The sequence below is a fragment of the Triticum urartu genome, chromosome 5, assembly GCF_003073215.2.
Source record: "Triticum urartu cultivar G1812 chromosome 5, Tu2.1, whole genome shotgun sequence".
Lineage (NCBI taxonomy): Eukaryota > Viridiplantae > Streptophyta > Magnoliopsida > Poales > Poaceae > Triticum > Triticum urartu.
The window spans coordinates 493,544,908-493,616,996 of record NC_053026.1 but is presented as its reverse complement, the minus strand read 5'-3'; the positions used below and the strand labels follow the sequence as shown (position 1 = coordinate 493,616,996).

General features: G+C 46.8%; 2 protein-coding genes and 1 pseudogene across 5 annotated transcripts; all 3 read right to left on the bottom strand.

Annotated features, from left to right (window-relative positions):
• Nucleotides 1-29,342: 29,342 nt before the first annotated feature.
• Nucleotides 29,343-38,583, bottom strand: LOC125510076 (zinc finger CCCH domain-containing protein 19-like). Of its 4 annotated transcripts, none has more exons than XM_048675169.1 (13): nucleotides 38,326-38,583; nucleotides 36,810-38,258; nucleotides 36,641-36,720; nucleotides 36,014-36,201; nucleotides 33,320-34,313; nucleotides 33,109-33,236; nucleotides 32,580-32,639; nucleotides 32,445-32,495; nucleotides 32,299-32,369; nucleotides 31,952-32,100; nucleotides 30,850-31,854; nucleotides 30,689-30,742; nucleotides 29,343-30,554 (listed from the first exon to the last, which is right to left on the bottom strand). In XM_048675169.1, exons 2-13 carry the CDS (start codon nucleotides 38,210-38,212, stop codon nucleotides 29,584-29,586), a joined length of 5,154 nt encoding a protein of 1,717 aa, XP_048531126.1. In that variant the 5' UTR covers nucleotides 38,213-38,258; nucleotides 38,326-38,583; the 3' UTR covers nucleotides 29,343-29,583. The 4 variants fall into 4 exon arrangements, with proteins under 4 accessions (XP_048531126.1, XP_048531125.1, XP_048531124.1 ...); XM_048675168.1 differs by having other exon boundaries at nucleotides 36,810-38,243; XM_048675167.1 differs by having other exon boundaries at nucleotides 36,810-38,583.
• Nucleotides 38,584-43,305: 4,722 nt separating this feature from the next.
• On the bottom strand, nucleotides 43,306-47,728 carry LOC125510075 (annotated as a pseudogene).
• Nucleotides 47,729-67,206: 19,478 nt separating this feature from the next.
• On the bottom strand, nucleotides 67,207-69,134 carry LOC125510074 (cytochrome P450 71A1-like). Its single transcript, XM_048675165.1, has 2 exons — nucleotides 68,080-69,134; nucleotides 67,207-67,983 (listed from the first exon to the last, which is right to left on the bottom strand). Exons 1-2 carry the CDS (start codon nucleotides 68,986-68,988, stop codon nucleotides 67,354-67,356), a joined length of 1,539 nt encoding a protein of 512 aa, XP_048531122.1. The 5' UTR covers nucleotides 68,989-69,134; the 3' UTR covers nucleotides 67,207-67,353.
• Between the last annotated feature and the right edge of the window lie 2,955 nt (nucleotides 69,135-72,089).

Below are 72,089 nucleotides of genomic sequence, written 5' to 3'. Positions count from 1 at the left end.
AAATTAGCATAGCGAAGTAAGTAAAAGGGAAACGGCGGTAGTCCGCCTGAAATCCCAACAAAACATAAATGAAAACCGATCGGGTGTCTGAAGCGACGCTCGAAAGGGTGAACAAATAAATATAAGAAATGATGCCACAGTCGGGCGTCTTAGCGACACCACATAAAGGGCTTTAAAAGAAATGCCACAGTCGGACGTCTAGCGACATCACAGAAAGGGCTTTAAAAGAAATGCCACAGTCGGACGTCTAGCGACATCAAAGGGCTTTAAAAGAAATGCCACAGTCGGACGTCTAAGCGACATCACAGAAAGGGCTTTTATCGAAAGTAATATAACATGCCATAGTCGGACGTCTGAGCAGACATCGCAGAAAGGGTTCATCGAAAGTAATAACATGCATCAGTCGGAAGTTCTTGAAGCGACATCACAAGGGCTTTTATTCACAAGTAAATAATATTCATAATCACATTTCAATTCATGAAAATAAACGGGTAGTCATCCACAGGAATAATCATTTAACGGAATTAGCACTTGGCACTTGTCAGGATAAGATGATACTGAACTTGGACATAGAATAGATGATTCAAGGAATATATGACTCTGCAGAGTTTGTACAAAAATTTCCCGCAGCCAACGGATTTCCGTAGTCACGAAGGACTAGTTCCGTTTACGGTATTTCGGAAGAAAACACAGCTAACCAGTACACACCCATCCTACCTCTCGATGCTAGGAATCACCCTAGACATCGTCCAAGAAAAACTTTTGAGACGGGGAGATCACAATCTCGAATAGCATGGGATCAAATTTATATACGCGCGCTCTAAGGGGTGCCCCCCTCTCGGTCCCAACCGGAAACACCCATGCCCCCTGACCGGATGACTGGCTTTAATCCAGGGCCATGGAACCATCATCCCGGCCTCTCCTTTTTGGTGTGTACCAGGAAAGCGGTTTGCAACTTACTAAGCCGTATTCCTTGCGGAAAACATGTGGTAGTACAGGGAAGGAAATGGGAGGAACTGGACTGATACGGTTTGACACTGTAGTCATATGGCCTGGCATAAGACTGGCATGCTACAACACTGCCATCTTACCCATCCTCATGCCAACACATGGCCATTCATACTCACATCCATCCACGTATGGATCATCGAACTCACTTACCTCATCAATGCATGGAAATAACGTTCATCGGTATGCTCTTCAACATGCCATGAGACTAACTAAAATGCAAAACATGCCAAGACACTCATCATATCAAAAGTTCAAACATTCTTGCCTGGTTCGGAGTAGTCGGAGCCTAGCTCGGTGAAGTTTGCGGTCCCGTCACCTCCTTCGGTATCTACGGTATAAAGAAAATATATGTGCTATCGTAAATACCACGAGGTGCACAAAAAGTATTCCAAAAAAATTTCAAATAAATATGATAAAAAACTAGACAAAAATCTGAAGAGAACAGAAAAAGAATCAATCAAAAATATTATTCTGTTTAAAAGTTATAAAGGTTTTTGTCCAGGGACTCATCTGTAATGAAACAGAAAGTTCTCAGGGGCTAGCTCATAAAAACAGAAAACGTTCCCGTATAGAATACGCCAGCCCAGAGGGGAAAGCGCATTTTGCCCGAAGGCGCTTCCAGAAAACGATTCAATAGAGAGGGCAGAGAGGCTGACGGTGGGGTCCCACTCGTTAGGTTTAAACTTTCAAATGGGGGGACGAAGCTCGTCGGCGCCCGAGAGCCGCGGTGGTCGCCGGCGGCGATCCACGGCGAGGCAGGGAGATCGGAGGGTACCTCCGTGTTCAGGGCACCCTTCCGCGTCGGTTGGTGGTGGTGGTGGTCGCCGGCGAGTACCACGTCGGCGGCGAGCCTTGCTCCGGCGGACGGCGGCTCGGGTGATCGAGGGGCTCGTCGGAGAGAGCTGCAGTGATCAAATTGAGGAGGGGGTTAGGCTTCTGGTAGCTAGAGGGAGTAACCGACGGGGTTTGGGCGCCGGAGACGGCCTCACCGGAGCGAATCGAGGTGGAGGCCGAGGCGGATCGGGGCGGCCGGAGCTAGGGGAGGAGACCTCCTCGAGGTCCTCCTGGTGGCCTGGCGGGGCGTTGGTGAGGTGTAGTGATGATGCGTGCACGAGGGTGAGCTCGGGGGCCCTTTATATAGGCAGTCCGAGGGGGTAGCCGTGAACGGGGGTCTCCGGTGAAGATTACGGCGGCGCAGAGCTTGGTCGGGGGTGCTTAGGGAGTTGGGCGCCATCACGGAGGTCCACTGGCTCCATTTAGGTGCTAACCCGGCTGGGATTTGATGCTTAGGGCGAGCTCGACAGAACGGGGCGGCGCGGGCCCGTCGGCGGCAGGGAGCACGTCCCGTGCTTGCCGGGCCACGGTGACGGTGCCACGGGCGTGCGCTGGCATGCATGGGCCACGCGTAGAGTCAGGGAGCAAAGGGCGGCGCGGAACGGCGTTGAGCCGCCGTTCTTGTTCCCTGTCGGCTGTAACGGGGTTTCGGCCGCCACAAGACACGCCGGCGCGGGCGGCCAGGGGCGCCACCGACGCCGGGAAGACGCCAAGCGCGCGTGCGGGATGCTCCAGACAGGAGGAAGAGGCGGCGAGGAACGTGCCAAGGGCACTGTGGGCATGTGACTGAACCTCTGTCGAAGATCGACACTGAACTCTGAATCTTTCTGAATTTTGAACAGCAACAGTGCATGCAAGGTGTTCGACAGAATGAATTTGGCCTCTGGTGATTTTTCCCTGAGCTGATTTTTGGTGGAGTGGCTACTCATTGCTCCAGTAGGCTGCCTGAATTTTTGTGGAATTTTTGGAGAAGTGTAGATATGAATTTCACCAAATTTGGCAAATCTGGTCCAAACTTGCAGAGACTGAATTTTGAAAATTTTGAAAAGGGGAGGAGTGGATCAAGATGGTTCTGGGTTGTGGGTTCAAAGAACTATCCAGGAGAGTTGGTTTGAGGTAAAAACTCAAAAGCAAAAGGGTACTTGCTTTGAAAATCACTCAGGCTCCAAATAATTTTCAGAAATGATTTGAGGGGAAAAATAATTAGAATAAAATCCAAAACTTGCTTGGATGAGTTGGGACAGAGATCTTAGGTTGATTACAAGGAGGAGGGGAGGTTTTGGAGGGGTTTTATCACATGGGCAAAAATACCAAGTCATGGGTGGTTTCCAAGATATGAAAATCCCAAATTTTCATAGAGTTTCTTTTTAAAAGAAAAAGATTAAACTCCCAAAATAATTTGAGAGGAAACCAACAGGGAAGAAGTTTCAAAAGATCAAACACCATAGTTTTGAAAAAATAAAATCCTTGCCAAAGAAAAGGAAGTTTTTGAGAGGAAGGATTTCTGGAAAAGAAATTTTAAATGCCCTCTTAAAAAAATATTTCAGCAAAGTTTTTGATGAAAACCAATTAAAATTTTTTTTGGAGTGTCACACTCTCATCATTAATAGTATGGATTGCACCAATAGTATAGCAATTATCATGATCACAATGAGTAATAGGAGCAACATCATTTGGGAGGGATACCTTTCTACCTTTGCTCCTCCGTCTTTTATTTTTCTTCTTCACATCACGTGTGGGTTTAACCATATTTTTTTAGCTCCTTATTAATGAGATTGGTTGAATAGAAGGCTCCTCCTCGTTACCTGATTCATCATAAGAAATAATAGGAGGATATTGGGAAGCCTCTTCCCTTTCATTAGTATTCTCTTCATCTTCTATTTGTTTTCTTTTCTTTATATACTTGGCAATATAAGGATTTTCAATGCAATTCACCACACAATACATATAAATTTCCTCTAGATCAAAATTAAGTACTCTATCAAGGGCAAATTCTGGAATAACCTTAGATATACGTTTCATTTCTTCATAACCCAAGAGCAAACTAAGTTCATTATGATATGCAAGGGAAATCAAGTCATCACATTTTTTGGACATGATACGATCTTGAAACAATTTGCATTGGGTACTGAAATGATCACGTTCATTGCAAAGTTCACAAGTACGGCTAAGAAAGATTAAATTTTCAGCACAAACATCTATCCTTTCTTGCAACCATTTAGTTTCCAAATACTTATGCCTCTTGCAAAATCTATCTTCCCTATTTGGTGTGTACTTGCAGGCTCTATATATTCCACAAAAGTTGACATGCTTATAAGAGACATTTTCATCATGACTAGTGCACTCATAATTAGTACTATGGATGTTCAAGGAGTTCATACTAACAACATTGCAATCATGCTCATCATTCAAAGATTTAGTGCCAAACATTTTATAGACTTCTTCTAGCATTTGAGCACCATTTTCCTTTCCATCATTCTCACGAAAGATATTAAAAAGATGAAGCATATGAGGCAAACTCAATTCCATTTTTTTGTAGTTTTTCTTTTATAAAATAAACTAGTGCTAAAACAAGAAACAAAAAGATTTGATTGCAAGATCTAAAGATATACCTTCAAGCGCTAACCTCCTCGGCAACGGCGCTAGAAAAGAGCTTGATGTCTACTACACAACCTTCTTCTTGTAGACGTTGTTGGGCCTCCAAGTGCAGAGGTTTGTAGGACAGTAGCAAATTTCCCTCAAGTGGATGACCTAAGGTTTATCAATCCGTGGGAGGCGTAGGATGAAGATGGTCTCTCTCCAAAAACCATGCAACCAAATAACAAAGAGTCTCTTGTGTCCCCAACACACCCAATACAATGGTAAATTGTATTGGTGCACTAGTTCGGCGAAGAGATGGTGACACAAGTGCAATATGGATGGTAGATAAAGGTTTTTGTAATCTGAAAATATAAAAACAGCAAGGTAGCAAGTGATAAAAGTGAGCACAAACGGTATTGCAATGAGTTGAAACAAGGCCTAGGGTTCATACTTTCACTAGTGCAAGTTCTCTCAACAATAATAACATAATTTGATCATATAACTATCCCTCAAGATGCAACAAAGAGTCACTCCAAAGTCACTAATAGCGAAGAACAAATGAAGAGATTATGGTAGGGTATGAAACCACCTCAAAGTTATCCTTTCTGATTGATCTATTCAAGAGTCCGTAGTAAAATAACACGAAGCTATTCTTTCCGTTCAATCTATCCTAGAGTTTCATACTAGAATAACACCTTAAGACACAAATCAACCAAAACCCTAATGTCACCTAGATACTCCAATGTCACCTCAAGTATCCGTGGGTATGATTATACGATATGCATCACACAATCTCAGATTCATCTATTCAACCAACACAAAGAACTTCAAAGAGTGACCCAAAGTTTCTACCGGAGAGTCAAGACGAAAACGTGTGCCAACCCCTATGCATAAGTTCATGAGGTCACGGAACTCGCAAGTTGATCACCAAAACATACATCAAGTGGATCAAGTGATATCCCATTGTCACCACAGATAAGCACATGCAAGACATACATCAAGTGTTCTCAAATCCTTAAAGACTCAATCCGATAAGATAACTTCAAAGGGAAAATTGAATCCATTACAAGAGAGTAGAGGGGGAGAAACATCATAAGATCCAAATATAATAGCAAAGCTCGCCATACATCAAGATCGTACCACCTCAAGAACACGAGAGAGAGAGAGATCAAACACATAGCTACTGGTACCTACCCTCAGCCCCGAGGGTGAACTACTCCCTCCTCGTCATGGAGAGCACCGAGATGATGAAGATGGCCACCGAAGAGGGATTCCGCCCTCCGGCAGGGTGCCGGAACGGTTCTAGATTGGTTTTCGGTGGCTATGGAGGCTTCTGGCGGCGGAACTCCCGATCTATTCTTTCCTTCGATGTTTTTAGGGTATATGGGCATACATAGGCGAAAGAAGTCAGTCAGGGGAGCCACGAGGGGCCCATGAGGGTGGGGGCGCGCCCAGGGGGTAGGGCACGCCTCACTGCCTCGTGCCTCCCTCGAAGCTTCCCTGATGTCTACTCCAAGTCTCCTGCATTGCTTCCGTTCAAAAAACAACTCTCCCGAAGGTTTCATTCCGTTTGGACTCCGTTTGATATTATTTTTCTTTGAAACACTGAAATAGGCAAGAAAACAACAATTTGGGTTGGGCCTCCGGTTAATAGGTTAGTCCCAAAAATAATATAAAAGTGTATAATAAAGCCCATAAACATCCAAAACAGATAATATAATAGCATGGAACAATCAAAAATTATAGATACTTTGGAGACGTATCATGTACTACCAAACATCACAACGTAACTGGGTGACTATAAATGTGCTCTACAGGTGTCTCCGATGGTGTTTGTTGAGTTGGCATAGATCAAAATTAGGATCTGTCACTCTGATTGTCGGAGAGGTATCTCTGGGCCCTCTCGGTAATGCACATCACTATAAGCCTTGCAAGCAATGCCACTAATGAGTTAGTTGCGGGATGATGTATTACAGAATGAGTAAAGAGACTTGCCGATAACAACATTGAACTAGGTATTAAGATACCAACGAACGAATCTCGGGCAAGTAACATACCGATGACAAAGGGAACAACGTATGTTGTTATGCGGTTTGACCGATAAAGATCTTCGTAGAATATGTAGGAACCAATATGAGCATCCAGGTTCCGCTATTGGTTATTGACCGGAGATGAGTCTCGGTCATGTCTACATAGTTCTCGAACCCGTAGGGTCCGCACGCTTAACGTTAGGTGACGATCGGTATTATAAGTTTACGTGTTTTGATGTACCGAAGGTATTTCGGAGTCCCAGATGTGATCATGGACATGACGAGGAATCTCGAAATGGTCGAGACATAAAGATTGATATATTGGACGGCTATATTCGGACACCGGAAGGGTTTCGGTTGATCTCGAAGAAAACCGGAGTGCCGGAGGGGTTACCGGAACCCCCCCGGGGACTAACGGGCCTTAATGGGCCCTATTGGAGAGAAAGAGGGGCCGGCCAGGGCAGGCCGCGCCCCCCTCCCCTTGAGTCCAAATAGGACAAGGAAAGGGGGGCAGCGCCCCCCTTGCCTTTCCCCTCTCCCACTCCTTCCTTCCCCCTCCTAGTGGGACTAGGAAAGGAGGGTCCTACTCCCACTAGGAGGAGGACTCCTCCTCTTGGCACGCCCTCCTAGGGCCAGCCGGCCTCCCCCTTTGCTCCTTTATATACGGGGGCAGGGGCTACCCCATGGACACACAAGTTGATCATTGATCCCTTAGCCGTGTGTGGTGCCCCCCTCCACCATAATCCACCTCGGTCATATCGTCGTAGTACTTAGGCGAAGCCCTGCGCCGATAGCTTCATCATCACCATCATCACGCCGTCGTGCTGACGAAGCTCTCCCTCGACACTCTGCTGGATCATGAGTTCGTGGGACGTCACCGAGCCGAATGTGTGCAGATCGCGGAGGTGCCGTACTTTCGGTACTAGGATCGGTCGGATCGTGAAGACGTATGACTACATCAACCGCGTTGTCATAACGCTTGCGCTTACGGTCTACGAGGGTACGTGGACAACACTCTTCCCTTCTCGTTTCTATGCATCACCATGATCTTGCGTGTGCATAGGATTTTTTTTGAAATTATTGCGTTCCCCAACAGCCCCGCTACTGCCTACAGGATGAGGATAATGTGGATCACATCCTCGCTCAATGCGTCTATGCGCGAGAGGTATGGCACGGCTGCTTTGAGCTAAATGTGACCATCCTGAAAACTGAAGATACTTTCATGGCCTGGTGGGAGAGGACACACCGCCTTTTTCGACAACCATACAAGAGGGGCGTCGACACTCTGGTAATTGCCACTGCTTCGCTATTTTCGAAGCAAATGAATGTGAGATTCTTCAATAGAACCGAGCAAATTAGAACACCTATGAGGCTTGTGCGGCTGAATTTTGAAAGAGATCAAGTCGTGGAAGACTGCAGGAGTTGGAGGGGTCGGCTTAAGTAGATTTGTGAGAGAGTAGTATTTTTGTTTATTGGTAGTATTGGTGCACCTATGTCGATGTTTGCATCTTCATAGGTCTCTTGTAAACTATTATTCTCCATTCTATAAAAATATGGTACGCCATTGTCGTACTCTTGAAAAAAATAAACATCATATATAATATGGCCATTTGATAGCTCAATTTGCTAGGATTGCAATCTGTTACAGCTACCTCTAGGCTACTCCCTCTTTACACTAATGTAAGACATTTTAGAGTCTTCTGCTTACAGACGGAGTATTTGCTACAAGGATTCCATAGCAAAATCATATCTCTCATGGCATAAGGAAACCACGTGCTCCCTCGGTCACTCCTGTGGGTGACCAGGGAGCAATCCCTAGCCGTCGCCAATGCTCCACGCCACTGTCCCCATCCCCTCGCCGCTGGGCAAAGCTCGTGTGGATCAGCGACGGCGGGGCTCTTTTCCTCCTCCTTTTTCAGATCGAGCGGTGTATGCCGGTTGAATCGGAGGGAGCTCGGGCTCAGGCGCGTGGCATCTCGGGGCGGCGCAGCAAGGCAGTGGGGTGGTGGCGCTCGGTGCGCAGCCGAGGGTGGTGCAGCGCGATGTGAGGCGCTGGCCCAGGGGCGGCCAGATGTTGCAGCGGGCGCACGGGAGAGTGCAGCCCAGATCTAGTGCACGGGGGCCAGAAAATTAGATCTTTTGCCCCACTTTACATCCCCATTAGATAATTTTCCCTCCCCTCCCCCTCTGAGAGGCTGCCGGGTGGAGCCGGGGCCACTAGTGATTGAGACAACCCAGGGGCAAATCATCTAATCCCTTGTAAAGTGGGGCAAATCATCTAATCCCACCATGCCAACCAGCCAGCCAAGGCCACCATCCACGCGCATCGGAGCACCTCGCGGACCGCGCAACCAAAGGGTGCCGCGCGCACCGGCCTTTCGCCTCCGGGGAGATTAGATGGTCCGCAGGGTGCTCCGATCTGCATGGATGGTGGCCTTGGCTGGCTGGTTAGCGTGGTGTGGCGGATTTGACGTCTTCGATCGTCTAGCGCAGGCAATGGCTGGGCACCGCCGTGGTCCTTAGCCTCGTGTGGCGCCCCCCTGCTCACTGGCTAGCAAGGTGCTCAGCAGTGTGCGACAGTGATTGTACGTCCAGTTGCTCTGCTCCTAGTATGTCTTGGGCGGATCTGACATGGGTGGATGCTGTTTTGGCCGCCAGTGGCCTCCGTGAGGCGCGACTGGCTGCTTTGCGTCTCTTCATCGACAAGCTGACCTTGGTTTGGTGGTCTTGCCAACACCGATGTGGGTCGTTGAAGTGGTGTTCAGAAGCTCGGGTGAAAACCATGTCTTGGTTTTTGGCCTATGACCAGCGTTGGTGATGCCTGCGGGCATCATGGACCTTCTTGGAAGCATCATTTTCTTGCTTTCTCACCCCTGGTGCACAGGTCAATCGATGCAACTCCAGGGGGAACCCTAGATCCGTGTGATCAGACGAAGGCGGTGCCTTGGCGTCGTATCCCCTCTTGAGGGCTTTGTCTTTGGAGCGGGGCATTGGCAAGAGGGACAAGTGGAAGATGGTGATTGTTGGCGTCAAGACTTCTGGCGCAACGATGGCGATGCCAAGCAAAGTCGGAGGCTTGAAATGGTTGTCGTAGCCGGCTCTTCTCCAGGGTGTCCATGTGATTACCTCGGGTTGTTTTGTTGCACTGAAGTTGGAGCTGTGGCGGCAGGGTCCCTGTGGCAACGATGATAGGCAACAGGTGGTCTGTTCGGTGTCTCCCATGGCGCCACCCATGCATAGTTCTCCTTCGGAGCTCTCCATTAGAGCGGAGTTGCGTTGCCTTCGTTGCGGGTGGTTGGTGTTGGGGAACGTTGCAGAAAACAAAATTTTCCTACGGTTTCACCAAGATCCATCTATGAGTTCATCTAGCAACGAGTGATCGGATTGCATCTACATACCTTTGTAGATCACGCGCGGAAGCGTTCAAAGAACGGGGATGAGGAAGTCGTACTCGACGTGATCCAAATCACCGGAGATCCTAGCGCCGAACGGACGGCACCTCCGTGTTCAACACACGTACAGTCAGCATGACGTCTCCTCCTTCTTGATCCAGCAAGGGGGAAGGAGAGGTTGATGAAGATCCAGCAGCACGACGGCGTGGTGGTGGATGCAGCAGTCACCGCAGCAGGGCTTCGCCGTTCTTCTACGAGAGGGAGAGGTGTAGCAGGGGAGAGGGAGGCGCCAAGACTCAAGGGTGCGGCTGCCCCTCCCTCCCCCCCTTTATATAGGCTCCCCAAGGGGGGGCGCCGGCCCTAGGAGATGGGATCTCCTAGGGGGCGGCGCCCAAGGGTGGAGTGACCCCCAAGGCAAGTGGGGCGCCCCTCCCCCCCCACCCTAGGGTTTCCAACCCTAGGCGCAGGGGGTGGGCCAAGGGGGCGCACCAGCCCACTATGGGCTGGTTCCCCACCCCACTTCAGCCCATGGGGCCCTCTGGGATGGGTGGTCCCACCCGGTGGACCCCCGGGACCCATCCGGTGGTCCCGGTACAATACTGGTGACCCCCGAAACTCTCCCGATGGCCGAAACTGCACTTCATATATATCATTCTTCACCTCCGGACCATTCTGGAACTCCTCGTGACGTCCGGGATCTCATCCGGGACTCCGAACAACTTTCGGGTTACTGCATATTCATATCTCTACAACCCTAGCGTCACCGAACCTTAAGTGTGTAGACCCTACGGGTTCGGGAGACATGTAGACATGACCGAGATGGCTCTTCGGTCAATAACCAACAGCGGGATCTGGATACCCATGTTGGCTCCCACATGCTCCTCGATGATCTCATCGGATGAACCACGATGTCGAGGATTCAAGCAACCCCGTATACAATTCCCTTTGTCAATTGGTACGTTACTTGCCCGAGATTCGATCGTCGGTATCCCAATACCTCGTTCAATCTCGTTACCGGCAAGTCACTTTACTCGTACCGTAATGCATGATCCCGTGACCAGACACTTGGTCACTTTGAGCTCATTATGATGATGCATTACCGAGTGGGCCCAGAGATACCTCTCCGTCATACGGAGTGACAAATCCCAGTCTTGATCCGTGTCAACCCAACAGACACTTTCGGAGATACCCGTAGTATACCTTTATAGTCACCCAGTTACGTTGTGACATTTGGTACACCCAAAGCACTCCTACGGTATCCGGGAGTTACATGATCTCATGGTCTAAGGAAAAGATACTTGACATTGGAAAAACTCTAGCAAATGAACTATACGATCTTGTGGTATGTTTAGGATTGGGTCTTGTCCATCACATCATTCTCCTAATGATGTGATCTCGTTATCAATGACATCCAATGTCCATAGTCAGGAAACCATGACTATCTGTTGATCAACGAGCTAGTCAACTAGAGGCTTACTAGGGACATGTTGGTGTCTATGTATTCACACATGTATTACGATTTCCGGATAACACAATTATAGCATGAATAAAAGACAATTATCATGAACAAGGAAATATAATAATAATCCTTTTATTATTGCCTCTAGGGCATATTTCCAACAGTCTCCCACTTGCACTAGAGTCAATAATCTAGTTACATTGTGATGAATCGAACACCCATGGAATTCTGGTGTTGATCATGTTTTGCTCTAGGGAGAGGTTTAGTCAACGGATCTGCTACATTCAGGTCCATATGTACTTTACAAATATCTATGTCTCCATCTTGAACATTTTCACGAATGGAGTTGAAGCGACGCTTGATGTGCCTGGTCTTCTTGTGAAACCTGGGCTCCTTGGCAAGTGCAATAGCCCCAGTGTTGTCACAGAAGAGTTTGATCGGCCCCGACGCATTGGGTATGACTCCTAGGTCGGTGATGAACTCCTTCACCCAAATTGCTTCATGCGCTGCCTCCGAGGCTGCCATGTACTCCGCTTCACATGTAGATCCCGCCACGACGCTCTGCTTGCAACTGCACCAGCTTACTGCCCCACCATTCAAAATATACACGTATCCGGTTTGTGACTTAGAGTCATCCAGATCTGTGTCGAAGCTAGCGTCGACGTAACCCTTTACGACGAGCTCTTCGTCACCCCCATAAACGAGAAATATTTCCTTAGTCCTTTTCAGGTACTTCAGGATATTCTTGACCGCTGTCCAGTGTTCCTTGCCGGGATTACTTTGGTACCTACCTACCAAACTTACGGCAAGGTTTACATCAGGTCTGGTACACAGCATGGCATACATAATAGACCCTATGGCTGAGGCATAGGGGATGACACTCATCTCTTCTATATCTTCTGCCGTGGTCGGACATTGAGCTGAGCTCAATTTCACACCTTGCAACACAGGCAAGAACCCATTCTTAGACTGATCCATATTGAACTTCTTCAATATCTTATCAAGGTATGTGCTTTGTGAAAGACCTATGAGGCATCTTGATCTATCTCTATAGATCTTGATGCCTAATATATAAGCAGCTTCTCCAAGGTCCTTCATTGAAAAACTCTTATTCAAGTAGGCCTTAATGCTGTCCAAAAGCTCTATATCATTTCCCATCAAAAGTATGTCATCTACATATAATATGAGAAATGCTACAGAGCTCCCACTCACTTTCTTGTAAACGCAGGCTTCTCCATAAGTCTGCATAAACCCAAACGCTTTGATCATCTCATCAAAGCGAATGTTCCAACTCCGAGATGCTTGCACCAGCCCATAAATCGAGCGTTGGAGCTTGCACACCTTGTCAGCATTCTTAGGATCGACAAAACCTTCCGGCTGCATCATATACAATTCTTCCTTAAGGAAACCATTAAGGAATGCCGTTTTGACGTCCATTTGCCATATCTCATAATCATAGTATGTGGCAATTGCTAACATAATTCGGACGGACTTCAGCTTCGCTACGGGAGAGAAAGTCTCATCGTAGTCAACCCCTTGAACTTGCCGATAACCCTTATCGACAAGTCGAGCTTTATAGATGGTAACATTGAAGGAAATATGCCCTAGAGGCAATAATAAAGTTATTATTTATTTCCTTATTTCATGATAAATGTTTATTATTCATGCTAGAATTGTATTAACCGGAAACATAATACATGTGTGAATACATAGACAAACAGAGTGTCACTAGTATGCCTCTACTTGACTAGCTCATTAATCAAAGATGGTTATGTTTCCTAACCATGGACAAAGAGTTGTTATTTGATTAACGGGATCACATCATTAGGTGAATGATCTGATTGACATGACCCATTTCCATTAGCTTAGCACCCGATCGTTTAGTATGTTGCTATTGCTTTCTTCATGACTTATACATGTTCCTATGACTATGAGATTATGCAACTCCCGTTTGCCGGAGGAACACTTTGTGTGCTACCAAACGTCACAACGTAACTGGGTGATTATAAAGGTGCTCTACAGGTGTCTCCAAAGGTACATGTTGGGTTGGCGTATTTCGAGATTAGGATTTGTCACTCCGATTGTCGGAGAGGTATCTCTCGGCCCTCTCGGTAATGCACATCACTTAAGCCTTGCAAGCATTGCAACTAATGAGTTAGTTGTGAGATGATGTATTACGGAACGAGTAAAGAGACTTGCCGGTAACGAGATTGAACTAGGTATCGGATACCGACGATCGAATCTCGGGCAAGTAACATACCGATGACAAAGGGAACAACGTATGTTGTTATGCGGTCTAACCGATAAAGATCTTCGTAGAATATGTAGGAGCCAATATGGGCATCCAGGTCCCGCTATTGGTTATTGACCGGAGATTTGTCTCAGTCATGTCTACATTGTTCTCGGACCGTAGGGTCCGCACGCTTAACATTACGATGACAGTTATTATGAGTTTATGCATTTTGATGTACCGAAGTTAGTTCAGAGTCCCGGATGTGATCACGGACATGACGAGGAGTCTCGAAATGGTCGAGACATAAAGATTGATATATTGGACGACTATATTCGGACACCGGAAGGGTTCCGGGGAAGTTTCGGATAAAACCGGAGCACCGGGGGGTTACCGGAACCCCCCGGGGGGTTAATGGGCCTTATGGGCCTAATGTGGAGAAGAGGAAGGGGCTGCCAGGGCAGGCCGCGTGCCCCCTCTCCCCCTAGTCTGAATTGGACAAGGAGGGAGGGGCGGCGCCCCCCCTTTCCTTCTCTCCCTCCACCTCTCCTAGTTGGACAAGGAACGGGAGGGGAGTCCTACTCCCGGTAGGAGTAGGACTCCTCCTGCGCGCCTCCTCTAGGCCGGCCACACCCCCCCCCCTTGGATCCTTTATATATGGAGGCAGGGGGCACCCTAGAACACACAAGTTGATCTTCGTGATCGTTCCTTAGCCGTGTGCGGTGCCCCCTTCCACCATATTCCACCTCGGTCATATCGTAGTAGTGCTTAGGCGAAGCCCTGCATCGGTAGAACATCATCATCGTCACCACACCGTTGTGCTGACGAAACTCATCCCCGAAGCTTTGCTGGATCGGAGCCCGGGGAGCGTCATCGAGCTGTACGTGTGCCAAGAACTCGAAGGTGCCAGAGTAACGGTGCTTGGATCGGTCAGATCGGAAGACGTACGACTACTTCCTCTACGTTGCGTCAATGCTTCTGTTGCGGTCTACAAGGGTACGTAGACAACACTCTCCCCTCTCATTGCTATGCATCATCATGATCTTGCGTGTGCGTAGGAAATTTTTTGAAATTACTACGAAACCCAACAAACATTACCATCCGCGTCCGTATTCTTCTTAAAGATCCATTTGTTTTCTATCGCTCGCCGATCATCGGGCAAGTCTGTCAAAGTCCATACTTTGTTTTCATACATGGATCCTATCTCGGATTGCATGGCTTCAAGCCATTTGTTGGAATCTGGGCCCGCCATTGCTTCTTCATAGTTTGAAGGTTCACCGTTGTCTAACAACATGATTTCTCAGACAGGGTTGCCGTACCACTCTGGTGCGGAACGTGTCCTTGTGGACCTACGAAGTTCAGTAGAAACTTGATCTGAAGTTTCATGATCATCATCATTAACTTCCTCTCTAGTCGGTACAGGCACCTCAGGAACATTTTCTTGAGTTGCGCCATTTTCCGGTTCAAGAGGTAATACTTCATCAAGTTCTACTTTCCTCCCACTTACTTCTTTCGAGAGAAACTCCTTCTCTAGAAAGGATCCATTCTTGGCAACAAAGATCTTGCCTTTGGATCTGAGGTAGAAGGTATACCCAATAGTTTCTTTAGGGTATCCTATGAAGACGCATTTTTCCGACTTGGGTTCGAGCTTTTCAGGTTGAAGTTTCTTGACATAAGCATCGCATCCCCAAACTTTTAGAAACGATAGCTTAGGCTTCTTCCCAAACCATAATTCATACGGTGTCGTCTCAACGGATTTCGACGGAGCCCTATTTAAAGTGTATGCGGCAGTCTCTAAAGCATAGCCCCAAAATGATAGCGGTAAATCGGTAAGAGACATCATAGATCGCACCATATCTAATAGAGTGCGGTTACGACGTTCGGACACACCATTACGCTGAGGTGTTCCAGGCGGCGTGAGTTGTGAAACTATTCCACATTTTCTTAAGTGTGTGCCAAATTCGTGACTCAAGTATTCTCCCCACGATCTGATCGCAAGAACTTGATTTTCCTGTCACGTTGATTCTCAACCTCACTCTGAAATTCCTTGAACCTTTCAAAGGTCTCAGACTTGTGTTCCATTAAGTAGACATACCCATATCTACTCAAGTCATCAGTGAGGGTGAGAACATAATGATAACCACCGCGAGCCTCAACACTCAATGGACCGCACACATCAGTATGTATGATTTCCAATAAGTTGGTTGCTCGCTCCATTATTCCTGAGAATGGAGTCTTGGTCATTTTACCCATGAGGCATGGTTCGCACATGTCAAATGATTCGTAATCAAGAGACTCTAAAAGTCCATTTGCATGGGCTTCTTCATGCGTTTGACACCTATGTGACCAAGGCGGCAGTGCCACAAGTATGTGGGACTATCATTATCAACCTTACATCTTTTAGTACTCACACTATGAATATGTGTAGCATTACGCTCGAGATTCATTAAGAATAAACCATTCACCATCGGATCATGACCATAAAGCATATCTCTCATATAAATAGAACAACCATTATTCTCGGATTTAAATGAGTAGCCATCTCGTATTAAACGAGATCCTGATACAATGTTCATGCTCAAACTTGGCACTAAATAACAATTATTGAGGTTCAAAACTAATCCCGTAGGTAAATGTAGAGGTAGCGTGCCGACGGCGATCACATCGACCTTGGAACCATTCCCGACGCGCATCGTCACCTCGTCCTTCGCCAGTCTCCGCTTATTCCGCAGCTCCTGCTTTGAGTTACAAATGTGAGCAACTGCACCGGTATTAAATACCCAGGACCTACTGCGATTACTGGTAAGGTACACATCAATTACATGTATATCACATATACCTTTCGTTCTGCCGGCCTTCTTGTCCGCTAAGTATTTGGGGCAGTTCCGCTTCCAGTGACCACTCTCCTTGCAATAAAAGCACTCAGTCTCGGGCTTGGGTCCATTCTTTGGCTTCTTCCCGGCAGCTTGCATGCCGGGCGCGGCAACTCCCTTGCCGTCCTTCTTGAAGTTCTTCTTACCCTTGCCTTTCTTGAACTTAGTGGTTTTATTCACCATCAACACTTGATGTTCCTTTTTGACTTCTACCTCTGCTGATTTCAGCATTGCAAATACTTCAGGAATGGTCTTTTCCATCCCCTGCATATTGAAGTTCATCACAAAGCTCTTGTAGCTCGGTGGAAGCGACTGAAGGATTCTGTCAATGACCGCGTCATCCGGGAGATTAACTCCCAGCTGAGTCAAGCGGTTATGCACCCAGACATTTTGAGTATGTGCTCGCTGACAGAACTATTTTCCTCCATCTTACAGCTGAAGAACTTGTCGGAGACTTCATATCTCTCGACCCGGGCATGAGCTTGAAAAACCATTTTCAGCTCTTCGAACATCTCATATGCTCCGTGTCTCTCAAAACGCTTTTGGAGCCCCGGTTCTAAGCTGTAAAGCATGCCGCACTGAACGAGGGAGTAATCATCAGCATGTGTCTGCCAAGCGTTCATAACGTCTTGGTTCTGTGGGACGGGTGCGTCACCTAGCGGTGCTTCTAGGACATAATCTTTCTTGGCAGCTATGAGGATGATCCTCAGGTTCCGGACCCAGTCCGTATAGTTGCTGCCATCGTCTTTCAGCTTGGTTTTCTCTAGGAACGCGTTGAAGTTGAGGAAAACATGGGCCATTTGATCTACAAGACATATTGTAAAGATTTTAGACTAAGTTCATAATAATTAAGTTCATCTATTTAATGAACTCCCACTCAGATAGACATCCCTCCAGTCATCTAAGTATAACATGATCCGAGTTAACTAGGCCGTGTCCGATCATCACGTGAGACGGACTAGTCAACATCGGTGAACATCTTCATGTTGATCGTATCTTCTATACGACTCATGCTCGACCTTTCGGTCTTCTGTGTTCCGAGGCCATGTCTGTACATGCTAGGCTCGTCAAGTCAACCTAAGTGTTTGCATGTGTAAATCTGTCTTACACCCGTTGTATGTGAACGTTGGAATCTATCACACCCGATCATCACGTGGTGCTTCGAAACAACGAACTGTCGCAACGGCGCACAGTTAGGGGGAACACTTTCTTGAAATTATTATGAGGGATCATCTTATTTACTACCGTCGTTCTAAGTAAACAAGATGCAAAAACATGATAAACATCACATGCAATCAAATAATAATAGTGACATGATATGGCCAATATCACATAGCTCCTTTGATCTCCATCTTGGGGCTCCATGATCATCTTGTCACCGGCATGACACCATGATCTCCATCATCATGATCTCCATCATCGTGTCTCCATGAAGTTGCTCGCCAACTATTACTTCTACTACTATGGCTAACACGTTTAGCAATAAAGTAAAGTAATTTACATGGCATTTCTCAATGACATGCAGGTCATACAAAACATAAAGACAACTCCTATGGCTCCTGCCGGTTGTCATACTCATCGACATGCAAGTCGTGATTTCTATTACAATAGCATGAACATCTCATACATCACATATATATCATTCATCATTCATCACAACTTTGGCCATATCACATCACAAAACACTTGCTGCAAAAACAAGTTAGACGTCCTCTAATTGTTGTTGCAAGTTTTACATGGCTGCAATAGGGTTCTAGCAAGAACGTTTTCTTACCTACGTGAAAGCCACAACATGATTTGTCAACTTCCATTTACCCTTCATAAGGACCCTTTTCATCGAATCCGCTCCAACTAAAGTGGGAGAGACAGACACCCGCCAGCCACCTTATGCAACTAGTGCATGTCAGTCGGTGGAACCGGTCTCACGTAAGTGTACGTGTAAGGTTGGTCCGGGCCGCTTCATCCCACAATACTGCTGAAGCAAAATAAGACTAGTAGCGGCAAGAAAGTTGACAACATCTACGCCCACAACAAATTGTGTTCTACTCGTGCAAAAAGAACTACGCATAGACCTAGCTCATGATGCCACTGTTGGGGAACATTGCAGAAAACAAAAAATTTCCTACGGTTTCACCAAGATCCATCTATGAGTTCATCTAGAAACGAGTGATCGGATTGCATCTACATACCTTCGTAGATCACGCGCGGAAGCGTTCAAAGAACGGGGATGAGGAAGTCGTACTCGACGTGATCCAAATCACCGGAGATCCTAGCGCCGAACGGACGGCACCTCCGTGTTCAACACACGTACGGTCAGCGTGACGTCTCCTCCTTCTTGATCCAGCAAGGGGGAAGGAGAGGTTGATGAAGATCCAGCAGCACGACGGCGTGGTGGTGGATGCGGCAGTCACCGCAGCAGGGCTTCGCCGTTCTTCTACGAGAGGGAGAGGTGTAGCAGGGGAGAGGGAGGCGCCAAGACTCAAGGGTGCGGCTGCCCCTCCCTCCCCCCTTTATATAGGCTCCCCAAGGGGGGGCACCGGCCCTAGGAGATGGGATCTCCTAGGGGGGCGGCGGCCAAGGGTGGAGTGGCCCCCAAGGCAAGTGGGGCGCCCCCCCCCCCACCCTAGGGTTTCCAACCCTAGGCGCAGGGGGTGGGCCAAAGGGGAGCACCAGCCCACTATGGGCTGGTTCCCCTCCCCACTTCAGCCCATGGGGCCCTCCGGGATGGGTGGTCCCACCCGATGGACCCCCGGGACCCATCCGGTGGTCCCGGTACAATACCGGTGACCCCCGAAACTCTCTCGATGGCCGAAACTGCACTTCCTATATATAATTCTTCACCTCCGGACCATTCCGGAACTCCTAGTGACGTACGGGATCTCATCCGGGACTCCGAACAACTTTCGGGTTACTGCATATTCATATCTCTACAACCCTAGTGTCACCGAACCTTAAGTGTGTAGACCCTACGGGTTCGGGAGACATGTAGACATGACCGAGATGGCTCTCTGGTCAATAACCAACAGCGGGATCTGGATACCCATGTTGGCTCCCACATGCTCCTCGATGATCTCATCGGATGAACCACGATGTCGAGGATTCAAGCAACCCCGTATACAATTCCCTTTGTCAATCGGTACGTTACTTGCCCGAGATTCGATCGTCGGTATCCCAATACCTCATTCAATCTCGTTACCGGCAAGTCACTTTACTCGTACCGTAATGCATGATCCCGTGACCAGACACTTGGTCACTTTGAGCTCATTATGATGATGCATTATCGAGTGGGCCCAGAGATACCTCTCCGTCATACGGAGTGACAAATCCCAGTCTTGATCCGTGTCAACCCAACAGACACTTTCGGAGATACCCGTAGTATACCTTTATAGTCACCCAGTTACGTTGTGACGTTTGGTACACCCAAAGCACTCCTACGGTATCCAGGAGTTACACGATCTCATGGTCTAAGGAAAAGATACTTGACATTGGAAAAACTCTAGCAAATGAACTATACGATCTTGTGCTATGTTTAGGATTGGGTCTTGTCCATCACATCATTCTCCTAATGATGTGATCTCGTTATCAATGGCATCCAATGTCCATAGTCAGGAAACCATGACTATTTGTTGATCAACGAGCTAGTCAACTAGAGGCTTACTAGGGACATGTTGGTGTCTATATATTCACACATGTATTACGATTTCCGGATAACACAATTATAGCATGAATAAAAGACAATTATCATGAACAAGGAAATATAATAATAATCCTTTTATTATTGCCTCTAGGGCATATTTCCAACAGTTTGGTCTGGCACGATTTTGCTTGTGTTTCCACACAACCTTTATGGTGAGGGTGCGGTCGAGGTTCGTCTTCGGTGAAGTCGGAGTCTAGGAAGGGCAATGACGCATGTTGGGGAGACGTGATAATGATGACATCCGAGTATATCTTGATGAGGCCTTCCTTGTTGAGGTTTGTGTGGGATATCTTTTGTGTGCCACTCGGCGGTTTGTGACGGTTTTAGCCCGGTTTTTCATTAATTAATCAGGTAACTCTTTTCTGCTTATTTAATGGATGAGGAAAATCTTTTGCCTTCATTTCGAAAAAAAAGGAATCATATCTCTCTGTATATTTGCCCTTTGGATCACAACTTCCCTGGAACCGAGACAAGATTGAACCGTAACTTGTTGAACGTGTCAACTGGCAATGCCTTTCTGAAGATATTTGCTAGTTTTTTTGCAGAAAAACTTTCAATCTATTCATCTTCAATCATGGCAGCACAACAAAAACCAGAAATAAAAATTACATCCAGATCCGTAGACCACCTAGCGAGGACTACAAACACCGAAGCAAGCCGAAGGCGCACCGCCGTCATCGTCCCTCCATTGCCGGAGCCGGGCACAACTTGTTGTAGTAGACAGTCGGGAAGTCGTCGTGTTAAGGCCCCATAGGACCAGCACCCCAGAACAGCAACCGCCACCGATGAAAAATAACGTAGATCGGAAGGATCCAAACCGAAGACACACGAACGTAGACGAACAACGACGAGATCTGAGCAAATCCACCAAAGATAGATCTGCCAAAGACACACCTCCACACGCCCACCAACGATGCTAGACGCACTGCCGGAACGGGGCTAGGTGGGAAGACCTTTATTCCATCTTCAGAGAGCCGCCGCCGTCTCGCCTTCCTGAGTAGGACACAACCCCTAACAAGATTGAAAAAACGACTAAAAACGGAGCCCTCCCGCCGGCCTTTGCCAAGATCCACCGCGCCTCCATGGCCCTAGGGCCACCGGAGACGAGGCGGACCTGCGCCGGCGCTGGCGAGAGGCACGAACCCTAACTTTCTTTCTTGGAGGAGGAGGAGGCGGAACCCTGGCCCTAGGTACGTGCGTACTAGGAAAACCACATATGACGAAGATATCTGCTAGTTGATCCTCGAATGAAACAAATCCGATGTCAAGTGACACTCACTCACGAACAAAATGAAAAATCAACCTCCATTCCTTGTGCTTTGTTCAGTCGTGGCGCGTGAGTTTGGATATGTGCTGGGGCTCGTTGTGACTTGTGAGCAAGCATCAGTGGATTATAAATTGTCACATACAATATGTTTGTTTTGATCCTTGCACGGCTAGCTAGCCAAGGTTGTGCGGCTCCTATAATAGATCGCCGCGACATCCCAAGGTAGGTAGTAGAAACACTTGCCCCATTGTACATGATATAAGATTTTTGTCCAAAAGGACCCCCTGCTGAACGCTATTGTTAAAAAGGACTACCTGCAGATAAAATTGTCAAAAAGGACCCCCTCACTAGTGGCGGCAGACGCGGCAGACGACACGTGTCACCTGCCGCCACACCAGGAGGCGGCGGGCCCTACCACCATGGCAGGAGGCGGCCACGCGGGGCACAACGGGTTATCGCACAGTGGCGCAGCTGGGACGGAACGGGCCAGGAGTGGCGGGCCCGGCCGCCACTGGGCGAGGCGGCGAGTGCTGCCACTGCCGCTCCCTGGCCGACATCCCAGCTGCGCGCGGGCCGAGGCGTGGGCCAGGCCGCCACCGGAGGAGGCGGCATCTTTCCTGTTGCAGACGGCGCTGATTCTCACGGGCGGGAATCTGTGGATTTTGAGCCCTTGTGCCGGCACTGGTTGTTTTTGCCATGCTAATGCCGTGCTGCTGCTCGGGAATCACTCCGGCTTTTACTTCTTTTGCCTCATGGATGCGACGGCACTGTGGGAATTACTCACACGCTGCGGGAACTTGTAGGGGGCACCTCTGTTGCTGTTGCACGCGTGACAACGTCCCTGTTGCAGACTGCGGTGATTGATTCTCACACGACGATTCCCACGCATGCGGCCGGACAACCTGTGCTATGGCAGACGACGCTCATTTCCCATGCGGCGACGCTCATTTCCATGGGTGGGAATCCGATGCTCGTGAGGCCAAGGCAGCAGAAGAAGCTGGCAATGGAAAAGAAAAATATCCAGGCTGGACTCAGTAGATTCCTGTGGTAGTATTTTAAATTTCACAATCATTTGTATCTTTATTTATACAGTTTAATGTAGTTTTATTTCAGTAGTTAAATGTAGCTTTATTTTAATTCTACGATGTATCTTATTTTCAGTTTTACCGTGTCGTAGTGGAAAATATATATATAGTTTTAGAATAAAGTAGTGGCATTTTCTTTCCCTCCACTAATTATCGAACATCGTACAACAACTACAAAATGAAATTAAGATAGAACATAATGCCCTACAATAAAAGAGTACAAACTAATAATGCAAGTACATCTAAATTAAACGGTAGAGCTGGAATACAGCTTAAAAACTACATGAAGGCATCATCGTCATCCTCCATCGATGCAGAACTCTTGCCATTCGAGGATGCAAAACTCTTACCCTTGGACGATGCAGAACTCTTGCCCTTCGAGGATGCAGTACTCTTGCCCTTGGACGATGCAGAACTCTTGCCCTTTGACGATGCAGAACCCGAAAGCAGCGGCATGAAGATATCATCTTCGTCCTCGCTCTCCTCAATCCATAAAAATGGATGCTTTTCTGCAGTCCTTCTGAAAGTTTCACTCTTCGGCTCCACTACCTTCTTCCACCTTGCATGCAACCTAAGAAGTCCTTTACGTACCTCCTCATAGGTCCTTTCAGGCCACCCAGACCTACGTAATTCGTGAGCTAACTCATTCATTTGGTGTCACTACTGATGAGTTCGTCCCATGGAACTATCCTATTGTCCATCCTGAAATCGGTAGCTAGCCTCAGAAGAGTCCTGCTCATCTCAGGGTGAAAACTACGATCGAAAGGATAATGGGACATCTCGACTACACTACACTCAAATGCTTATCCAGCTCCGTCTAAAGGGGGTTTTATAGGTAGACAGGAGAAAATGGCGGGAAATAACGACTGCAGTATGGCGGGAAAGGGTTGGCGGGAAGGGGTTGGCGGGAAGATATGGCGGGAAGGGGTTGGCGGGAAACGGGTGGCGGGAACATATGGAGGGAAAGCGTTGGCGGGAAAATATTGAGGGGAAAGGGTTGTGCGAAAATATTTTTTTTCAATGTATAAGATGGGAAATGGTTGCACAGTATTCATCAGCCAAATTAAAAAAAAATCATTTCGGCCTAACATAAGCCGAAGAGTGAAGCGGGATAGTATGGCGGCGATATGTATGGCTCGACACTAATTTTTTGATCAGCAGCCGCCCGGAGAACATGACTGCAAGGGTAGCCCTCAAGCTTGGGGTTGTTACAAGTGCACTCATAGGACGTTGAGCCGAGGGTGACAGCTTACTTTTTGACCCTATGTGGTGACCCTTAACGTACTTGGCTCGCACATTGACCTCCCACTTATTCCTAAGTGCGTCCACTTTCCTGCAGCCATAACTTTGGGACTTCTTTGCTTTCTCGTCCAGATGTATTTGCATCTTCCCGGACCATGGCTTGTTCAATTCAACTTGTGCTTTGGCGACGGTGACCCTGTCTGCAAAGTATGACAGGGTCCTGCTCCAAGTTTCTTCAATTAGGGCTGTGATAGGCAATGCTCGCACCCCTTTAAGAACACCATTGTACACCTCTGACATGTTGCTGGTCATTATTCCATACCGAGCCCCGGTGTCGTGATCCTGCGCCCACTTGTCCAAATGAGGGGAATTCTCGCGGATCCACTGACTCAAATTTATGGGCGTCCTACAACCCCTCCGGTCTTCTCTCTGCGGCAAGGCCGCGCGGTCGATCTCACCATTGATACATGCCCAGATCGCATCCATTTTGGCTTCAATTTTTTGCATGCACGTCCTCTTGAATAACTTGAACTAATCCTTGTTTTTGAATTTGGAGTAAAAGTTTGCTGTCAAATGCCTCATGCACCACCTTCCCTCTAGATCGGGCCAGCCCCACTCTTGTTCCAACGCCTTAATTATGTCAAGAGCGCTTAATAATCCAGTGTTGCGATCAGAGATGATGCAAACACCTTCACGCTCTTTCACGACACCCATCTTCACGCAACTCAGGAACCACAACCAGCTATCTTTGTTCTTGCTCTCGACCGGTGCATATTCAATAGGAAGAAGCTGATTATTTGCATCCGCTACAATCGCCACCAATAGTGTGCCCTTGTACTTTCCAGTGAGAAAGGTACCATCAACTGATAATACCGGGCGACAGTGCCTAAAGGCTTGTATAGTATGGGCGAATGCCTAAAATAAGCGGTCCAGGATTAGCTCACCCGGGTTCATTGGGTTTGGACGTTCTCTCCGCCAAACTTGAGTCCCCCTATTAGCACTTGCTATCTGATGAAGCATTTTGGGGGCATAAGAATAGGCCTCCTCATAGGTACCATACAAGTTCTTGAATATATTTTCCTTCGCACGCCTAGCCTTCCTGTAGCTGACAGGGAAGCCAATTTGATCCTCTGCATCTTTTTGCAGAGCCCTAACACTAATGTTGAGACTTCCCTGCACAATCGTTTCCATCATCTGTGCCACATATCTTGCGGTCACATTGCAGTGATTTGAAAGTCCCAGTTTGCTCACAGGTATGCTTCACTATTTTTGTGATATGCCATGACTGACATAGCCCAGGCTTCAGTCTAGCGAGAACTCTTCCGCGGCAACCTTTCGCGGTGTGGATGCATATGACCTTCAACTCTGTTTTATCAGGCTGCTTCACTCTATGCTGGTGGTGGATGCCAATTGCATAGCTACTCATTGCCTGGTAAGCAGACTTCTTGTCTGGGAAAACTTGCCCAACCTCCAGGCTCCCCGCTCCTAGACCAGAAGCAGAGTGAAATTCATTGGTGATGCTCATATCCTGTAAAAACCCAGGTTGCAGTGCCGCCGCGACCGCCCTCTGAGGAGGAACATCTTCTTTGCTTGACTCCGAAGACACAGAAGAATGATCATCATCATCTAGCGCCTCCGGCAATCCCTCCACGTGTTCGCTCATGTCAACGGCCGCAGACAAATATCATGTGTCATACACAGGCTGGCCGCCCGTCGGTTCCGATGGGCCGACACTAGGGGCTGATGTGATGGCCAACTCGACCTCACCAACCCTACTACTGCATCCGGCAACATCAGTGACTGAAATGAACTTCACATACACCATCGGCTGACCATACATTGAGTTATTGGGATTGCTTGCAAACCTCATGTACGACCCCCACGACCGATCACCCGTGACAGGCCGCAAACCCCAACGGAAGCTGTCCCATCATTTCCTCCGTCAACGACGAAGGCCTCCATTGTCATTTTTCCCCTGCATCCCTGGGCCAAACACCGCTCGGATGCACCTTCTAACTTCTGCGTAACCCACGTTGACCATATCTCTCACTACAACTGTAGTCGACTCGCAGAAGGACACATCCACCCCGAAAGGACCGTCACGTAAGACTTTCCCATAGTACACTACTAAATTTTTCATAGTACCTAACCAACACACATGTCTACATTTCAAATAATTAGTAACTGAACAATTAGTACTAGTACGATGACAACATTTACATATCATACGACTAAAATAATAACCATATTTTCGTTACAAATATTCGGTATTTAAAGATCTATTTTTTCTCAAACTTGTCTATGAGCGTAACAAACTAAAACTCTGTTTGCTTTTCTCTAACTACCCCAAAAATATCCTAAAGTGGTTCTCGTAACATGCAAAAACTGAGCTTTTGGAAAAATTAGTAAAAACTAATTTTCTTACAACATGTTATGACAAAACCGAGGGTAATGACTCACTATCCAAACAACCACTAAACATAATAGTACAATAATAACATTTTAATATCATATGAGTAAAACATTTAATTTCTTCCGGCTTTATATAATTTTTTTCATATCATACAATAACAATCATTTATTTACAAATAATAATATTTGCAGCGGCATGCACATTATTCACAACAGTACATCAATATAAAAAATATTAACAAAATTATGGTGTCATTTTATACCTTAGCTCCAATATGGATGTGCTTGCGAATGCAATTAAGCGTCAAAATAGTTCAAATAAATATCCGTCACCAGTACTATATGAGCGGAGTCAACCTATTATCACATGAACATCAATATTACACGGATTTTTCTTTCTGCTATCAAAAGTATGAACATGGTACTTGCATGTATGTGGTCATCACCTCAAAAGGGACAGCGAAGATGGAAACACAATTTCTTCAATCACGTCATTTCCTCCTTGTTTGCTACTAAGATGAATTATTTTACCTAATTACATACATCATGAAGTACATTAGCACCTAATCTTAACATATAAAATTTAGATTATTGCAACATAACAAAGTAGACCTAAGGTTTCCTAACCATAGACTTATTAATAAACATACCACATGAAATAACATATACCACATGCAATGAACAATTACAGTACAAGTTTTTATTAATTACCGTATTAAGATTTCTCACATGTCAATACTAATGGATGCACCCTAACATTGATACAACATCTTTAACTTACTCTTCTAAAAAAATGTTATAAATGCTACATCTGTCGTCTGAAATTATTTCTAACCTCTAAGCACTAACATTGCATAGCTAATAACGAGCTAAAAGACTAACTAATTACCACCCTGCATGCACAAAAAAATCAATGTATTGCAAAGCTCATACCTTGATCTTCAACTTCGTAGTTCACTTCGCTAGGCAAATCGTACTCCTGAAGCTCTAAATGACTCCAAAAAGTGATGAAATAATGCCTAAGAAAACAGATAACACATAGTCATGAACTAAACAAAAAGAGTAAAAACATCATGCATGCAAATGAAACCAACAAAAATGAATAGATCTTACCTTCGTCTATCTTTTCTTCAACTTCAACATATTCAAAATCCAACTCTAAATCGCCCTAAATCACGACTGAAAGTGCCTAGTGAGTTTTTCTTTCTCTCTGTTCTTACACACTCAGAGGGTAGAAGAGGAGGCCAATGTGCTTGCGCACGGAGCAGAAGCATACTATATAAAAGGAAGAGGATCCCTGTAGTGTCGGCACAACAGGTTCCCGTAGCCTCGGATTCCCGCAACGAATGAGTGATTCCCGCAGTGCCATCGCATCCGCTGAAGCAATAGTCAGAGTGATTCCCGCAGTGTCGTCGCATCCGCTAAGGCAAGAGAAGCAAAAGCCGGAGTGATTCCCGCCCGTGAAATTCGTCGTCCTCCGCGCGTGAGAATCACCCCAGTTTGCAACAGCAAGCCCATGAATTTTGTCGCCGTTGCGCGCGTGGGAATCATCCCAGTCTGCAATAGGACAGGCTGTCGGGCACAAACAGCGCGGCCGCCTCACCCGGTGGCGGCATGGCCCACAGTCACGTCGCGCGTGTAGCTGTGCCTGTCGGCCTGGGCACGGCATGGGCACAAGAGGCCACCTCACCCGATGGCGGCAGGGCCCACCAGGCTCGCCCCGTTCCGTCCCGGCACGAAGAACTGTACAAAGCACATTTTAACCGCGCTGCCGCCTCCTGGCGTGGCGGCAGGTGCCACGTGTTGCCTGCCGCCACGGCCCAGGGGGTCTTTTTTGTCAATTTCGTCTGGAGGGGGTCTTTTCTAGCAATTTCAGTGGGCAGGTGGTCTGTTTCGACAAAAAATCAATGATATAAAATACTCGATTTGCTAAGCTAAGCAAGAAAGGAATGAACCTATAGTATCTCGACAGTGGCATTGGCAAACATCTTCTACTCCGGCATTGGACTTGAACGTGAAACCGCACCTCTGAATCAACTTTTTTTTTTTGAAACTCCCACAGTATTTTGTATTAAATGAAAATGCAGAAAACAGGGACCACAGTCCGAACACAATGTTTTCAAGATTACATGGTCACAATATCGAAGAGAAGGTGGTCCGAGCATACTACACTAAAAAGACAAGCAGCTAAAAGGGAAATTACAAAGAAGAGCACCAAAGACAGAGAGCTTGCTTCTTGGAGGCCTTGGTACGATGGGTCTCAAGATTAAGGGTCAGCAATGAAGAGAGCCTCCCAGGGCAGCTACAATGGACCCTTTTTTGCTGAAAACTGAAGGCATTTCTTATTTTTCAAATGCTCATATAATCATCTCCGAAAAACAGGGCACAGTTTTGGATCTAGCAAAGATTTGAGCCAACGTGACCGCCAGAAGCCGGGTCACTTTAGCAATAGACCTAGAACTATAAGCAAAAGGCACTAAAAAAACCTAGATGATCCAACACACTAGAAGAGCGCGAAGCACGGTTAGGGCCAATGTCTGGAAGAATCAAGTCTCTTAGGGCAACCACTATGTGCCCAACGCCATATTGGCCACATAATCGCTCATGTCTTCTCTTTCAATTTGTCCATCAGTGGTAACTGAGCAAAATCTTTTTTGTTTCAGTGGCATGTCTGCTCTTTCAAATCTTTGGCAAGATTGGATCAACATGTCAGCTGAGTAAACTTGATGCTTCCACGGAAGCCATCAAGTAACACAGAGCACCTGATGCAACTCTTCAAAGGCCAATTCAGAAAGGGGCCCTCTTGAAGCGCAGGTTGCATGGACGTGCCTGGATCATGGGCAAAGGAGTATAAACTGGGGAATCTTCACTTGGCCTTCTCACCAAACATCCTTCAAAAACAACATGCACGACCCAAGATCAAGGAACGCACCTCAAAATACCCCCAAAGAGTGCCACCAGAATTATCCAACCCCACAGACACCTTGCAGAATTTAAACAGGTCAAGCAAAAGCAAACAAAAATTAGAGGGGAATGGCACAATCTACTATATTTGCAGTAAAAACCAAGCCCGCGAGATCTTTGTGCAAGGCAAACTAGCTAAACAGATCAAGCAAAGTTCCACAGAAGCAAACCTTCACGCATAAACAACACCTGACACCCAACGAGAATGCATACAGACACAGCAGCAGCAGCTCAAGCAACATTACAACAGGACCTACCTCAAGCCCTTGCATCTCCGACATCAGGATTTATTCAGAAAATGTATTGGTTTGGTTCCAAGGCAAGAAAGAAAACACAAGAGTAGGATGCACATGATGCTTTAAGCTACAATTCTTCTACCACATGACAGTTTGGGCAGGATGCTAATCGCTACAGCGCATCAGGTAGGTAGGTTCAGAAACACGCAGGCTAGCTACTGCATATACAACAAAACAGGAGAACGGACCAGAAGAAGAAGTCCCCATGGTTCTACTGCCCCTCTTTTGATTCTGACCTATCAGCCTTCCCACCGTTATCCCAGCCATCCCAGCCGCTCTGCCTGCTGTTGGGCCTATCCTGCTGCCTCTCGCTGCCTGACACTTGACGATCAAAATGTTTATCGTTTTGCCTGTCATGCTGAGGTCTCTCGTTGCTCGAAGGCCGCCTGTCATGCTGAGGTCTCTCGTTGCTCGAAGGCCGCCTATCAAAGTGGCGATCGTTTCTCTGTGAATATCCCTCGTCTCCTGGCGTATGGGAATAGGAGCAATGCTCTTTGTTGCAGCGACCAGACCTCTGGAAGACATGGCACGGCGGCCGTGACCCCCGACCCCCAGACTGAGGCCTCCATGACCTCCCACGCGAGCCACCACCATTAAAATCCTGCTGGTTGTTCCATGTCGGGTTCCCACTTGGTGAATTCCAGTTCACGTTATTATTCCCCTGGCCTGTGCCATTTACAGGGTTAGGACCTGAATTTCCCTGCGGAGGAGCACTCCAGCCACCGGCATTTTGACTTGCGTTTCCAACTTGGGGCACCCAACCAGGATAAGAATTTGCATTTCCTTGCGCAATGGCACCGCCCCAAGGGGCCATCGCAACTCCTTGCATCTGAGCTCCCATCATAGCAGCTGCATTTGGAGTCCCTTGGCCTTGATTTGTAGCCCACGCCATATTCAAGTTGGTGTTTCCTGGATTTGGTGTGACCCAGCCCATGTTTTGGACTGCATTTTGCTGTGTTGGCATGGTCATACCCATGTTGTAGCTGGCGGCACCTTGTGCTGGCCAGGGCATGTTCATATTAGTCTGTCCCATCATTCCCCAGGCCATGTTTGCATTACTCTGAAGTGTGGATCCCCAGTTCGTATTTCCAGCCCCCTGAGCTTGGCCAGATGTGTTTGCCACTTGTGCATGTGTCATCAGCTGTGTCGTGTTGGAGGCGTCGGTTGATTGGTTCCTTGCATCTGCAGGTGATCCATAATAACGACGTTAGGTAGGTTTACACTCAAAAACCATAATTCACAAGGAGCAACAAGAGATGTTTAAGATTGAAAACCCCTGAGACTTTGCATTAGAACTGTTGCAAGCAATGAGCTACCTTCAAATTGCTGAGTGTTTGATGGCGCAGCTCCGGGCTGAGCTAGTCCACGATCTGCAAGGAGAAAGAAATAATATACATCAAACTAAAATACATATGTACTACAAATTCCAAATTTCAACCAAATTTTTGAAGCATATAAACCATGCAAAGGGAAATACCATCACCTGAAGACTGCGAATTAACTATTTCTGTGCCCACTGTTGCAGGAGCTGGTACAGGAGTCAGCTGACCTACATTTCCTGCAACCGCATTATTCTGCCCTGAAAAGCCTCCTCCTATGGTTGGCTGAGGAAGTGCCATAGGATTTACTGCAGCACCAAACTGACTTGAGGATGCATTCCAACTTTCAATGAGAGATTGTTGGCTTGCAAAAGCTGCCTGAGGATTCTGCGTACCATAATAACTTTGTGCGCCAGGCTGGATCACAGTTGTTCCAGGATTTGTTGTATCCGGGAAAGACTGTGACTTATTTAAAACTGCTGATTTTGAAATATGTTCACCGGTTTTTGTCCTTTCCACAAGGGAGTCACCAGAGGGTCTAGCACCTACATCTGAGCTGCTTCTCAAGTAACCTCTGTCCGTTTGAGAAGAGCTACCAAGTGGTGGTTCCCACGGAGGCAGGTCTTTCTCAAACTTCCCAGCCAAAGCATCAGGCAACAATATTGAGTCCTCCTGCTTCTCATTAGACTTCCATATTTTCAAATTATGAGGGAAGTACCCACTGCTGTTCCATTTGCGCAGCTGAACTATTGAAAAGGGGCCTTGGATTTTATTAGAGGGGTCCATGTACTGCCATATCTTTTCAGACTCATTGACTGTTGACTGTGATGCTGGCGTTGGCGACATTAAATTAGCCGTTAGAGTTTGAGATGAGATAACAGATGGCCCATGTGGAGTATTAGCTGCCGTGGCTTCCACATTAACTTTTTGTGTACTGACGTTTGGACTCTCTGATTTACCTGTGTAACCAGCACTTTCACCATGAGAAGAAAATGTAGATCTCCGTCCATGAGGCGATTCCAATTGTGTACTTGACCATGTGTTTCGGTTTGACTCCCAGTTAGTTCTTGAATCTCGTGCAGCGTTCCTACCCTCTCCTTTACCAGGAGACACTGGATTGATATCTTTCCTAGAGAAAGAACCTCTCGGCCTACTGAAGCTACCTGTATAAAAGAAGAATGGAAGTCGATGTCAGACTCATAAGAAATTTGAATCAGGAAAAGAAATTACGGCAGAACAAAGCAAAATCAAGTTAAGTACTTCTCTCAGCATCCTCCTCTGGTTCTTCTGGAGATTCATAATTCGGATCCATGGCGGGGTCAGCATGTATTTCAGGTTCTTCCTTTAGCCTACGAGCACGCTCCTCTGGAGTACTTAGAAGCTTCAGCTTCTCTACACATTCTCTAAGCGTAAATACTGGTCAAGGCATGCAAGCTAAATTATCATACAACAGAAAGATATGCATCCTCATTGCAGAAAAAACTAAACTCAAAATACAAACAAACAAACAACCAGAAGAAAGAGAGGAGAAATATGACCATAATCTTGAATCATGATCTACAGAAACAACTAAATATTGATTGATCAAATAATGTCAAAAAGGATATTCTTTCCTATGGCCCATATCGCTGGCACGGTCACGAAGATGCGCAAGACGCATCTTTTCACTTTCAATCCACTGCAACGATCCAAATGCCATTCATGAATAAACAAATGAAATAGAAATGGTTGACTGGAAATACTAGTTGCTTACATCATTGACTTTCACAGACTGGAGAACCCTTGCCTTCTCCTGAATCTCTCCCTGGAAGATGGGATGGTTACAATAGAAAAACAGTGCACCGTAACACAAACACAACATAATAGTATGTAATAACAATAACATTACCACCGTCAGTCTTGAAATGAATCCACACTTTATGCTTTGCCGTAAACGTTTGCATTCCTCCTACAACAAGAACAATGATAGCAATCAGCAAATGCAAATACATCTACTGAATAAGCGCATTGCTTATATCATTATAGTAAAAGGTCGGTTACGTCAGCACCAATCACTTACTAACAGTATACAAAGTTACAGTAACTTAAACCAATATTTACTCCATTCCAATGAATAAGGCGCGCACACATCCCAAAATCAAACTTTGACCATAAATTAGACCAATATAATATATATTTTTGTGACTTAACAATTTACCACTGAAAACTTCTTGCGAATACGAATTCAAGGATATAATTTTTGTCATGCATAACCAACATTTAGTTGGTCTAATTTATGGTCAAAGTTCAATTTTGGAATGTGCGCGCCTTATTCATTGTAATGGAGGGAGTAATTCAGTACAGAAGAGAACTATAAAACCAAATATGGATTTCCTATTGAGTAGGACTATCATATTCCTATTGAGTAAAGAAAATACCTCAGTGAATTCTTGATTTGAGGTTATGTCAATAGTAATAACCTCTTTCTTGTCCAAGTTTAGTATCTCTAATGTTATGTCAGTTGCCTTTTTCCCACATTTATACTTCTCAACAGCTGTTCCAGTCCCTGCGCACAAATAAAGAAAAATTCAGCAATCAGACCCATGAAGAGCTGAATCTGACAACTGTTGTGAAAGTGTACCATCTTACCGACAATCTGCACAAGTCGATAGATGTCTTGCCTTTGACCTGTACCAGATATACGTATTCTCACAAATGCTCCAAGAACCTTCTCATTAAATGTGTCAGCATCACCTATCAACTCTTCCATTAGGTTGCGACGCAGGTATATCAAGCCGATATTATGGTTGTCTATCGCGGCAAAGTCATCAAGGTTCGTTTGCAGAGCTCTGTGATCATACTTCCGTGATTTCCTTCTTTTTTCTGAACTCATCACAACTGATGCTTCACTGTTACCATCAGCGTCCTGGCTAGGATCAGGGTCTACAACACCACCATGGTTGCCATCGATATCAGCTGGTGAGACCTCAACCAAAGGAAAATGAGATTCAAGAAGCTTCAGCATTTCAAAATGCCCAACACGTTCTTTCCCAGAGAGACTTTGGAGCCAAGAATCACAAACTATCATGCTTTTCCCGCGAGGATCCCGCAGATTTTCACGTGCAATATACTCAAGTACAAGGCGTTGAACTTCATACTGAGATAGCACTGATTTGTCACCATTCCTCATATGTGCAACAAAATCCAAGAGCTCCTTTGAGGCCCAACTAGTATCCTCAGCTGAGGATGTCGATGTCCCCACACTTTCAGATTCTTTTGGTCCATGATCACTGCTTGAAGCACGCTTTGACAGTTGTCTAGCCTTTGCACCTCTAGGCTTCTTAGGCTTAGCATCACGGCTAACTGAGCCTTGTTTAGTATATTTACGAGTGGTGCCTTTCCCTTTGGAGCTGTCCTCGTCAGCAGCACGCTTTAATCGCTTCTTTCCCCTCGTTTTTGGTGAACTGTCTGAATTAGCCTCCTCTTCATCATTAGCTTCAGGTAGTTCACTAAGATGAGATCTATTATTTAGACGCCTAGCGGCTGATACTTCTGCATATGGCAATGGTAACTTCTCTTTCAAATTCAGCCAATAATCCTTGAACAAAGACCACCAGCTATCTTTGTCATCAAAATCTACATCCTGTTAAGTGCAGTCGTATAAGTAGAAAGTATGAGCACCAGAGAAACATTAATAGATCATTTCATGCATGTAAAGTTGCTGACATGACAACTGGTCAGCAGGAAAAGAAGACATCTTACAAGCAATTTGCAGCAATACTAAGTTAAATGGACATGTCATGACAACAAAGCAGAAGGAAAGAACAAGCAGAAGCTAAACATAGACTAACCAACCAAAAGCTTCCCGGCATCCTAAGTCTAACTGGAATATAAGAATGGACAGATGATTAATCAGCATTTGAAACAGAATAGGTCATTTGTGCAACATGCCATTGTTTTCTCAACATGGGTGTTCCCGTATGTATTTAGTCCCCTAGCCAACATCACAACCGTGGATTAGGAATATGGATAGTTGTAATCTTCTAAATACTGTTGTCTACCCGCCAGAATCTTCTCCCAGCAGGCCCTCCTGTTGCGGATCCAGTGGCACACTACAGCATCTACAAGTTCAAGAGGACCGATATAGCATATGCCATGAAACAAGTATGCTTGCATATGCACGACCCATGCGAGCAGCACCTCCCCCTCGCCAAGCAGGTGATTTCATACCTCAAGAGCGCACTTTATCATGTCCTCCAGCTCACAGCCTTGTTGACCAACGCTCTCATTGCCTACACCGAAGCAGACTGGACACATACCAGGTGTGCAACCTCTGGTTTACTGTCTAGGTGATTTCATACCCCAAGGGCAACTTTATCATGCCCTCCAGCTCAGAGCCTTGTTGACCAACGCTCTCATTGCCTACACCAAAGCAGACTGCGAATATACCAGGTGCGCAACCTCTGGTTACTGTCTAGGTGATAACCTTGGACGTGATCCTCCAAACGATAAAGCATGGTTTCCCACTAGAGTGCGGAGACCAAGTACCATAAGTGGCTAACAATGTCATCAAAGCTAGCTGGGCCGGCAAGTACTTCAAAACCTGCAATGACCCTACTCCAAAGCAACGGTTGTTTACTGGTACAATGTACATGCCATGTAAATGTCAACAGCCCGTTCATTATTCATAATTTATATCACTTCTTCCATAATCTTGCTTCCATGGGGCAAGTTCGTGTTCTGCGTGTGCCTTGTGACCTCAATAATGATCAGAGGTGCACCCATAAGTAGGGTTTCATTTGTTATCCTGCAGCTTATCCGCGGATGCACCTCAATAGTTTTTAAAGCAGACCACCCAATTATGGCAGCACGGGAAAATAATTACCGTCCAATGCAAAAAACAACAAAATTAAATGATTTGAAGCCATGACAGGTCTGAATGCTAATGCAGAAATTGCATGCAAAAAAACATTCAAACATTTCATGAATGCAGTATACCAAGTTCTAGCACAATAATACAGAACAATAGTTATTGGTACACCGTACATGTTCAGTTGCATACAAGTTAGGTTCACCCACTTGATTTTACAAAATCAAAGATAGATCACATGTCAATATGTATGCTTAAATTATGCAGACATCTAAAGAATGAGCATCAAGCTTGCAATCTTTCTAGGATCAGACCTATCATAGGAACAAGAATCCCACAGCACTAATGAGCTCCTCAATGCCATAACAGAAAACAAAAAAATATATAAAAAACAAGACATTAGATGAAACCAAGTTACTAAACTCAAAGAAAATATTAGACTAGGGAAGCTAAGAGTGAGGTAAAAGGGTTACCATTTGCTCAGTTGCCTCCTCTTTGTTCTCTATCAGCATCACAGTATTCAGGCATGTCTCACAGAAGCCTTTAGTTCCTCTGACAGAGATGAAGTTTGTCTCTTTAATGCACGCTTTACATAACGAGAAGGTACATGTGTAACACATTTGGCGAGCAGGCTTCTGACAGTTGCTACAAATGTGCCACCCTGACAAATTACGCAAAGTAAATGGAATCAAAAATAAGAATTCTGGAGATTTTATATGTAGGCTGAGCATCAATACTAGTCATTGTCTACCTTTACAAAAAAAATCATTATGATTATTAGAGGTAAACTCATGTATCATTGTGAGTATTTCCTAATACATGCATGGAAACAGATAGAAAAAGACCATGCAACAAAAGGGATGCAGCTAATTTCAGTCACGGACAAATAACAAATTTTCTAAATCAGATATATCAAACAGGAAAATTATGTGACAATCCCAACAAAGGAATTGTAAGCAAGGAGGTCCGTTGCAAAAAATTCCTCCTGAAAAACATGGATTTGGGATGATTCATGGTTGTAATATGCAATATCCACAAAGTTGAAATGCAACTATTTAAGAGCACTCGGAAGGATTCAAACTGAAGATCATCACACATACCACAAGTCCATTGGCCCTTTGACTTGAAGAAATCGTCATCCCGATTAATACAAGAAGGATGATAAGCCTTGGGACAAAACCTGAGGACACAAAATGAGCAGTCAACAGCTGTAACATAGTTGTGTATTTTTTAATGGCAAATGAAAAATAACATAGCTGTCGCACAAACCTACGATCACAAATCACAAGTTCACCACCATCAAAGCAAATGAAGCACACCTCCTCCTCATCCTTCCTTTTAACAGATGGCTTCACCACAGCCTGAGCCTTCGAAGATGCACGACCTCGTTTTGGGCGCCCTACACCTCTTCGTGCCAACGGTGGAGGTTCGTCATCATCGTCATCCTCATATATCTGCACATCCTCTTCTTCAGGTACATCACCAGCCAAGTCAACTTCTTCCGGAACACTGTCAGCCTCTTCAGCGATGTTTTGCTCAGCCATATCATCTTCTTCATCTTCTCCAGTCATAGTAACCACATGTTTTTCAACACCCTCCTCATCTGCAACATCATCACCAGCCTCTTTTTCCTGATCTCCGCCTTCATCTACCTGCATGTCCTCATCTGTGGAACCAACACCAGCTGCATCGGTACATTTCTCCTCATTGACATCTCTATTGATGGAAACTGCATGCATCGACGTCCCCGCATCTGCAGAAGCATCACCAGCTGTTACGATCCCTTCATCCTCATTGCCATTTCCAGTTGAGGCAAGAATATCCATCTCTGTGACCTCCTCTGCAACAACATTATCAATCATGTCGAGTTCAGCTTCTTCAGCAACATTTTGGGCAGCCGTGACATCTTTTTCACCCTCAACTCCAGCCGTGCCCTTCTCACCTGCACCATCATCACCAGCTGAAGAGATCTCCTTTTCCTGACTATCAACTACAGTCGGGTCAACTGCATCCACCTGTATGTCCTCACCTGTGGCATTAACACCAACCGCACCGGCAGCTTTCTCCTCATCGACATCTCTACTGATGGAAACTGCATCCATCTGCCTCCCCTCATCCTGAGCATCCATTGCTGCTGCAACCGCTTCCTCTCCATCGTCATTTCCAGTTGAGGGATGTGTATCCACCTCTGTGCCCTCCTCTGCAACATCATCGTCTTCTTTGACAAGCTCTGCATCCCTATCAATTAACTCGGTTGCAGCAACCGCATCCATTGGCGCCCCGTCCTCATCCTGAGCATCCACCCCATAATCACTAACCGCGATATCACTATCCACAATAAGAGGAGCATCGTCTTGTGCACCGAGTCCAAATTGATCAGCCTCGTCAGCACCATCATGAATCCCCTGACTAGTCTGGTCGGAACCGACATCAGCCAGGGAAGCACCCAGGCCTGCGGGATCATCCACAGCGTCAGCGCCCTCCTCATTCGACTGCAACCCAGCGCCGCCAGCGCCCTCCTCGGGCTTCTCATCAGCCGGATCAGAGTCGTCAGCAACACCCACAGTCTCCCCCGCCGCCACGTCGTCTCCAGCGGCCTGGGCGTCCTCCTCAGGCTTCTCGGCCCCTCCGCCGCCGTCGCCCTCCAGCACGATGTCCGGGGTGGTCGGCATGGCCTCCGCTGCGCCGGGGACAGGGACGGGCCTGGACGCACGCAGACTTCGTCGGGGTTAGCCCGGGATTGAAGCGGCCAACCGCCGGATAACCAGACCGAGGGAGCTCGTACCTCGGAAATCAATGCCCGAGGACGCGGGGAGGGCGGGGGCGGCGCGGGGGGCCGACGAGGTGGGGCGGGGACGGCGGCGACGCGCGCGAGAGGCCGCGGCGGGGGTTTGGGGGGCCTGCGGCGTCGGCGGCGAGCGGGGAGCGGCAAACGGCGGCAGCTCTAGGGCACGGCGGCGGTTGCGGCGAGACGACTATAGGAAGGAGGATTTTGGAGCCGCATCGGTTTTGGATTGGAGTTGGGGGGTAGGGTAGGGTACGCTCGGCGTGAGGGGAGCCGTGGCGTGGGAGAGGAAGTGCCACGGACTCTTCCTGTACGGTGCTGGGCCGGGCCGGGCTGCGTGGAGTTTTGGTGTCGGTTGGGCCTGGGGACGAGAGGGCTGTGTCCACCGGGTTGGACATGAACACGGATAAAAAAAAGAGCAACTAGTTAACGAGTGCTCCTTTGAGAGCCCCGCAACGATCAACGCCACTTGGCGCGCTCTCAGCTATTTGCCACGTGTCGTGTTCTAGACGCTCCCTTCGGATTTTATTTTTTTATTTTTTCGCACGCGTTTTTGGCTTTTTAAACGCTTTTTTCGACGTTTTGGTTTTCCCTCAGTCTTTCTTAACTTTTTGATCAATTTTTTTTCAAAAAAACGTGTTTTCTTTTTCTTTTCTTTCGCGAAAGTCAAGGTTTTTTTCCTGAGAGGCACGGTTGTGCTTTAGTGAGAGTCACGGCCGTGCCTTTCGGAAACGGGAAAAAACAAATTTTCTTTTTTTTCGCGAGAGTCACGGTTTTGCTTTCGCGAGAGGCACAGTTGTGCTTTCGTGAGAGTCACGGCTGTGCCTCTTGAAAAGGGAAAAATAAAACACATTTTTTGTTTTTTTTCGCGAGAGTCACGGTTTTGCTTCCGCGAGAGGCACGGTTGTGCTTTCGCGAGAGTCACGGCCGTGCCTCTCAAAAAGGGAAAAATACGTGTTTTCTATTTTTTTTCGTGAGATTCACGGTTTTGCTTCCGCAAGAGGCACGGTTGTGCTTTCGCGAGAGTCACGGCCGTGCCTCTCGGAAACGAAAAAAAACGTGTTTTCTGTTTGTTTTTTCATTCCACGAGAGTCACGGTTTTGCTTCCACGAGAGGCACGGGTGTGATTTCGCGAGAGGCACGGATGTGCCACTTTCGGAAAGGGAAAAAATTGTGCTCCCGGTTCAATTTTTTCGCCCGGTTTTTTCATCTGTTTTTTTCATAAAAAAAGTTCATCAAAACCTATCAATATGGGATCTAGTTTTGAAGATCTCGACGCAAGGAATCCAATGATAAAAACGGTTCGAGATTTGGACGCACGGTTTAAAAGATAAAGCGTTTTGAATAAACGGATCTATGAAAAAAGGAAAAACTCTCAGGTTGCGACAAGTGGCGCGCTGCATATGCGTCACTTGTCGCGACCTGGGAAAATGAAGTGTTCTTTGCAACGAGTACTCTTAATTAGTGATTTTGCTAAAAAAAAGGAGCGATTGTTGGGCTAGTTTTTTTGGGGGGAAAAGAATTGGCCCATTGTAAGTCGAATGAATTATTTTGTATGTACAAGTCACATTTTTTGTGTAATCCATTTTTTGTGCTAGGTCAGTTTTTTTGTGTAAGTCACTTTTTCGTTGCTATATGTGTTACTGGTTTTTCTTTTACTACACATGCGGACTTTCACAATCTTTTTTACAAAAAAAAAGTATGTATATAATGTCTATTGTTAATTCACGTATGTAGTCATGCATTGGTCAAAATTACGGAAAGCAAATGTACGATACCCACAATCAACTTATTAGTTCCATTATGCATAATCATAAACTAAAAGCATCATCAAATCAAAAACAAAAAACAGAAGTTATTCTAAGGTAAAAGTGAATTAGGGTCATTGGTGTTACCCTAAAAAGAAGAAATAAAATGAAAAAAGACAAAATTTTGCTCACAAATTATGTAGAAACTGCATTGTTCCAACTATAAAATGTGAATTCAATTATTCTGCACTCATAACATAAAAGCAACACTTAGCATGTAGGCAACGACATCCATCGAATGTTGAATGAGTGCCTCGGATCCAACTTGAGAGACATGGTGGATGGATCAGTTTATACATAACTGTTAGTCAAGTGGGTTTCATAAATCATAAATTATAAACAAGAAGCTTCGCCAATTACCATGCTTTGAATCTGAGACATCCATTCAGGATCCAACGGATGTCATTGAGTTTTTCTATTTTTGCACACTAGGTGCTGCTTTTACACTAGTCATTCCCCCATACACACCAACGCGCACACACACCAACACACTCCAGCACACACACACGCACACGCCAATACACACTTTGGCGCAAAAATATGTACTCCCTCCGTCCAGTGAAAATTGTACATATAAAAATTTCCAGAACAAATTATAGAATGAAGTAAAAAATGCATTGGAAAGGTGCAAGCCACCATATTTCTTCTCTTTAATTATCCGACCCCCAATAAGCTAATTGCATGCAGAAATTAAGGAGACCATGTCTAAAATGTAAATGGTCTTGATTACCGGGTGATGGGAGAGAAGCATTTTTTTTCTAGTTGAAAATGCATTAGAAATAATTGGAAAGATAAAAGTACACTTTTTTGTGGACAAATTTGAGAGCCAAACGTACATTTTTACCGAACGGAGGGAGTACACCACCATGCGCAAAGGCACACAAACAGAAAAAGGGGAAATAGGCTTAATACAAGTAAAGAAAAAGTGACTTACACAAAGAATAATCAGTCCATTTACATATAGTCAATGTGCAACAGAAATTGGTCAAAACCGAAGCCGGATGGAAATTAATTTGATGTAACTAAGATAAAAAAGACAACATGAATCTTGGAACAAAAAAACAATGGGTGAAGATTTGACTTACACCGGAAAAGGAAAACATGTGACTTACATATAACCCACGTAAAGAAAAGTACAACCTTATCGAAGAAAACAATATATTGTTTCGCTTGCCTCCATTCTAGCGCCGAAAGACGAAGGAGACCGTTGCTCAACGTTCTTCTCTTTTCACTGTTCAACGTTTTGAGTGTGCAGATCTAGTCTAGTGTTGTAAGATTTTGTGTAGGAAACAAGTTTCATCTATTCGGTGTTGTCTAATTCTCTAGACCGGGCAAGATGTTGTTTAAGTCCTTCGGGCTTGACACTTCAACTATTCTCGACGATGGGCAACACTCGAAGCAAAAATATGCTAGTTCCGTACGAGGCATGTTACTTTCTAAAAGCTAGAAGATAACCCGTGTGTCGGTAGAAATATAAAAAATGGGGATCAACTATTTACATCTATAGGGTTGGTGTTGTATTAAGGTCTTTTATTTAAACACATGAAGGTTATTCGGTGGACGTCGTGGACTTGATTGTACTGAGCCTTGATATTGAAACCTTCTAAGTGGTAACTTTTAGATTCCGAGAAACCCTAGAATAAAAAAAGGACAATCTTGGGCCAAATTTGTGTTTTGAGGAAATAAGGGCCTTATTTTTACTCTTACCGTATTTGTGGTAAAGTATTATAATTCAACAAGAGTTCCGCGGGCAAACATATACTCTTACATTTCTCACTCTTTAAATTATAAACTTACCAAATAAGACCCTTTTCTTGTTCCCTTTTCCCACACCCAATGAGGAAGATGTTGTTCAGCATGTTCTATTCGATAGTTGTAGGAGAAGAACCCAACTCGGTATCCTCTATGCTATATAACTAAGTAGTTGATCACCACTAACACATTTATCTCAACATGCAACTATGACACCTCAACATGCAACCATGTATGAAAAAAGGATTAAATGTTTATAGTTATACAAGAGTCGTATATATTGTTAGGTCTCATGGTATTAATCCAAATACCCATGTTTATAAAACTAAGTCTCGTTGAAATATATTGCAAAATAATTCGTAGTAACGTGTGGGGCATCATATAGTAGTTCTTCCAAAAGAGGAGAAGCGTTACCAAGTCAATATAATATGGACCACCCTTTCTTCTTGAGCCAAAGATAGGAGCTAGGGCAAATTTCTTTTTTATTTTCATTTAAGAGATTTCCATGAATTATGTTGATTGATGCCCCCAAGGCATTGGAGATGCCCTGTCATCATGTTGTCGACAATGGCGGGTTTTTGCCGAGATCCTCAACCCCAACATCCATGACAAACTATTGAAAGGGTCTCGATGATGGAGTGCAATAAATTTCATCCTCTCTGCTTGGCAAAGAAATTTCGACGCAGTAAGTTATGTCAGAAGATTTTGCAAAGAAGGTGAAATTTGACAATCGATTTTATTCTCTTGGACATAGTTGTCTAAATACATGAATGGGGATTGATTTCTCAAGAAAGTACAATTACCCTCCCCCCTCTCTCCAGCATCATCACCATAACATCATTTTAAAAAAATCCGTACTTCAATTCACTACCATAATAATCTTGAAAACAAAAATTAATATCACAAAAGTCAAATGTCTTTCTTTTTCGCGAAGTCAAATATCTAAATACATGGTATCATAGCAGACTTCGTTGTGCCGAGAGGCCATGGCGGCCACTACCCCAAGGATCATGGAAGTGCATGACTGGTGCTCTCAAGATGAAAAAATCACTATTTAGGCAAATTGTCTTCATCGTATGGATCTTGTTACATGAAAAAAATCATAGAAAGTAATATTTCTATGGTACATTTTTGTGTGTATGCATCGTGGTATTTTTTTACAATAACCCCGAAAATCGATCTCTAGTGTTTTTATTTTTGTGGTTTTATGTTATGCATAGACGCCCCGCACAATTGAGTAGTCACGATGTCAAATGGTGTTTGCATCACATCATCGGTCAAGTTAGCTGCACAATAAGATTGAGAATCGTGAAGCTCATATTGTTGACGTTGTTGGCATCGACCCCATCACCGATGAGATGCTTTGTCGTTATAATATCTCTTATTCCAACTAATTTATGGCACTGCTAATGACGCCTAATTAAGTTGTTATGCATCTGGGGACAAGGCGCATCGAAGTCGACGGAGGTGTGGTCAGCCCCGGGGCCTCGCCCATCTCCAGACACGTGCCAACGGCGAGACCCCAGTCGAAGTGGCGTTCGAGGCAAGCTAGCGCAATCCCTAGCGTCGGCATCGCAAAGTTGATGGCGGGACAGAGTCGTCGACCGGCACCAAATGGGAGGAGTTGGTAGTCGTTTCCCCTCACGTCCACGTCTGTCGCGTTACCGTTGGCCAAGAACCGCTCAAGCCAAAACTCCTCTGTGTTGGCGAACGTTGCAGAAAACAAAAATTTTCTTACGGTTTCACCAAGATCCATCTAGGAGTTCATCTAGCCACGAGTGATCGGATTGCATCTACATACCTTTGTAGATTACGCGCGGAAGCGTTCAAAGAACGGGGATGAGGAAGGCGTACTCGACGTGATCCAAATCACCGGAGATCCTAGCGCCGAACGGACGGCACCTCCGCGTTCAACACACGTACGGTCAGCGTAACGTCTCCTCCTTCTTGATCCAGCAAGGGGGAAGGAGAGGTTGAGGAAGATGGCTCCAGCAGCAGCACGACGGCGTGGTGTTGATGGAGCTGCAGTACTCCGGTAGGGCTTCGCGAAGCACTATGGAGGAGGAGGATGTGTTGAAGAGGGAGAGGGAGGCACCAAAGGCAAAGGTCAGAAGTCCTCCATCTCCCCACTATATATAGGAGGGCCAAGGGGGGGGGGCGCCGGACCTAGGAGATCCAATCTCCTAGGGGGGTGCGGCCAAGGGGAGGAATCCCTCCTCCCCAAGGCACCTAGGGGTGCCTTCCCCCTTTGGGACTCTTCCCTCCTTGAAACCCTAGGCGCATGGGCCTCTTGGGGCTGGTGCCCTTGGCCCATGTAGGCCAAGGCGCACCCCCTACAGCCCATGTGCCCCCCCGGGACAGGTGGCCCCACCCGGTGGACCCCCGGGACCCTTCCGGTGGTCCCGGTACAATACCGGTGACCCCGAAACTTGTCCCGATGCCCGAAATAGCACTTCCTATATATAATTCTTTACCTCCGGACCATTCCGGAACTCCTAGTGATGTCCGGGATCTCATCCGGGACTCCGAACAACATTCGGGTTACTGCATATACATATCCCTACAACCCTAGTGTCACCGAACCTTAAGTGTGTAGACCCTACGGGTTCGGGAGACATGTAGACATGACCGAGATTGCTCTCCGGTCAATAACCAACAACGGGATCTGGATACCCATGTTGGCTCCCACATGCTCCTCGATGATCTCATCGGATGAACCATGATGTCGAGGATTCAAGCAACCCCGTATACAATTCCCTTTGTCAATCGGTATGTTACTTGCCCGAGATCCGATCGTCGGTATCCCAATACCTCGTTCAATATCGTTACCGGCAAGTCACTTTACTCGTACCGTAATGCATGATCCCGTGACCAGACACTTGGTCACTTTGAGCTCATTATGATGATGCATTACCGAGTGGGCCCAGTGATACCTCTCCGTCATACGGAGTGACAAATCCCAGTCTTGATCCGTGTCAACCCAACAGACACTTTCGGAGATACCCGTAGTATACCTTTATAGTCACCCAGTTACGTTGTGACGTTTGGTACACCCAAAGCACTCCTACGGTATCCGGGATTTACACGATCTCATGGTCTAAGGAAAGGATACTTGACATTGGAAAACTCTAGCAAACGAACTATACGACCTTGTGCTATGTTTAGGATTGGGTCTTGTCCATCACATCATTCTCCTAATGATGTGATCTCGTTATCAATGACATCCAATGTCCATAGTCAGGAAACCATGACTATCTGTTGATCAACGAGCTAGTCAACTAGAGGCTTACTAGGGACATGTTGGTGTCTATTATTCACACATGTATTACGATTTCCGGATAACACAATTATAGCATGAATAAAGACAATTATCATGAACAAGGAAATATAATAATAATGCTTTTATTATTGCCTCTAGGGCATATTTCCAACACTCCGCCCCTTCACCCCACGCAACGGGGTCCCTCCCGATTGCCCACACATTGATAAGGAGTGTCGTCTTTGCCGGGATCTCGTAGCTCTGGACGATCGACATCGTCGTCGACTCGTGTGGGATGAGAAGTGGTGTTGGTGGGTGGAGACGCAACACCTCCTTCAACACCGCCTTGAGGTACTCCATCCTGCTAAGGTCATCTTCTTCGATGGCCAACTTGTCGTTGGTGACTCGTGTTACCTCGTCCGACAACTTGGCCATTTTCTGGGGTTTTCTCGTGAGCTCCGCCATGGCCCATTCCAGCGTAATAGATGATGTCTCAGTTCCGGCGAAGATCATGTCCTACATATGCCCAAAAAAACACAAAGCAAAGGATAGAAAATAAATTAGTAAGCAACTAAATGGTTTTCCTATATCTCAATTGAGTGGGAGTTTTTCTGTTGTAAGTGTTATAAGAAAAATTCTAGATTGTCTATTTGGTAATTGACTGGTTTATAATTTGGTATTCGTTAACGTTCTCCACTATACAAACAATGACACATGACACTATCAAGTTGACTGATTTTCAGTTCTTTGTTAATCAAAAGTTTACACCATACAAACAATGACATATGTCATTATAAAATAAAAATATATTTTACACGATTTCAAAACCTCAGCTACACCCTTGTTTGCTATGATTTGCTTGTTTTCGGAGCTTGTGAAGGCAGGTGTAATGGATTGTTACTTGCTACAGATAAACATTTCACACAAAGAAAATCCAATTTGCCTTGTTAACACCTTTAACCAGGAACTATTCAAATCAAAAGTGAGTTTATATTTACCACATTATTAAACCTGGATTCTCTTAACACAAAATTACATGTAAGATATGTATTATTGCTTTGCTACTTTTAAAATATGAAAAATATACATTGAAGTAACTAGCAACAAACAGAAGAGACAAAAGAGGCAAAAAGAGAAAATAAGAGAAAATAAACAAAACAAGTTCAATTCAACTACAAGCAAAACCCATGACCCACGGCTGTCTGTTACCCAAAATAAACAAATAATGGATTGTATACCAAAACCGCTTGAGCCAAAGTAACAAATACTCCCTCAGTTCACAAATATAACATGTTCTAACTTACTTTTTAAATCAAATGTATATAGACATGTTTTAGTGTGTTTGTTCACTTATTTCAGTCCACGCGTATTCCATAGAGACACGTAGGGAGTTTATCCTAAAAGAAAATTATAAATGAATAAATGAAAGCCGACATACAAATAAAGAGAATAATTGGACCGCAGAAGGCGTGATTTGAATTATTCAAATCATTCAAAATATAAAAACTATATAGAAGAATAAAGAATTACCTGAAATTGAAAAGAAGATAATTTATACGAAAAGTATAGCAATTCTGAAAATCGTAGGCAGACCATGGACCCAAAATTAAAGATGAAATTCTGGGGCTTTCGATCGATCACCTGGACAATGCTTATGATGCGATCGTCGGTGAGGTCGAGTCCGGCGGTGCCTTCTTCTCTCAGCCGCAGCAAGACGTCCAAGAAGTCATCCTCCCCTGCGCTGTCGTCCCACTTCTTCTCAAGGTGCTCGGCGATATCTCGGACAGGAACTTGTGCCACGCCTCCATCTGGTCGTCCAGCCTCTTCTCGAACCCCGTCGCCCACCTCACCACCTTCGCCGCCGCGTCGGGAAGCACGTCCTCCGCCTGGAGCCCCGACATGAGCGCCGCAGAGTTGCCCATCAGCTGCTTCATCCTCTCGGCCGTGGCGCCCGCGGCGCCGGTGGCCGCGCGGGTGACCACCGCGTTGCCGTAGCCGTACAGGAGCCCCCTCAGCTCCACGGCCTCCCCGGCCTCCGCGGCGCGGCGGACTCCCGCGACGAGGGCGAACGAGTCGGCGCGGCGCTGGGAGAGGAGGTGGACGACGGCCATCTTCTTGCTGCGGCGCCAGGCGTCGCCGTAGGGCGCGAAGGAGACGTTGATCGAGCCGTAGGAGAGCTTGTGCACCGGCGCGCTGAGCACGCGTGACGCGAATGCGAGGTCGTGGTTCTTGTACAGGTCCGCCGCCGCGGCCGCCGTGGACACCACCAGCGTCCGCCTGCGCCCGAGCTGCAGGAGCAGGAGGCCGCCGTCGCTGCCGTACCGAGCGTGCAGGTCGCGCAGGGAGCGGTGCGCGAGGCGGCCCAGGAGGTGGAGGTGGCCGAACAGCGGGATCGCCGGGGGCGATGGCGGGAGCTTACTGTTCTTGCCTCGAGCTTTCCTGGTCGCGCAGCAGAAGGCGACGAGCACGGCGACGGCCGCGACGAGCACGGCGTACGGAGACATCCTGCTTCTGCTCGACAACTGTGCTGGATACTACTTGAAAATCCTTGCTCAATGGGGTATATACCGTGTAGCGTGTTGTGACATTTTGATTCGATTATTAGGTGCAGGTGTGGCGTTGTGACTTTATTTTCCCGCGAGAAAAGGCGACGTGACTTGTGAGGTCGAGGGGCAGCGACGGCAGTGTCATTGTCTTCGGATCATGTGTCAACTTTGGTATCGTCCATGTGATCGTGATCGTGCCAAAAAAGCCGCCGGGTGCCGGCTAAGCTCGTGCTACAGTATGGTCTAACTATGAGCGAAAACTTTTGAAAGTCCTTAAAAAAAGCTCCAATCAGATCTCTCCTTTTTTCCCCGGATATTGATGATTTTCGTTGGACCAGTTCATACCTGGCCAAACGGGCCGGCCCGCCATAAACGTGTCTGGCACGGCACGGCCTGCATCGGCATGAATAATAACCGGGCCGTTTCATGCCGGCCCATGGGCTGGAGCTAGCAGCCCAGGCACGGCACATAGGCTACGTGGGCCGGCATGCCCGCGTTGTGGCATGCTGTCCCGTCTGGCTTTTTTTTTGTTCGTAATACCTCTGAAAACAGCAAAAAAGGGTAAAAATATATAAAAAATTGTAAAATTTGGTAAACTATTATGTGGGTTAAATCTAGAGCTTTATTACCACCTATATCATTAAAAACTTCCATCTCAAAGAAGTAAAAGAATACAAGACATGCTCTAGAATTACAAAAAGATAAAAAAATACAAAGACTACACTATAACACTACTAATACTCGGATCCATGCACTAATAAAATACGCATGCACTACAAAAATATTGAAAATATTAGAGTATTAGGTATTTATATAGGACATATATATTTATATATTTCAAAAAAAATAAACGGGTCGTGCCGTGCCAACCCGCGTGCCCAGCCTCCAGGCCTAGGCACGGCCCATGGCGTGCCGCGTGCCGGGCCTGGACTGTTTAGCCCAGGCCGTGCTGTGCCTGAGTCGTGCCGTGGCCGCGTGCTACGCGGCCCAATTAGCACGACCTGTTTGGCCAACTATAGACCCGTTATATCCGGCGAATTGCGGCAAGAAATTGGGTAAATCCGGTGGCGATAGCTTCATTTCAGGTCCCCCTATATCAAACAATTATCATAGGACAGGGAGAATGTCATATGCGAACGATTTGGTGGCAGTTTTAGTTGTTAGGACATGGTGAGGGGTGTCATTTTCTTCAGGTGACATGGCAGTTTCTTTCGGAGAAAGGATTTTTGTTCAAAAACTGTTGCCGTTTGATCTTTCATCATAACTAAAACTGCTTTTACTTTTCCGCCTTTAAAGTTTCGCAAAACTTGGGAGCCTTAGGTTGTACTTGTTTTGTTTTCTATGAGGAATGGAGTCTGGGAGTTTGCCTCGTTTTCATCTAAAAAAAAGTTAGAAGAGTTTTGCTCCCCTAATGGCCAATTGTTATTCTATTCCATAGGATAATGCATATTCCACTCGAGCCTTTAAAGATAACATCCACATGTATCTTATGCAATCAAACATTTTTGGGAGCCTGCACGGGGTGATAACAATTTTTTGAGAATATACAAATGAGAATCATTTTTTCACAAGAAAATGCAAGCACCCCCTCTTTCTTTACTCACCAAGGAAAATACCCCCTCCGATCCAAATTAATTGGCGTTGCTTTAGTACTCCCTCCGTCTTGAAAAGCTTTTCTTACAAATCTAAGAAGCTTTCTGGGACGGAAGTAATACAACGTTGTACTAAAGCAATGTCAATTAATATGGATCGGAGAGAGTATCATCTTCATCTAAAGAAGGAACAATATCATCTCCGCTACCATAGCAATATCTACAAACAATGATATCATAACATTCTTCTTTCGTGCTCAAGAGGCCACAAACCACTAACCCATTGAAGTGCATGACCGGTGCTTCCAGATGAAAAATGTATTTTCAACACTTAGAGAAAATGTCTTCATTGCATGGACATGTTACAGTAAAGACATAATATAACCCCTAAAAAAATAAAGACATAATAGAAAATTGTATTTTTGCATTGCAATTTCTTTGCTTTGTGTATGCGTCATGGTGGTTTATACTTCATTATTTTTAATGTCATGGTGGTTTATACTTCATTATTTTTAATGTTAAAGGACGGTCTTTAATCTATGTCATTTTGTGGTTGGGTGTTATGTTTGTGTTGTTATTATGGTTTTCTTTATGTACCAATAGAAAAAGTTATGCCCGACACAATTGGGTACCCACCGTATCACAAGGTGCAACACAATTCCGCAACCTTCAAGTCCAATAACACCGAAAAACACAAGTGAAAGGATCGATATGGTTGACTAGAGGGGGGGGGGGGTGAATAGGCAACTAACAATTTTTTAACTTTTCTTTACCAAATTAAACTTTGCATCAAAGTAGGTTGTCTAGATGTGCAACTAGGTGAGCAACCTATATGATGCAATAACAACAAACAAACAAGCAAGTAAGAGAAGTAACACTAAGAGCTTGCACAAGTAAAGGTAAGAAATAACCAAGGGTGGATCCGATGAAGATGAGGATGTGTTACCGAAGTTCCTTCCTTTTGAGGGGAAGTACGTCTCCGTTAGAGCGGCGTGGAGGCACAATGCTCCCCAAGAAACCACTAGGGCCACCGTATTCTCCTCACGCCCTCACACAATGCGAGATGCCGTGATTCCACTATTGGTGCCCTTGAAGGCGGCGACTGGACCTTTACAAACAAGGTTGGGGTAATCTCCACAACTTAATCGGAGGCTCCCAACAAGACCACGAAGCTTCACCACAATGGACCATGGCTCCGTGGTGACCTCAACCGTCTAGGGTGCTCAAACACCCAAGAGTAACAAGATCCGCTAGGGATAGGTGGGGGAATCGAAAAACTCTTGGTGGAAGTGTAGATCGGGGCCTTCTCAACCACTCCCGAGCAAATCAACAAGTTTGATTGGCTAGAGAGATAGATCGGGCGAAAATGGAGCTTGGAGCATTAATGGAGCTTGAGTGGGAAGAGGTAGGTCAACGGAGAAGAAGGGGACCCCCTTTTATAGTGGGGGCAACAATCCAACCGTTGCCCCACTAAACAGCCCCGCAGAGGGCGGTAGTACCGCTTGGGGGGGGGGGTACTACCGCTGAGCCAGCGGTACTGCCGCTCCAACTAGTGGTACTGCCGCGTAGAGAAGAGAAGTGGGGACCTGGGCCCAGAGCGGTACTACCGCGGTGGTAAGGGCGGTACTACCGCTGCGAAGCGGTACTACCGCCTCTACTGCCGCAACTAGTGCTTCAAAACCCGACACGAGAAAAAGAGCCCTCGAGTCGAGGCGGTAGGAGCCAGACAGGCCAGCTGTAGTACAGCTGCGGAGTCACCGGCGGTACTACCGCTGCGGAACGGTACTGCCGCTTGTGACCCCTCAGCGGTACTACCGCTGGGACCCAGACAAGAGAGAAAAGATCTCTTCATCGAAGCTGAAGTCGAGGCGGTAGGGCCAGGCAGGCCAGCGGTAGTACTGCTGCGGAGTCACCAGCGGTAGTACTGCTGCGGAGTCACCAGCGGTACTACCGCTGCGGAGCGGTACTGCCGCTTGTGACCCCTCAATGGTACTACCGCTGGGTAGCACGGTACTACCGCTGGGATCCAGACAAGACACACAAAGAGAAAAGATCTCTCCAACTAAGCGGAAGAGCTCTGAGGGTGAGAAGCGGATGTGTACGTGTTGATTCCACCCAAGCAATACCCCAGCGGACCCCCTCTTGATAGTACGGTGCCCTCTACGCAACTAGTCCACCGAAAGAGAAACGAAAGAGCTACACCGTCTTGAATGACACTCTGATGGGAAGAAATCGTCTCGTGCCAAGGATGAATCTCTGAAATACTCAAAGCACACGATTAGTCCGCAAACACGTTGTCATCAATCACCAAAACCACATCGAGAGAGATATGCCTCAACAATCTCCCCTTTTTGGTGGATTGATGACAACTAGGGATTTGCACAAGGAAAAGATATAAAAGTAACAATACTTAGAACTACAAAATATAGACGGGCTCCCCCTGAATGTGTGCACCTAGTTAGTGGAGCCTTTGGAATGCAAGACACACACATCCGGATCAACACTTCCCCTATATTTTATAGTCCAACACTTATAAGCACATGATATATGAGGGTAGGGTATAAAACAGGACAAGCATGCAACTCATAAGATACTACAGTACTGAATAGACATAAGTAATAATGTAGCGATAGGGAGCATATGTCTCACACAACATGTCTAGAACTTAGGTCTCATAGGCACCAAACCAAACCAAACAAAGACAACGAGAGAACACACAAGAAAGCACAAGACACAAAGACACACTCGCAGCACGGCAACAACACAAATCCCCAAACTCTCTCCCCCTTTGGCATCGAGATACCAAAAGGGCAAAGAGCGACGCTACGACTCCAGGTGATGGCAAGCTGAGGATCTCGAACATCACAACTCAGCGTGATCGTCTGCATCTCCGTCGTTGGTCGGAAACTGCTCGGCGTCTGAATCGGTCCAAGGGCAATGCTGGTGAATCCATTCCTCCTCTTCAGTGATCTGTCCCTCAGAACCACTGGCAACGGTCGCACCCAGGTGACGCATGAGCTCCTTGTGGCGCACCCTGGCCTGCTTCTCCGCCACATGAGTCATGTACTGACCATGAGACTTCATGCAGAAAAGCTTCTTCATATTGCGTTTAAGCTTCTTTGCCCAAGAAGGTTCTGCACTAGAGGGCCCAAAGTCCTCCTCGTGATCATCAGTGGCAGCCCCACCCTCAGTCTCCATGGCAGCAGCAGCAGTCGATGGACCCTCGGGTTTAGGCGCTGGGGTGCCCCAATTGTCCTTCTTCCTCAGACACTTGATCTCATGAGAAACCAAGTCTCCAGTTTCCAGCATCACTCTGGGATAGACATGTGCCCAGGCCTTCTCAATGAGCCTCATGATGAATGGACCATATATCGGGCACTTGCGCTCAGAAACGGCAGAGAGAAGTTCAGACCACATAACATGAGAAATGTCCAGGCTCTCTCCAGTGTTTGCTTCCTTCTCATGCTGGCAGAAAAGAAGCATGTCCACGAGATGGAGTGGACCGTATCCAGATTCCCGATGCGAGGGAAGAGAGTCTCACAGAAGACACGATGAAGAATGTCCAGATATGTAGACAACTCATAGGTTTCCTTCTTAGTCACTGGGTGAACCTTCACAGTGCAGTAGGGCCAAATGGGCTTGCTTATGAGTGGATGTAGTATTGCGGTGAGGGCGGAAACCTACTGGAGTCTCAAGCCCATGATTTTCCACATCAAGTAACTCCATGAAGGCCTTCCACTTAACGGAAAACAACTTGCCATTGGTCATCCAAGTCAGAGTCCTGTCGGCATCCGTTCCAAGATGAACGGTAGCAAAGAATTGAGCCACCAAATCTGCATCGAAATCCTTGTTGAACTGTATGATCCTGAGAACGTTCGGCTGATTACACATCTAAAGGGCTTCGCCAAAGTACTCAGGGTTCTTCTCCATGGCATCAGTGTCGATGGAGCGAACATCAACATAGAGATTCTTCTTGGCCTTGATCACATCAAAATAGATGGCAAACTGAAAGCGGTTCCAGAACGGGCGGTTGACCAAAGTGGGATCTTGGTCCGCCTCATAGGGGTTGCGGCGACGCTTTTCCCAAAACTCCTTGGTAGTCATCTCAGTCACAGTCTTTCCCTTTGGCTTGTTGGCGGATCTCTTCGACTGCTGAGGTGGTGGAGGAGCACTTGCAAAAGCGCCTGCTGGTGGCGGTTGAGTGCTAGAGGAACCACCTGCTGGCCCAGAGGTGCGGTAGCGCTTTGACGTTGCACGCTCGGGGTTGACACGGCGAGCGTGAGGCTCAGGATGTTCATCACCTGGAACCAAACACAAAAACACGCAAAACAACCAGAAAGAACGAGCATAAGCCAACAAACACAACAAAAGGATCAAGGTATGGCAGGAACATGATGGAACTTGGCAGGCAGCGGTAGTACCGTGACATGCACGCGGCAGTACCGCCCAAGCGGTAGTACCGCTCCAAAGAGAGCGGTAGTACCGCTCGAGGCGGGGAAACAACAGTTCCCTACTACCGTGGTCAGATCCGGCACTACCGGCCTGCCAAATTCAAAAATATTCCTACCAAACTCTAATCTAGATAGTCTAGTTGCCTTCTCCAACCTACTCAAGCCTAGATTTAGCCAAAAATCTAGAGATGCAACCACCATTGCCCCTAAGAAGCAAGATCTGAAAACGAGACAAAAGGAGAGAAGAAACGGGGGCAATACCGGCATCCATGGCAAGAGAATGAGGTGAGGATCGACTCCATCGAAGGAAATGGAGAGGGACGCCCCGGAGACAAAGATCCGCAGGAGCCCTCCCGTGGCGATGCGTGGCTGGAGAGAGGAAGAGGAACGAGGGGGCGAAGCGAATGGGTATGGGGGAGAAGAAACCTCCCCCTGCCCCGATATAACCCCCTGGTCCTGTCCCGCAGTGGTAGTATCGCGCTGGGGGGCGGTAGTACCGCTTATGAGCGGTAGTATCGCCCAACACGCCACGGCAACTAAACACCATGGCTTAGCTTGAAAAAAAGAGAGAACAAGAGGCAAGAAGAAGAGAGAACACACCAGCAAAAGGCCAAGACACACCTCTTCAAGAGAGGGCGGTGGCCGAGGCCACCTATGTTTGAGTCAAGAGGTATGGCGCCGCGAAGATTTTAACCTTGGGCCCATGACCAAAACTCGTCTTTGAAGCACAAGTACCATCAACAATGGCTAATGTGAAAGACTTGATCAATTTATGCATAATGGGGGGAGGGAGAGTTCATTGAGAGAACAACACTCCCCCTATGTCCATGCCTACATCTAAACTAGACAACAAATTGAGTGTGGTGAGGTGTGCAAGGATTCAAGTCACATTGCTCAAATCAATGATATTTAGCTCATGCCTTAACTCGTGAAATCTTGCTTCATCCAAGGGCTTCGTGAAAATATCTGCAAGGTTATCATGAGTGTTGACATAGTTGAGCTCGATCTCTCCTTGCCTAATGTGATCCCGGATGAAGTGATACCGAATCTCAATATGCTTCATCTTGAAGTGTTGCACCGGGTTGAGAGAGATCTTGATGGCACTTTCATTATCACACCAAAGAGGCACTTTGTCACAAATGACACCGTAATCCTTTAAAGTTTGCCTCATCCATAGGAGTTGTGCACAACAACTACCGGCCGCTACATACTCCGCTTCGGTGGACGAGAGAGACACACAACTTTGCTTTTTGGAAGACCAACTTACCAACGAGCAACTAAGGAATTGGCACCCTCCGGAAGTGGACTTCCTATCCACTTTGTCTCCCGCCCAATCGGAATCCGAATACCCTACAAGATTGAAGTTTGATCCTCTTGGGTACCATAAGCCAAAGTTTTGGGTATGAGCCAAATATCGAAAGATTTGTTTGACCGCCACATAGTGACTTTCCTTAGGTGCGGCTTGAAACCGTGCACAAATTCCCACACTCAACATGATATCCGGTCTAGATGCACAAAGGTAAAGCAAGGATCCAATCATGGAGCGATATACCTTTTGATCCACCGCTTTACCACTGGGATCAATGTCAAGTTGGAACTTGGTAGGCATTGGAGTGGTATCCGGCTTGACATCACTTAGCTTGAATCTCTTGAGCATGTCTTGAGTGTATTTGGCTTGGTTGATGAAGGTTCCTTCTTTTCTTTGCTTCACTTTGAACCCTAGAAAGAACTTCAACTTTCCCATGAAAGACATCTCGAACTTTGAGGTCATGAGAGCGGCAAATTCCTCATTGAAAGCTTTGTTAGGGGAACCAAAGATAATATCATCAACATATAATTGGCACACAAACAACTCCCCTTTGACCTTCTTAGTAAAAAGAGTGGGGTCGATTAGCCCAACTTCAAAACCACGGTCTTGTAACAACTCGGTAAGGTGGTCATACCACACACGTGGGGCTTGTTTAAGGCCATAGAGTGCCTTATCGAGTTGATACACATGATCGGGAAAGTAGGGATCCTCGAACCCGGGGGGTTGCTTGACATAAACCAATTCATTAATAAGACCATTAAGAAAAGCACTCTTCACATCCATTTGTTGTAACTTAAAGTTATGATGAGAAGCATATGCAATCAACATGCGAATGGATTCAAGACGAGCAACGGGAGCAAAGGTTTCACCGTAGTCGATACCCTCGACTTGGGAGTAGCCTTGTGCTACCAAATGGGCCTTGTTGCGAATGATAATCCCATGGGCATCTTGCTTGTTCTTAAATATCCACTTGGTTCCAATGACATTGTGGTTCCCCGTCGGTCTTGGCACCAATCTCCGCACTTTGTTGCGCTCGAAGTTGTTGAGTTCTTCATGCATGGCATTGAGCCAATCCGGATCTTCGAGCGCCTCATAGACCTTGTGGGGTTCGACACAAGAGACAAACACGTGATGCTCACAATAGTTTGCTAATTGTCTACGAGTGCTTACCCCCTTTTTTAAGCTTCCAAGCACATTCGTCATGAGATGATCCTTGGTGGAGAGCATGGAAGCAACCTTGGCGGCACGACGCTCCAATTCCTCCTCGGGGGTGAGACGTGAAGTGGTCACTTGATCATCTTGAGTGTCGTTTTGAGCTTATTCTTGTTCTTGAACTTGCTCGGAGGAGAGAACTTGACCTTGGGCATCACTTGGTGTGTCAACACCATCTTGAGCATGATCTTGCCCTTGGTCTTGTTCTTGAGGATGAGGGCCTTCATGATGTTCTTCGGAAGCGTGTGGGCCTTGGGTTGGTGATGGCTCCACTTGAGTGGAGCATTGTCCTTCTCCTTCGGCCACAAGGGGTTCCTCAATGGGTAGGATAAAGCCAACACCCATTCTTCTTATGGCTTGAGGAGGAATTTCATCACCTACATCACAAGTGCCACTTTGCTCCACTTGGGAGCCGTTATTTTCATCAAACTCCACGTTACACGTCTCCTCAATAAGTCCCGTGGATTTATTGAGGACACGGTAAGCATGAGAGTTTGTAGCATAACCAACAAATATGCCCTCATAAGCTCTAGCTTCAAATTTAGACAACCGAACACCTTTCTTGAGAATGAAACACTTACACCCGAACACCCGAAAGTACTTGAGGTTGGGCTTGTTACCGGTGAGTATCTCATATGGAGTCTTGTTCAACCCCTTGCGGAGGTAGAGCCGACTGGATGCATGACACGCGGTGTTGATGGCTTCGGCCCAAAAGTTGTATGGAGACTTGAACTCCGCCATCATGGTCCTTGCCGCATACATCAACGTCCGGTTCTTCCTCTCCGCAACACCGTTTTGTTGAGGGGTGTAAGGTGCGGAATATTGATGCTTGATCCCCTCATCACTAAGAAACTCATCGAAGGTGTAGTTCTTGAACTCGGTGCCGTTGTCACTTCTTATTGTCAAGATCTTTGCATTGTGTTGACATTGTGCTTCATTTGCAAAGTCAATGACGGTTTGTTGAGTCTCGCTCTTCCTCTTGAAGAAATACACCCAAGTGTATCTTGAGTAGTCATCCACAATCACCAAGCAATACTTCCTACCCCCAAGACTATCGAAGGATGGAGGCCCAAAGAGATCCAAGTGAAGGAGCTCCAAAGGCCTCTTTGAGTAAATGATAGTCGTGGGAGGGTGAGCCTTCTCATGTAGCTTCCCTTCGATACAAGCACTGCAAGCACGATCTTTGGCAAAACTAACATTCCTTAGTCCACGGACATGGTCCCCCTTGAGAAGACTTTGCAAAGATCTCATATTGACATGGGCTAAACGGCGATGCCAAAGCCATCCCACATCAACTTTAGCCATTAGGCATGTCGCGGTCTTAGTGGGTCGCTCCGAAAAGTTAATCACATATAGACCGTTCTCGACATGCCCAACAAAGGCTACTTTAATAGTATTGCTCCACAAGAGGGCCACGGTATCGATATCAAAGAAAGTGGCAAAGCCCATGATTGCAAGTTGACGAACGGAAAGTAAATTGTAAGCAAGGGACTCAACAAGCATGACCTTCTCGATCGTGAGATCATGAGAAATGACTACCTTGCCAAGTCCCAATACCTTAGAAGATGAGGCGTCACCCCACTCGACATTGGTGGGCATAGATGGAATCTTGTGCACGTCCACCACCAAGTCCTTGCTTCCGGTCATATGATTTGTAGCTCCGCTATCGAGCAACCATGATCCCCACCGGAAGCGAACACCTACAAGAGATCAATGCTTGGTTTTAGGTACCCATTTTGTAATGGGTCCTTTGATGTTAGTTACAAGGATCTTTGGAACCCAAATAGACCATTCAATGTACTCATGAGGGGAACCAACAAATTTGGCATAGACATACCCATCACTAGCCCGACATAACACATAAGAAGGATTAAAGTCGCCGGCTTTGATGGGAGGAGTGGCATTGCCCTTTTTGACATGGCCACCCTTCGCATTGTTCTTATTATCCTTGGAAGCACTCTCTCCCTCATTCACAAAGGTTTGCATGAGAGGAGGAGGTCGTTTGGTCTTGTCATTCTTCTTCTTGTTCTTGGACTCGGGCGCGTACCCAATCCCTTCCTTAGCCACAACTCCCTTTTGGTTGGTCAAGAGGTCGTTGAGGTTCTTCTTGCCTTGTATGCAAGACGCAAGACCTTTCTCAAGTTGCATCTTTAGCTTAGCGTTCTCCTCAACAAGATGCACATGCTCACAACACGGGTTAGTAGCATTTGCATTATCAATTAACATCATACGAGGAAAAGTGGATTTTTCCTTGGTTAGCTTTACTTGAAGTTGATCATGAGACTCTTTGAGGCTAGCATGAGCACCCTTCAAGACCTTGTGAGCCTTGTCAAGTAGATCAAACTCCTCTTTGAGTCTAGCAAGATCAACCTCAAGTTCGACCTTCTCGGATTTTAGCACACGAGAAACAATGAGAACATGATCAAAGTCTTTCTTTAACTTAGCATGATCAACATTGTGTGACTCATCAAGAGCCAAATGAAGACCAAGATCTTCCTCAATAGCATTGGAAAGATCTGAGATCTCATCGGCATAGTCACGACTATGCCCTTCCATCTTAGAGATGGTATCTTCATGAGCCTCGATAATGTCATTGTCTTCACCAAGTTGTTCCAAGAGAGCAACAAAGTGCTTCTTGGATTTACCCTTAAGTTTGCCCATAAAGGCATCAAACTCATTCACCTCCACATTAGCTCCCTCATGTTCATCAATGCTATCCGTTGAAGAAGGATGATTAATGATGGTAGTTTTGATGTTGGAGGTTACCTTGTTGGTGGCTTTAGCCATGAGGCACTTGGCGGTGATGCTCTCATTGGGTGAGTCGAAGAGAGATACCCATGGAGTCATCGCAATGGAAATAGAGGCCATGGCAACCGACTCACCATCTTCATCATCATCATCATCCTCACTGTACTCTTCTTGTACCACCAATGCCTTGGGGGGAGTCTTCTTGGTTAAGTTGTTCTTGTTGAGGAACGACTTGGCCTTGTCCTTTCGGATGAGCTTGCCACCATTGTCTTCCCTCTTCTCATACGGGCACTCCGCAACAAAATGACTCACATTGCCACAATTGTAGCAAGTCCTTACACGTTGCTTGCTCTTCGTGCCACTTGAGTTGTTTTTGTTAAAGTTTGGCCTTGAGTTTTTCTTGCTCCAAAATTGCCTTGAAGCAAGTGCCATGTGTTCATGATATGCATACTTTGTATCTTCGTGGTTGCTCTCCTCTTCTTCCTCTTCTTCTTCTTCAACGTAGAGCTTGGCCTTCAATGCAAGGTTGGGCTTCTTTTCCCTTTGAGAACGAAGCACCACATTGTCGGCAGTCTTGTCCAAAATGCTCATGGCCACAAACTCATCCAACACTTCGCTTGAGGTCAAAGTGTGGAAGTCCGGCCTTTGATGAATGACAGAGGACATGGCCTTGTGGTAGGGCATCATTGCCTTGAGGAATTTGCGCTTGATCAAATTGTCATCCATGTCCTTGCTCCCGTGATCTCGGAGTGAGACCGCGAGTTTGGTTACTCTCCGATAAAGCTCACGAGGTTCTTCATCTTCTTTCATTGCAAACTCATCGGCCTCATCTTCCACCACTTCATAGTTGGAGCGTTGAATGCTTGCGCTTCCCCGGTAGAGTGAGACAACACAAAGCCATGCGTCTTTGGCCAAGGCGAAGGGCCGAATATGAGGTAGATCTTCGGGTGGAATTGCATCTTGAATGATGAAGAGAGCATTATCATTGAATTGATTATCCGCGGCTTCTCGAGGAGTGAAGTTGCTTGGATCATGCGGATAGAAACCTTCTTCAATGATTCTCCAAAGATTAGTGTTCACATGATTTAAATGACGTTTAAAGCGGTAAACCCAAGAATCAAAGTCCTCATTTTTCACAATCTTAGGGGGAGGACCGGCATGATTCAAATGAGTGGAAGGAGCCGGTCCACCATAAACAAGTGGTGGTTCCACATGAGCAAAGATGCCGGTGCCATTCTTACCACTAGAAGAAGGAGCCTTTTCGCTACTAGCTTCCCCCTTATCGGAGGTAGCATCCGTCACCTTATCGATGGGACTACCCACTTTCAACGGTGCGGTGGATAGTTTAAGCCCTTCAAGGAATTTAGTAAACATGCTTTCAACCTCGGTCGTCATGGAGGTTTTCAATGTCTCCAAGGCCACATTGAACTCCTCATGAGAGACCGAGGTTCCCCCATCGCCCGTAGACGAGATCGGATTCACACCGGAGTGTTCCTCCACACCGTCTACGGTATCAACCATACTCTTCGGACGGTAAAGTCCTTAATAAAGAGACGGGGCTCTGATACCAATTGAAAGGATCGATATGGTTGACTAGAGGGGGGGGGGTGAATAGGAAACTAACAATTTTTTAACTTTTCTTTACCAAATTAAACTTTGCATCAAAGTAGGTTGTCTAGATGTGCAACTAGGTGAGCAACCTATATGATGCGATAACAACAAACAAACAAGCAAGCAAGAGAAGTAACACTAAGAGCTTGCACAAGTAAAGGTAAGAAATAACCAAGGGTGGATCCGGTGAAGACGAGGATGTGTTACCGAAGTTCCTTCCTTTTGAGGGGAAGTACGTCTCCGTTAGAGCGGTGTGGAGGCACAATGCTCCCCAAGAAGCCACTAGGGCCACCGTATTCTCCTCACGCCCTCACACAATTCGAGATGCCGTGATTCCACTATTGGTGCCCTTGAAGGCGGCGACTAGACCTTTACAAACAAGGTTGGGGTAATCTCCACAACTTAATCGGAGGCTCCCAACAAGACCACGAAGCTTCACCACAATGGACTATGGCTCTGTGGTGACCTCAACCGTCTAGGGTGCTCAAACACCCAAGAGTAATAAGATCCGCTAGGGATAGGTGGGGGAATCAAAAAACTCTTGGTGGAAGTGTAGATCGGGGCCTTCTTGAAAGTGCAACTATCCCTAGGTGGTTTTGGTAATTCATAACAACATATAGCTCATTGAGCTAATACTATTCCAAGATAATTATTTCAGGAAAGCTCAATGATTGGCATGGCATGGATGTGAAAGTGGAACCCTCAAAATGCTAAGGACAAAGGATTGGCTCAAGCTCAAAAGCTCAAGACTCTTCATTTTATATTTTAGTGATCCAAGATCACATTGAGTCTTTAGGAAAAGCCAATACTATTAAGGAGGGATGAGGTGTTGCTTAATGAGCCTCTTGCTTCATGTGCTTAGTGATATGCTCCAAAATCCTCAACTACTTTCCCATATCCACATATGACCTAAACTCTAAGCCAAACTCGGTCCTACCGATTCTTCCTATCCGGCGCCACCGAGTTTCACTTGTCATTAGCCACTGCCAAACCCTAGCAATTCGGTCCTACTGATAAGGATCTCGGTCTCACCGAGATGGGGTTGCAAACTCTCTGTTTCCCTTTTGTAACTTTTCGGTCCCACTGAAAGAGCGAATCGGTCCCACCGAGATTGCAATGTAAACTCAGTGTTTCCCCTTTGTAACTTTCGGTCTCACCGAGTTCCACTCAGTCTCACCGAAAGAGCAAATCGGTCCCACCGAGTTTGCCTGACCAACTCTCTGGTTAGCTAATTACCAAATTCGGTCTCACCGAGTTTGTGTAATCGGTCTCACCGAGATTACGTTATGCCCAAACCCTAACCGAATCGGTCCTACCGAGTTGCATGTCAGTCCCACCGAAATTCCTAACGGTCACTAGGTTTACTACTTCGGTCAGACCGAGTTTATTTATCCGGTCCCACCGAGATTGGTAAATTGTGTGTAACGGTTGGATTTTGTGTGGAGGCTATATATACCCCTCCACCTCCTTCTCATTCAGAGAGAGAGCCATCAGAACACACACACCATTCCTACTCATATGTTCTGAGAGAAAACCACCTACTCATGTGTTGAGATCAAGACATTCCATTCCTACCATATGAATCTTGATCTCTAGCCTTCCCAAGTTGCTTTCCACTCAAATCTTCTTTCCACCAAATCCAAATCCTATGAGAGAGAGTTGAGTGTTGGGGAGACTATCGTTTGAAGCACAAGAGCAAGGAGTTCATTACCTACACACCATTTGTTACTTCTTGGAGAGTGGTGTCTCCTAGATTGGCCAGGTGTCACTTGGGAGCCTCCGACAAGATTGTGGAGTTGAACCAAGGAGTTTGTAAGGGCAAGGAGATCGCCTACTTCGTGAAGATCTACCCAAGTGGGTGGAGCCCTGTGTGGACTCGCGCAACCGTTACCCTTGGGTGGAGCCCTGTGTGGACTCGCGCAACCATTACCCTTCGTGGGTTGAAGTCTCCATCAACGTGGATGTAGGATAGCACCACCTATCTGAACCACGGGAAAAACATCCGTGTCTCCAATTGCGTTTGAAATCTCCAAACCCTTCCCTTTACTTTCTTGCAAGTTGCATGCTTTACTTTCCACTGCCTATATACTCTTTGCATGCTTGCTTGAATTATGTGATGATTGCTTGACTTGTCCTAAATTAGCTAAAATCTGCCAAGAACTAAAATTGGGAAAAGGTTAAGTTTTTATTTGGTCAAGTAGTCTAATCACCCCCCCTCTAGACATACTTTCGATCCTACACTTCTCAACCACTCCCGAGCAAATCAACAAGTTTGATTGGCTAGAGAGATAGATCGGGCGAAAATGGAGCTTGGCGCATTAATGGAGCTTGAGTGGGAAGAGGTAGGTCAACGGGGAAGAAGGGGACCCCCTTTTATAGTGGGGGCAACAATCCAACTGTTGCCCCACTAAACAGCCCCGCAGAGGGCGGTAGTACCGCTTGGGGGGGGGTACTACTGCTGAGCCAGCGGTACTGCCGCTCCAACTAGCGGTACTGTCGCGTAGAGAAGAGAAGTGGGGACCTGAACCCATAGCGGTACTACCACGGTGGTAAGGGCGGTACTACCGCTGCGAAGCGGTACTACCGCCTCTACTGCCGCAACTAGTGCCGCAAAACCCGACACGAGAAAAAGAGCCCCCGAGTCGAGGCGGTAGGAGCCAGACAGGCCAGCGGTAGTACAGTTGCGGAGTCACCGGCGGTACTACCGCTGCGGAGCGGTACTGCCGCTTGTGACCCCTCAGCGGTACTACCGCTGGGACCCAGACAAGAGAGAAAAAGATCTCTCCATCGAAGCTGAAGTCGAGGCGGTAGGGCCAGGCAGGCCAGCGGTAGTACTGCTGCGGAGTCACCGGCAGTACTACCGCTGCGGAGCGGTACTGCCGCTTGTGACCCCTCAGCGATACTACCGCTAGGTAGCACGGTACTACCGCTGGGATCCAGACAAGACACACAAAGAGAAAAGATCTCTCCAACGAAGCGGAAGAGCTCTGAGGGTGAGAAGCGGATGTGTACGTGTTGATTCCACCCAAGCAATACCCCAGCGGACCCCCTCTTGATAGTACGGTGCCCTCTACGCAACTAGTCCACCGAAAGAGAAACGAAAGAGCTACACCGTCTGGAATGACACTCTGAGGGGAAGAAATCGTCTCGTGCCAAGGATGAATCTCTGAAATACTTAAAGCACACGATTAGTTCGCAAACACGTTGTCATCAATCACCAAAACCACATCGAGAGAGATATGCCTCAACAACAAGTTTAGGCCGTAGCCCACAACGGCGCCGACGAGAACACTAACGAGGAGCTATATGCTTAGGACCAGGATAGACTCTTATTTAAACTACTTGAGGCATCTCTAACCAAATTCCTACATTTTTAAGCCCCCGAACACCTCCTCAAATCATAACTCCTCAAACGTGAGGATTAAAAAAAAGTTTGAAGCTAACCGAACCCTCAAATTTAAATCTTCAAATAAACTAGACCCCACATGAAGTCTCTCTCCATCTTATTCTTTCTTCCTTCTTATTTCCACAAGGCGAACAATGACTTCTAGGCGTAGATGATGTCCAAGAGGTAGCTAGGGCCTAGGATGGATGACCTGCAAAAATAATTTGATAGAGGCTCTGTGAACGTGACGTGTGTGTGCGAGGACGGAGTTGAGAAAATCGGCGAAATTCGTCATCCACGGGTGACGTTTTGGGTAATTCTTTGTTTGAATGTGTTCTTCCCTTTTTCGTCCTCATTTGACTCGATGTCGTGGTCCGGAACACACGGTTCACTGAAATCGGCTATGGTGCCTGTTGTCATGTAAGTGCTCCTCTGTAGAAGCTTTTCTCTAGGTCGCTTTGTGCAGGTTGTTGTGTACGTGTTGTTGTGGGTCTTTTGTTGTTCCGCCCATGGTCGGGGATGGAGGGGGGGAGCGTGGCCATGCCCAAGAACGACGGGGAGGAGCGCAACAATGACCGGATGGGAAATTGAAGAAAAAATTCGCCGGAGGTTGGTGGGGTGCAACCACGATGATCTCGTGGCGATGTGGGGTTGCGTCGGCGGTCTGGGCACTGGGCTGGAGCGGCGCGGGGGCGTGAATGGAATCGACAGGAGGCGCGGGCGCTTCTCTGAATCTTGTCATGAGAATGAGCCCTGGCTACTCAAATTAGGAAGAAGGGGCAATTCTTCTCAAAATTTTGAGGAGTTTTAAGGTTTTGAAAGTTCTTGTCAAAGGAATTTCGAGGAATGAAATCCTTATTATCTATATGTATAGGTTGTTTCATTCATATAACTGAACTAGATGATACACCGCGCATTGCTGCGGGACCGTTACGTGTTTCTAAGGTGATAATTGGTATTTGAATATTTGTGCCGGATAGATTTAGGTGGCCGTGGGTATCCCGAACTGACGGCTAGGAATTGCCATTTTTTGACTTGTTGAGAGGATAAGAAGTGGTAAGGATAAGAAGTGGTTATAGGTAGCCAACTTTGTATTTGATTGGAAGGATAAAAGATGGATAATTTATTGATATGACCGCTTTGTTATGAGATGGTGAGGTTACCACCCTTTGTAATAAACTTTCTAGTGCTATGAACTACTCAAATATTTTGCCACAAATTGTTATTACGCAACTGGTTATAAGTTATAACAATCGCTTTTAGTGCCAAAAATAGCTCGATTATATAGATTGGAAGAAGCTGTAGGATATACTCACAAGAACCCGTTGCACTGATTCATAGTCTGGGATTCACAATCTGTTTGATTCTTCATCGAGAATTAACACAGAGAAAGTTAACATATAGGAGACATAGAAATTTATGGAGAGAGAGAGACGGATCTAACAAAGAGAAAAATCCACCGTCGCCTAGCTCCTGCCTCCTGGTCGTGGGCTCGTGGCCTCATTTTCCTGCAACTGTAATCAAAGGAGAAAAATCAGTACAATGCCCCCTGCAATCAAAAGGGATTAATGGTTGGACGAATGGATGGATCAGGGCATCTCCAACAGATTATATATTAGTCTTGTTGGTAAAATGTTTATGTCATCAATCAACAAGCTATTATACAACTACTCCAATGGGTTGTATGTAAGCTATCCAATAGATGGTGAGACAATAAATATAATTGCTCTTTATTTCATCTTGAAACCTGTGCAATTGTTGTTGGTTAATCTACATATAACTTTGCTCTCTCTCCATATTTAATACATGCCACATCATGCACGTACCGTTCATACAGTTTTTCTCGGGCTGGAGAAATGGAAGTCTGTGCGTTGCCAGTAGAGTATGGCTTTGCTCCAGGGGAACCCATAGGCGTCGACGCCAGCACCGAGGAACCTCATCCCGGAGGTCTTCTTCGACACGCCGGCGTCCTTGCATTAGCTCTGCGCCGTCTCCGACAGCGGTGGGCGGCGGCATGTCCGGCACCACATCGCCGCCCACGAGTCTCTACACCCTGCCGGACCCGCCCAGCGCGCTAGCCACCTCCAGCACCACCACGGCCCACGCGGCTAGCACGGCGACGCACGCACACGGCACACCACGCTCTAGCGCTCCTCCATGCCGGCGGACGGGGCCAGCAGCGCATATGCGTACAACAACGCCGTCTCGCGGGGGCTAATTGCCGATGATCTTCGAGGAAAGATGAATCGACGGGTGGACGGAATGGATAGGCATGGCTCGATCCCGGTCGTGCACTATTTATAGTTGGCGTCTCAGCTGGATCCGGTGCTGCCGCCCTTCATCTGCTGCTGTATAGCCGCGGCAAATTTTCGTTTTTTGACTCTTTTTTGAAATCTATTCGAGATTTGATCCTAGTTTGAAATTTTTTCGAGATCTGACCCTTTTGCTACCGTGGCGGTAGGAAACATCGCTACCGCCAACCGGGCTGGCGGTAGCCTGCACAACCTTATCGCCAAGGTGATTGACGGTAGGCATGAGCACGCACTGGTTCAATACTTAAGAGTTTTTTGGTGATAGGGCATGCAACCCTACCGCCAGGGACCTTGGCGGTGGGGTAACTAGGGTCAAATCTCGAATAGGTTTCAGAAAATGGTCAAAACACGAAATTTAGCCTATAACCGCCGCAAGTGGCTTTTGATCTGATTGTGTGGGTGGAATTGGAGGAGACCAAGAGAACTAAAGAGACGACGTACGACCCTGCTATAAAACAAATCGAGTGGAAGTGGAGGCGGTGACAAATTTAAAGCGCCGGATAGTAGAGCAAAAGAGGATTGTGTGGAGGACAGAGGGGTTAAGGCTAGTCATAATGGGGAGGAACTTAGGAGTAACATCACACACTCCAATACAATTTTGCTTATGTGGCACATATTTAATGAAGAGAGAGGTGCTTGTGGTAACTAGCTAAGTTACCGGAACATCACACACTCCAAGAAACAATGAGTCTATAACCTAATAAATACATCGTTGCATGACACTACATAGATGTTCCTACCCACTATGGAGATAGTAACATAGTCTAGGGAAGTGTGTAAGTTACTAGCTTATGTTCTTGCCCATTGTGACCAGCCTAAAATTATTTGGGATCATAGGTGATGTGGCTGCATATGAATGGATGATGATGTGAATAAGCTGCATGTCAAGAGAAATATGACAGTAGGGATCAACTATTTAGGTATTATAGATTCTATAAAATCATTTCTAAGGACACTTTTTGCATTACATTCTTTAGAAATTTAGCATCCTACTGAATTCTTAGGAAATCCCCTGCGGATTCCGTGGCACTGCTAAATGCTGGCTAATTAAGCATGCGTCCTGCACTTGACTTGGGGACGAGGCGCAGTGGAACCAGCGGCGGCGTGACCAGCCCCGGCGTCTCGGCCATGTCCAGACGCGTCCCGGCGGGGAGCTCCCAGTCGAAGTGGCGCACAAGGCTGGCGACCGCGATCTCCAGCACCGGCAGTGCGAAGTTTATGGCGGGGCAGATTCGCCGGCCGGCGCCGAACGGGAGGAGCTGGTAGTCATTCCCCCGCACGTCCACGTCCGTCGCGCTGGCGCCGTCCAAGAATCGCTCTGGCCGGAACTCCTCCGCCGCGTCGCCCCACGCCGCGGGATCCCTCGCGATTGCCCAAGCGTTGATGAAGAGCGCCGTCTTGGCGGGGATCTCGTAGCCCTGGACGACCGCCGCCGTCGTCGACTCGTGCGGGACGAGGAGCGGCGCCGGCGGGTGGAGCCGGAGGACCTCCTTCAGCACCGCCTTAAGGTACTCCATCCTCCTCAAATCGTCTTCCTCGATGGCCGGCTTGCCGTTGGCGATTCGTGTTACCTCGTCCTGCAGCTTGGCCATTACCCGCGGGTTTCCGATGAGCTCCGCCATGACCCATTCCAGCGTGATAGATGACGTCTCAGTTCCGGCGAAGATCATGTCCTGCATATCAAGAAACGGCCATGGAGCAGAGGATCAAGGGAAACGATTTAAGTTAAAATTTGCTGAGAAATTTAAAGCGAATTCTTCGGCGATCACCTTGATGATGCTTTTGATGCGATTGTCGGTGAGCTCGAGCCCGGCGGTGCCTTCTTTCCTCAGCCGGAGCAAGACGTCCAAGAAGTCCTCTTCTGCGCCCAGTGCGCCGTCGTCACGCTTCTTCTCAAGGTGCTCGGCCATTATCTCGGATAGGAACTTGTCCCACGCTTCGACCTGGACGTCGATCCTCTTCTCCAGCCCCGTCGCCCACCTAACCATCTTGGCCGCCGCGCCAGGAAGCACGTCCTCCGCCTGGAGCCCCGACATGAACGCCGCAGAGTTCCCCATAAGCTCTTTCATCTTCTCCGCCGTGGCCCCCGCGGCGCCGGCGGCCGCGCGGGTGACCACGGAGTTGCTATAGGCGTACAGGAGCTCCCTCAGCTCCACGGCCTCACCGGCCTCCGCGGCGCGGCGGGCTCCCGCGACAAGGGCGGTCGCCTCGGCGGCGCGCACAGGGCCGAACGAGTCGGCGCGGCGCGGGGAGAGGAGGTGGATGACGGCCATCTTCTTGCTGCGGCGCCAGGCGTCGCCGTAGGGCGCGAACGATACGTTCATGCAGCCGTACGTGAGCTTGTCCACCGGCACGCTGGGCACGCGGGAGGCGAAGGCGAGGTCGTGGTTCTTGTACAGGTCCGCCGCCGCCGCCGCCGTGGACACCACCAGCGTCGGCCTGCGCCCGAGCCGCAGGAACAGGAGCCCACCGTCGGTGCCGTACCGAGCGTGCAGCTCGCGCAAGGAGCGGTGTGGGAGGCTGCCCATGAGGTGCAAGTGGCCGACCAGCGGACGCGACGGTGGCGAGGGCGGGAGCTTGCTGCTGCTGCTGCTGCTGCGTCGAGCCTTCCTGATGACAACGCAGGTGACGGCGAGGAGCGCGGCGACGCCGGCGACCAGCACGAAGTACGGACACATCCTCAGTTCCTCAGTCCTCACTACACTGGAGGCTGTGTTGTCCGATTGGCTCGATGATAATGGTGCTCGAAACTTCAATCTGCCACGGCAGTGTTCTGGTCTTTCTTTCCTGATCGTCACGTTGTGATTTGTCGCTCGTGATTTCGTCCATGTGACGTGACGTGATCGTGCCAAAGGAAGTCGCCGGGTGGCGGCAAGCCTTTGCAACGAGGCCAAGCTTGTGCCACATGTTTGGTCTGAACTCTCATTTTATTTTTTCCAACAAAATTCCTACGTATTACTCCCTCCATTCGTTTTTTATGAAGTGTAATTTTTTCAGGGTTCATAAGGTGCAAAGGAAAAGAAATAGGTAAAATCTCACGCCAATCAAAAAAATAACAGTCAATCGAGTAAATCTTTGAAATTAAGAGGCCATGACAATTCAGTCTTTGTAACGACGCAAATTTAGTGGAACTATACTCAACTATGCGCTTTTCGCGAAAGTGTGTGCTGCGCTAATATAAGCCACGAACGACATGATCAAGACTATTTTTTTGAATTAAAAATGTTCATTGCGTTCAATAAAGATAGGCGTTCAACACCTCCACAATATATTGTTCTCTTCCATAGACCAATACTCTACAAAATTATATGTACTATTTTTCTTTCATAAAAATCATTTTACTTCCCTCCTATATACAACTCCGACGGATCTCAGGGGATTCGGTCGGTCTTTGTCTTCGATGGATAGTATTCGTTCCTTTATTCGGTCGGTCTTTGTCTTCGGTGGATAGTATTCGTTTCTTTGTGTTCATGTGTTTGCAAGTTTGATCCTTCTTATCGACGCTTCTCTTCATTGACGACAGTTGTTGTTCTGGTGTGCTGATCCTTTCGGGCTTAGCACGACAATGTCTCAACTGTCTACTACAATAAGGTTTACCCGTCTCCGGTAAGGGAGGGACGATGGCGATGGTGTGCCTTCAGCTCGCTCCAATGCTTGTAGTCGTCACTAGGTGGTCTATGGATATGGGCGTAATTTTTGGTACTTCTATTGTTCTTTGTATGGCCATGATGTTTGGTGAAGCCCCGCGCTACCTCAAGAACCTCACCTTCTCCACTCACCAACAACGTCAAACCATCATATGAAGCAACGGATTGACGACATCACCGTGGTTCTCAAGGCCATCCAGGAGCAGAACGCGGTCATCTAGAAGGTGGTGACGGTGTCTAACGACGTGTTCGAGGCGCTTAAGCCGCCCATGGAGGCCGACTATGGAGGCATCAATAGCAAATCCGAGGACTGGGATGGGTGGGATGCACAAGGAATTGAATTTGGTGGCATGAAATTCGATATTGATCCTCAAACCCTTTGATCTATAGTCGCTCATCCCGCGCCTTCCCAATGTCTAGCCGAGCAACATCAGTGACCTTGATCACAGGCCGTGGCCACCACGTCGAGATAACACCATGGGGGTCTATCATCGGCGTGGTTACCATGTTCGTGTTGTGGGCATGCACGCCTTTCCCGAACCCCTCCCTCGTCCTCCTCCGTCAGAGTAGGTACCCTCCAACCCTCATTATTTCAACTAAATGTACTAAATCTCCAAAATTCACTTCATTTTCGAAACTTAAGTTCATTTGATTGATCTAAGTAGGGTCGGAGGGTACCCTAAAGGTTCCAAATTTGCATCCCTAGGGGGAGATACCACCAAGTTGGAGAAGAAATTATGAGTTGTATTTAGGGTGTTCCATATAAATCCCGCACTCTAGTTAGATACAACATTAATGCATTTGCATGTCTTGCTATGTTGTGGTTAGAAAATGTTGGGTGAGATTGGGAGGAAATGAATTTTGAATTATTCTATGCTTTGGTAGATGAACAATTTGGCCGTAACGAATCCTAAGTGTTGTTGCATGAATTGTTTCATTTGCGGCAAACAGAGTCAGTTTCTGAATACACAGTTGGGTTCAATGAGACTATGCACTCACTATTGGCTCCTAGCAACAATCCAGAATGCCTTTTCCCCTTCTTAATACATTGATGTGTTAAAGGACAAGATTCATGTCATTGTTCTTGTGCACAATACCATGGTGTTGCCGTTTCGCTTGCCTACTTGCAGAAAGAGGTTGTTTCCTGGTCAGATTCCTTCATCCGAATCTGGTGGTATCCTGAATATGGGTCCAAGAAGCATAGGCGCTCGCACACTGCCGTGGAGTCAATTATCTGATCGATCCTTGGTAGCGGGAATGGGTCCTTGGGGCACGCCTTGTTGACTTCAGTGTAGTCCACACACTTGTGCCATGTGTTGTTCTTCTTCAGCACCATCACGGGGTTTGCCAGCTACTCGGTTGCGCAAGCTCCCTTATGAACTTGGCCGTGAGTAGGTGTGCTATTTCTTCTCCTATCGTCATTCATTTCTTTGTAGCGAAGCGCCGCAGAGCCTGCTTTACCAGCCTCATGTCCTTGCGAACGTTTAGGCAATGTTCGGCGTTCTCTGCTGGCACTCCTGGCATGTCGGCGGGCTTCCATACGAATATGTTCTAGTTGGTTCGGAGGTAGGCGAGGAGCTCTGCCTCCTGGCCCTCCGAGAGATCTCCCCCAATGGTTACCATTCTGTCGGGGTCTTCGGGGTGGACCTCGAACTTTTTGGTCTGCTTTGCCAGCTAGAAGACGTGACTGATGACCCACAAGTATAGGGGATCAATCGTAGTCCTCTCAATAAGTAAGAGTGTCGAACCCAATGAGGAGCAGAAGGAAATGACAAGTGGTTTTCAGCAATGTAATTTTTGCAAGCACTGAATTTGTCGGTAACGAGTAGTTTGATAGCAAGATAATTTGTAACGAGCAAGTAACGATAACGATAAATAAAGTGCAGCAAGGTAGCCCAAATCTTTTGTGGCAAAGGATAGGCCAAAACGGTCTATTATAATAAGCAAATAGTTCTTGAGGGCACATGGGAATTTCATCTAGTCACTTTCATCATGTTGGTTTGATTTGTGTTCGTTACTTTGATAATTTAATATGTGGGTGGACCGGTGCTTGGGTGTTGTTCTTACTTGAACAAACCTCCCACTTACGATTAACCCCCTCGCAAGCATCCGCAACTACGAGAAAAGTATTA

Coding starts and splice junctions, on each gene's coding strand:
- LOC125510076 (XM_048675167.1), bottom strand. CDS start 38,212: ATGCCGACCACCCCGGACATCGTGCTGGAGGGCGACGGCGGCGGAGGG. Junction 34,314..36,013: donor AGGAGGCAACTGAGCAAATG/GTAACCCTTTTA, acceptor TGCACTTAACAG/GATGTAGATTTTGATGACAA. Junction 32,370..32,444: donor AGTCTGTGAAAGTCAATGAT/GTAAGCAACTAG, acceptor GGATCGTTGCAG/TGGATTGAAAGTGAAAAGAT.
- LOC125510074 (XM_048675165.1), bottom strand. CDS start 68,988: ATGTGTCCGTACTTCGTGCTGGTCGCCGGCGTCGCCGCGCTCCTCGCC. Junction 67,984..68,079: donor GCATCAAAAGCATCATCAAG/GTGATCGCCGAA, acceptor CTTGATATGCAG/GACATGATCTTCGCCGGAAC.